Source organism: Euprymna scolopes, chromosome 38 (assembly GCF_053919585.1).
Source record: "Euprymna scolopes isolate OS-2025 chromosome 38, ASM5391958v1, whole genome shotgun sequence".
Classification (NCBI taxonomy): domain Eukaryota; kingdom Metazoa; phylum Mollusca; class Cephalopoda; order Sepiida; family Sepiolidae; genus Euprymna; species Euprymna scolopes.
In genome coordinates, this window is record NC_136519.1 from 49,865,305 (window position 1) to 49,937,393 (window position 72,089).

The window sequence follows — 72,089 nt, forward strand, 5'->3', positions numbered from 1 at the left end:
TTGTCCCATTTATTATTTCTCTATTTCGTCAGAAATTCCATTATATATATATATATATATATATATATATATATATATATATATATGTAGATCAAGCAAACATCATTAAATGCAACGCAGACACTTTGCTTCATAATTCTATTTTTTTTTAATTTTTCGTTTTTCCGTATGAACTTTTTATATCAAAATCGAAAATATCAATAAAGGTTCCATAGTTGTTACTGTCACGAGCGCTTTCGATTCATCAACGAATCATGTTCAAGCGTTGAGGAAATAAAAGTGTGAAAGATCGAAAATGGAAATTAATAAGTAAAATGAAATATATACATTAAACCGCGTTATGTCATGGTAAGTCAGAATATATAAAGACGATGAAAAGTCGATCAAAATATAGGTCGATTCAAAAGTGAATGAAACAACGTTATATTTTTCAATTTATGTATACGTATGCATTTCGGTCATAAAAAGTAACGGATAGTTTTGGAGAGATACATGTTTTCGATTCGATTTTTGCTGAGAATATATAAGTCATATATATATATTTATATATATATATATATATATATGTATATATATATATATGTGTGTGTGTGTGTGTGTGTGTGTGTGCTTACTTTTAAAATAACTACTATTTGCATGAATTAAAAGTTCTTTATAAGCGTATTTTACGATTCGGCGGCGTACTAGTATATATATATATATATATATATATATATATATATATATATATATATATATATATATATATATATATATATGTATATATATGTATATATAGTCACTTTGTCGCATCTGCTCCTGTCAGATTATCGAAGGCAAGCGACGTTAAGGCTGACCAGTTGTTAGATTTGATTACGCAGACGGGAAACAAGCTTTTTTTATAATCACTTGGGAGAGACATTTTGACAGAAGTCTTCCTGTAAGTTTGCGATAACTCATTTAAGATGTATCATAGAAAAGTGATAGATATAGTTTAGGTTCAAAATATCATTACATGAAAACATTTGCATGCGCTATTAATAAATTGTAAAGACTTAGGAACACGTCTTTCTGGATAACTCTTTCTCTGTCTATCTCGCTCTATATCTATCTATCTATCTATCTATCTATCTATCTATATATATATATATATATATATATATATATATATATATATATATATATATATATATATAAAGATCTTTATGGGCACATAATTTTATAAAACATTTGAAAAACACCGGGCGTAGTGTCATTATTAATTATTATATATTTCTCCTAAACTCTAATTGTAAAACAGAAATTCGATAACAAAAAAAAACTCTATCAAGACGTCTTTCAGCCAACACTTATCAAGATTAACGTTGGCACCGGGCGAGGAAACATCGTTTAAAAACGTGGTCAAAAGACCATAAATTATTAGCGAGGGTAAAAACATGTATGGGGGATAAGAGAAGAGGAAAAATCTCAACGAATACCCATGCGTTCCAAATTATGGGTATACTCTCTTTGTTTACACAGAAACGGTTGGCGGAAATTAATGAATACTACCGCGAGAATTTTTAAGTGAATTCTCTTGCGTGCTCTGTGTAAAATCGATAAAGTTTCATCAGTGTACCCGCCAGTGCAGATCTGGCATTGTAATAAATTTTCACCGATGGCCGACTTGTGTAAACGCCTGTAAACGCCCGGACGTTGACCATGTTTTTTTGCCTATGTATCGTAACGTTGGCCATTTTTTTGCCTATGTATCGAAACGTCGAATAGTATGGCCTGCGTAGTCAGCTTAACGGTTACCATTAAATCGATAAACACCCATATTATATTGAGTGTTAGGAATAGCATCCGTTCGAAAGGAGGGGAAAGCATTTCTTGTAGCAAAGTCGTTCGCACCTTGGTTGCAAAACAGCAACGTGAAACGGTTGTATTTTGGAAGTGTATTTTAGTTGTCTTTTCTTTGTAAATTTTTCTTCTTTAATGGTTTATGTTTAAACTATGGGGACAAAAGAAGCAAACCCTCAATAATTAATAATGGCACTACGCCCAATGTTATTCAAATGTTTTATATATATATATATATATATATATATATATATATATATATATATATATATATATAATTATTATTATTATTATTATTATTTTTTATCTGTTATTAATATATATAAATATATACGTACTGCAGATAGGAGTGATTTCCAAAGAAAAAATACATGTATATTTACTTATGTATGTATGTATGTATGTATGTATGTATGTATGTGCATGTATGTATGTATGTATGTATTGTTCTCTCTCTCTCTATATATATATATATATATTTATACATAAATTAAATTACTTAGATGATTTCAACAAAATTAATAATGTATTAACTAACTAACAAATAAATATATATAAAACAGTAAACAAACAGAAACAATTTAAGAGTTACGTAAATATGCATGTATATATATGCAAATAAATGACGTTTAAATAAGTATATATATATGAAGAATAATCTAACCACCCTACACGCACATTCGTAGTTTGTTTCCTCTTCACTCGCATGTGGTCTGTAGCTTGATTCCTCGGCATTTTTTAAAAAGTAAATCCTGTTGATGTCGTCTGAAATAGTGACGAAACGTGGATTAGCATTCATTCGCATATATATATATATATATATATATATATATATATATATATACTTTTGAAATCACTACTATCGGCATATATTAAAATATATTTCGACCGGAGGGCCTGCTAGTCTGTCTGTATGTCTGTCTGTCTGTCTGTCTCTCTCTCTCTCTTTTTCTGTATATATATATATATATATATATATATATATATATATATATATATATATAATCTGTAACATAAAAAATAAATGTCTCAGGGTCAAAAAATACCTGCTGACATAAATCATCAGCGTTTGTCCAATCGAAAAATTCAATATTGTCTAGAGCATTATATAAATAATATATATTTAAAAGAACTTATCTTAATATTTTACTGCAGTTCCACAGTAATCTGATATTCACAAGCATACATTTTCCAATGCCCCTCTCTTACATACTATATATGTATTTTATATGTATACTATGTACACACACACACACACAAACACACACACACACACATATATATATATATGTATTTATATATATATATATATTCAAGCACGTCTGATTGAACACAACAGAGTTATTTTTTTCTGATTTTTTTTGGATATCTTTTCAGTTCGCCGAGCGGTCTCTTTTTTTTTTATTTCAGATGGCATATTATATATTATGGCGTCCAAAAGTTGTTATTCGTCTCAAGCGCTTTCTATCGGTCCAACTGATCATTGCCATGAGCGATTCTTATTGTTGGAATTTTCTTTTTCTTTTTCTTTGAAGCTTGGTGTATTTAGTTGTTTTTTATAATTTTTTATTATGGTGGATGCAGGATGGATAGGGGCGAATTATTTTTATTTTTAATCATCTATCTATATATCTATAAAAGTGAACGTGTCTGTCTGTCTGTATGTGTGTCTGTCTGTCTGTGTACATTTCCCTACGCAATAACTCTGTCAATTTTTAGTCTATAGACTCGAAATTTGAAATACCGGGTACTGAGATTTGGGAAAATCGATGTGACGGGTGTCAGCCCGAAATTTGGCTGTTAAGGGGTAAAATTTCAACGATTTAACCTTTAAGAACTCTACCAAACGCCTCCGACAATTTTTGGTCTAGAAACATGAAATGTTAGATATAGGTTCAAGGAACCTGGATCTAACTTAATAAAGTGATTTGAGCCCGAAACTATAAATTTTGAGGGGTCATAAAAGGGGTCAAAGTTTTAAAAAATTAACCATTTTTTTGTTTTTTTGCTTTTTTTGCACAGCATACACCTCCAAACACCCGAACAACGCCGGGAACCCCTGCTAGTATAATATATAATTTCGTAATATTTTTATTTTATAATTTTTAATATATATATATATATATATATATATATATATATATATATATATATATATATATATATATATATACTAGCATGGGTGCTCGACGTTGCCCGGGTATTTAAAGGTGTATGTTAAGACAAAAAAGCAATCAATTTTTTAAAATTTGACCCCTTTTATAACCCCTTAAATTTATTGGTTTGGGCGCAAATCAAGTTATTAAGTTAGATCTATGTTCATGGAACCTATATCTAAAATTTCAAGTGTTTAGACCCAAAATTGTCGGAGGAGTTTGATAGAGTTCTCAAAGGTCAAATCTTTGAACTTTGTCCCGTAAATCGCCAAATTTCTGGCCGAAAATGGAGCACCTCGATTCTCCCAAATCTTAGTACTCTGTATATCAAATTTCGAGTCTGTAGACTTAAAATTGACATAGTTATTGCGTAGGGAATTGTACACAGACAGACAGATACACAGACACGTTCACTTTTATAGATATAATATATATATGCTCATATATATATATATACATATATATATATACATATATATGTTCAGTAGTGTGGTGCTCATATCGGGGGACATTTATAACGGAGAATATGATATTTATATAATGATGTATACGGCGACGACGGTTATGTGAAAATTTCTTTTTAGTTCATATTATTAATAGTAAAGCTATGAATGTGAAGAGATGGCGTAGTTTACAGTTCTTTTTAACAATCAGAGAAATCATTATTTATAAGGGGATGCAGTTACACTTAGGAACAGGTTTCCTACAATGTTCAATATTCATGATGATGCCTGCCTCTGACTTACGCTAACCCTACTGAATATATTGTAACTATCTTTCTTTGTGCCGTCAGATCGGACTCAAACATGTGAATGCCTCCTCACGTGGATTCTACATATTACATACATCTCTAACACGTTTTTGGTAACAAAAACTACATAACAGAAGGCACAAATTACCTTGCGGTTTAAATGACGACGAAGACAAAGGCTTACAAATAAAATGAGTACATTTATTCCAGCTGGATGGAGATAGTCAGGTATTCGACGCCTTTTATATTTCTACAATGTCTTCTCTCCCTGTTTTACATCGTTTCCGAAAGGGGATAAGTTAACTCAACTCTCCCGACTCTAACTGTCAACTCTGAACTCTTCTGCCTGCCTCTGACTGACTATGACTTAATTAGATACATTGTCTATTATTCTTTGTGACGTCAGATCGTGCTAAAACATGTAATAGTCTCATCACGTGGATTCTATATATTACATATGTCTCTAACACATTTTTGGCAACACAAAGAAGATTCCTAAGTTGATTGTTCATTCTACTTTTCTGACGTAACTAGTTTTATACTTATTTCTAATACAATGGACACTTCTTCACATTACTACAATTGCATCTAGGTTGCAATATGTATTATTTTAAACTTTTGATTACTGATTTCGATTCTAATATTCTCCTTTAATAAATATTATTCTCAATCCTATTTATTTTATTTCTCTAATTTCTGGGACCTGTCCTCTTCCATATAACACACAGACACACACACATACATATAAGAGGTGGATTTAGTTTGTTTATATATATATATATATATATATATATATATATATATATATATATATATATATACATGAAGTAAATATTTTCCAGAGGTAAAGTAACCAACATCGTTGTATCGTGGTTAATATAAGAATATTCTTATAATTGTTTTGACTCTCGAGTATATATTCGGCACAGTTAATCAATCGAGAAACACATCACTCTATATACAAACATATAAGATATTAACTGATATATATATATATATATATATATTCGAGAGTCAAAATAATGAAAAAGAATATTCTCTTGTCATAGCCCTAGTGAGTATATACATGTGTCTTATATACTGTACTGTATTTTTTTTAGTAATTTTAATGCCGTATTCTGAGGTTCTTCTGTATATATATATATATATATATATATATATATATACTTATCGATACTTATAAATAAAAAATGAGTTGAACTATAATTGACTTAAAGACAACGTCTCTTCGAATGAAGGAGCATGACTGGTTAAAAATATAAGTAAACAAATTCGAGAATTTGGACTCAATGGAACCTCTTTTAGCAGACAAATGATCGCATCATGGTGGAAAAGTATAGGTTTTCTGTAAATATTTCCGTCTGCCTCGAGATTGGTACACAGAAAAATAGAAAAATAAAGCAACTTGAATAATAATACAAATTAAAATTTGCATTTTGTTTTGTTGCATTCTTTATTTATTTGTGTTTTTTATTTTATCAGGTTTGGAGTCAATTTGAATAGACTTGGAATCGTAAGGATGTTAAAGGTCGGAGTTGAGTTTATTTTTTGCGAAGAATTAAGAGATTAAATATTGGAATACTTTAAAACAAGATGTTGAAGTCGGGGTGGAGGCAAAAGTCGGGGTTCCTGTTTTTTTTATAGATTGGTAGGATCGGAGTTGTGTTTTAAGAAGAATTACGACAGAGTTTTGATATTGAAAACTAACAAATATAAGAATTGGGGATCAGGAGTCGGCACGAGTCGAAGTCAATCTCTTAGATTACTAGGATTCGGAGTCGGCTTTTTAAGAAGAATTATTACGAGTCTTAATATTGGAAAATTGAAAAATAGGAACCTAGTTTCAAAGGTATTGGCAGGTTTCGGAATAGTTCTTAGACTTTTTAATGTTCAAATAATCAACAGAAAGTCCTAATATGGAAATCGTACACTAGGAGTCAGAGTGAGACATTTTACACTCCGACCTCTAGCCAGTCTTTTTTTTTCAGTGTTATTTTTCAAGAATATAAAATATGCACACATTTTCTGATTTCTAGAATTTATATTAAACTTTTAAACCTTGCAAGTTGTTTAACGATAGATGTCGCTGTATTATTTTTTTTCCATATATAAAATTTTCTCTTCTTACAAAAGAAATTAAAATCATGTAAAACCAAGATTAAGGGTGCTGTTTTTTTCATGGCGAGTTTCGAAAATTATTTATAAATTATGAGTGAATTTTTACTGACTAAAAGTATAAAATTTTGTAGACATCTAAAAAATATGGAAACTACATAAAAACTCTTAAGCCCGATAAAATTATGATTTGAAACATTTTGGATCGTCTCCTCTTTTTCCATATTCTAGCTCTTTCGAAAATGAAAAAAAACAAAAAAACAACAAAAAGAACGTTGGTAAACTAGTGCAATTATATTAATTCTTTACATTAGGGTAAAGTAATTAGTGTATCGTTTAATGAATGCTTTTCAGAAAGTGTTTTTTTTTTAAATAACAAAATATGTAAAACGTAGAAAATCAGCAGAAAGCGCCTCGCTCAAAATGTGGTTGATTTGTAGTTAAGTTTGGAAAAATGTAATCTGAAGGTTATTACGTCTGTACTTTGTTTATATGGATGAGCAATACCTTGCGTTATGTTGAGTTGTGCGCTCGGCGTAGTGATACACAGGCGATTAGCATATCACTAACATGCGCATTGGAAGCTTACTAATTTCCGCTTAATAATTTCTCGGGAAAATACGAAAGAGTTCTAGTCGAGACTTCAACATAAACAGACTTGCATTCTCTCGAAAATCAGACAAGCCCGTGCATCTAGAGGCCATACTGAAGCATAACGATCCGGTATATAGTGCTAACCTACAGGATATTTCTAAGACTTACCACCTTTTTGGATATGGTCGCGTTCTTTATATGCTGAAATGGACTGAAAATGTAAGATAGTGCACATCAGCGCATAAGAAAATATCACCAGCAGCGAAGGATAGCTGACTTTCGAATAGATTAGCACTAGCAGTAGCCGAAAAAATGCGCATATGCAAATTACGAACTGTGCGTGAAAAGGAAAAAGGAAAAACAGAGAAAAAAGACATCACGTGCTCGAGGCAGAAACAAAGTGGACGTCGAAGGCGAGAAATGGCTGACTGCGACCGACCTGATGGGAGAATGTTGTATTGTGGGCATCATAAAAGGATACCGTTGTATGATCGTCTAAATGTTGCTGTGTATTTGTGATATATTCATATCTAATTGTTCATATGTCGTTGTGTGTGTGTGTGATATATGTATTTTAGACATACCTTAACTTCATGCGTCGTTGATCTTGTCCACCTAGAATTCATTTTATTCTTGGAGGGGGAGACTGGAAACCTGTTTTGGACGCATATTCATTCACTCCAAGACGATTGGTTTTATATAGTTTTTTTTTTATTCACCTTCCACGTGTCGATCCCGGAAGAAGGGAAAGTGAATGTCTTTGCCTGCGTCGTTATGTCAAGGTCTTATTTTCACACACGTCAGCCCCCCCCCTCCCCAAGTGAAGGGGAGGAGACGACCTGTAAACCCGTCCGTTCTTCTTTACGTCCAAACCCAAACTCACTGAGTCCAGCTTACTTGATCACGTGACTCATACGCAGATCCGATCAGCTGACTCTCACTTCCGGTAAAACGTGTCTACAATATGATTTATCGACCTATTTCCTAACAAGAGAAGAAAAGTGTATACGGGGCGAAATGGACGATGACGAGAGAATTTTAAGTGGTGCCGAGACCGCACGGTAATAAAAAAAAAATTATGTTAAAAAGATACAAATTCCGAACCGGGTTCTTATTTATTTCTTCCCAGTTTTATTTTTATGAAATACTAAAGTAAAATGTAACGGTCATGTTACAAACAGAACTTATAGTTCAATTGCGTACATGCATGACAAATATATTTTTATATGTACGCGCAATAGCATGCACGACGTCCAAGTGTATTATATAGGAGGAGTTACTATATAAACGAATTACCCAATCGATGGATGTTTATTCTGAGGTCTACATAACAGGGAGTATATGCTATTTACTTTTATATACAAACGTTCATGTGTTTTATTGTTTTTACTTTTTTAATTTTAATATTGTAACGCTGGGTAATGGGCAGCCAAGCCAGCTGCCAACATTGCCTTGCTTTTTATTGAAACCAACCGAAAGCGCTTTTTAATATCCGCGTAATTTCCTTAAGTGCAATTGTCTAGATCTCTTTTGCACTTAGTTCACCAGGAATATTAGTTAGGTACTACTTCAGGTTCTTCTTCTTAAGCCCTGTGGCACCCATAATAACTGGTACGGTTGATATCTCTCTAAGATTCCAGTTTCTTTTCATGTCATACATGAGACCTTGATATTTGGTCTGTTTCTCCCTTTCGGCTTTGTTCAGACATCCATCATTAGTATCACTCACTTCAAACAAGTGTTCCAACTTGTTCCATATAACGATGACAGGTTTCACAGCAGCATTTTCAAGGCAGGTAGCTGTAGGGATTACATGGTCGTAATGTATAATATATAAGTCATTTCAAACTGTTCTTTCAGATTGATGTTCCCAGAATTTGCTGCTACATTTGATGTTTAATTTTTTACAAATGGTCCATTGGATGTACTTACATACTCCATCATGTCTCGTTGTGTAGTAGCCGTTCCCTAAAAGAACCTTGCAGATTGATACTAGATGACTCACACTTTCAAATTCCGTGTAGTATGCGTGTGGCGCGTGTATTCATCTAGTGTTCTCTATTTTGTGATCGTCTCTAGTTTTTCTATTGTTTGTCTAATTGATGCCTGAATACCATTTATGGAAGTGTTTCTATAATAGTTTATGTTGTCATTCGTGTACGTGTCGATATATAAACAGATGCAGTTTAATAACAGACAGATAACGTTTGCAAAAAACTTTGCAAAAAAAAAAAAACAAAACAAAAAAAATAAACAAAACAAAATAAGACGGATAGCAGTTCTCTAGTGGGGGTTAACATCTAGCTAATCGGAGAAACTTACCTGGTTCATCGTTGGTCTTGTTTTGACAAAAAAAAGCTGCAAAGAAAATTCATTCGAAGGAACCAATAAATCTCGGGTTGTATTTCAGCAACTTCATTTCAGATGTTTCCTCATTTGAAGTTGCAAGCTGTTTCTACATTTGATAGGGGTTGGGCTCACAGCTTCCCCGAGTTTCAGAGACATTACGACTGGCCGGCTCGACTGTCTCTTACAACGACCAAACCCTAACTAAAAAAATGTACGTGTCTCAAAGTCTATCCTTTTTTACGTTTTACGTCATTAATACACACAGCATTAAAAATCACCTGATATTTTACATAATCTATAATGGGTACTTGTGCACTTTTGCCAGCGTGCTGAAAAAATAACTTTAATGTTTTGAAAGCCATTCTTTACATGAGAAGGTGTTTTGTAACTATTCCTTAATTCCACCATACAATTTCAAAAGAAGATATAGTAAAGCTTGAATTTCACATGAAAAAGCTATTTAAAAATAGCGCGGTGGAAAAAGTGCACAAGCACCCTATAATGTTTATCTAGAAATTCTCTGTTTGATAACATTTCAAAGTTATTATAGATAAATGTTTCATTCTAAAAGCTGACATTCCATTTAGACTACGAAATACAATCATAATAAATAATCGATCTTTCGCGTTGCTCGCAAACCAACAATACAACAATTATAGTTTGGTCGGCGTATGAATGCACAGACAATTAGCACACCACTGACATCCGCTCAGATATTTTCCCGGGTAAATTTGAAGAAGTTTGGATAGAGATTATAACATAGACGGACTAGAATTCTCTCTCTGCTTTTATCATCATAATGGCGACAGAAAGGCGGGAACAAACTCAAAAGTAAATGAATATATAATATATTTATGCCTGCCAATCAAGCAACTTAATACACATGTCTACGATTCTATGTTCTTAGTCTAATTAAATGAACAAAAAACATATGTATATTCTTGTGTTCCATTCCCATCCTGCTATCTGTTTCCTTGAAAAATGTAAATGTAATGTAAACACACATCACGTTACACAATCTCTCTTTTAAAATCTCCCTATGGATATGTTCCTTAATTCGCAAAAGTTCCTTTCGTCTCAGTGACAGTATGCTGTAACAGTTCCGTGAAAGATCTATTTTATATATATATACGTGCAATACATGGTGTTGTAGTTCGGTCGGTGTATTGATACTTAGGGGATTAGCACATCATTACGCATGCACACTACTAAGCTCATCCCAGATATTTTCCTGGGCAAATAAAAAGGAGTTCAAGAAGGGATTTTAATGCAACTAGACTTGCATCCTCTCTCTCTCTCTCTGTCTCTCTCTCCTCGTCATCAGCGTAGTGACCAACACGGGGATAAACTAAAGATCAATTGGAACTTTATACCTGCCAAACAAGGAATTCGACTCCTAGTTAAATATATTATTGTAGAGAAGACGTTGACGCTTACCTTCGAACTCTGCTATTTTCTGAATAACGTCAGATCTGTACACACGCGACCGACACAATAAAATGCTTATCCTGTGTCTCCAATAAACGCGACAATTTTACAATACGAGGATGGTCCCAAAAGTAAAGTCTCCTATTTTTTTACTAAAAATCTTGAAGAACTACGAAGATGGAAGCGGTGCTACAAAATAAGTCACCTTTGGGCTCTATTTTTTTCTCTACATAATGACCACAGTTCTCAATGCACTTTTACCAGCGATGTTACAATGCTTGTGTAGGGACGTCCGGAGCGCGCTTTGTCGTACGAGGGTCGTTCCAAAAGTTAAACCTATTTTTTTAAGTAAAAAACAAAGAGTTCCGACAACGGGAGTAATACCATAAAAACGAGCGATATTTGGAGTTCCGGAATATATTCTTTTACATGGTCACCACGATTCTTAATGCATTTTGCTAGGAATTCAATTACGCATCGCTGCATTAGAGGCACGCTCATGATAGGTGTTGCTTTCTTAGAATCTTACACCGTCAATATCTGCACCAGAGAGATGAAACTTTCAGGTTATGAATAAATCAGTTTAATCATATAAGCAATCTGTTTGCAATCTACATCTGATCCATTCGGGCGGAATAAATAGTAGGCATTACTTTTGGAATGCCTCCTATTTTTATTTGACTCGCGGCACAAAGGCAGTTAGGGCACAGTTTTTTTTTTATTTGGAACGCCTTAAACGTTATGTTTTCCTTTTAAGGAAAAGGTAAAAAAAGAAAAAAAGTTACAAAAAAAAAACTTAAAAGAAAACTCGCACAGAAAAGTAAAGAAAACGAGAAAAAGGCTCGGGGAACCGGTGTGAGTTAGGCATGTGCCCCTTCGTTAAAAAGAGCCCGGTCTGAAGACACGACCCCACCCCTCCCTGTCCAATTGTCATTTGTGAAATGGTACCATCAGTGTGCATCGTGAAATGGGAGAGCAGAACACAATTATGCGGCAGGTTCCGGTGCAGGTAAGAGAAGGATAATGTCAGAAATTGGACTAACAAGGGCCTCACACAATCCCTGTTTTGATAACACTTTTAACATATTATGAATTTACAAATAAGATATTCCACCCACAGAATATTTTCTATAAACGCTTTCAAATATTGTAAAGAAACTGACATTTGCTGAATATTTGTAATTTAGGGCTAATACAGTCACATCGTAAGGTCACTACGTCAGTAGGGATTAAGTTAACTAGTATGAGTCTTGGCAAGCGGCATATGTAGTGCATGTCAGGGTTATCCTAATTTGAAAATAGAATGATTCTCAGTGACGGGCGACGTCAAGTTGATGCAGAGGGCAGACGTAAAATGCCACCAACAAAGCAGTAGTCGAACAATTGTTGATGACGTTTTCGAACGAGAGAAAACTAAGATTTTCAGATCAATCCCTCGATGAAAGCCATCCGAACAAGCCACGGCCAATAATGTAGGAGATGTGTACTCCAAGGGGAATGTTATTTTTGTGTCTATCGGTGCGCATCACTCATTTTGTTATGTTAGAATGTACGTTAAGCAGTAAACAATTAGTTAAGATAACATGAGTCTCGCTCCGGAGAAAAAATTCTTTCTGAATATTACCTTTAGGAAAACTCAGCAGACGTCTCATCGTATTCTGTTTTTTATGCAAAATTTTTTAATAAAACTTTAAGAAAACTCAGCGAGCGCCTCCTTGTGTCTTTCATCATGAAACTAGTTTTGTACATCTTAGCTAAATGGACGAGACAATTGATAGGCACTCATTAGAAAGAAGCAAAAAGAGTACAAAAGACGAACACGTATAAACACGCTTTACACGTATGTATAAATACTTTTATTTTTTATGGAACATTTTTAAAAGTCCATTTTTAATAGTTTAGTGTAGTTTGCTTGACGCATTGTCTAGTGTGTATTTAAACGTAAATTATAGAAGGCAATACGGTGCGGAAGTGTAACGAATCAAAAAAAACGGAAGGACATTAAGACGTAAATGATGGAACGAATTATGCAGATTCACCTTTACAATATATAAACAAATTGAGATTCACCTTTACAATATATAAACAAATTGAGATTAGGTATTTGGATATTGTCAAAACATTGTTAATTCACTGCCCACAAAGCAGCAGCCGAATAGCCCAATGGTTAGAAGTTTTGGCGATCGGGTTTCGATCCTGGCTTTAGCTATTTGCTTGTCTAGCCGCACTGATGAGGTGTGAAACAGCGAAACAGTACTATATGTGAATGACTATAATGCTCCCTTTCTTAGGTTGAGAATATTGAAAAGTGATATACAATATACCATTAGCATATTAAGCGATGCTCTTTGTGTAAACAAATTGAACTTAGGTATTTGGACAGTGTCAAAACACTGTTAATTTACTGCCCGCATAGCAGCAGACGAATAGCACAATGGTTAGAAACTTCGACTGTCGTTTGGTAGGTCAGATTTCGATCCTGGCTTGTGGTACTTGCTTGCCTAGACGCACTGATGAGCTGTGAAACAGTACTGGAGGATTATATATATATATAAATGTAATGTTTGGTTCGTTAAAAGTGAATAAAACCATATTTCTACGTTACCAATTTAATTGAAATTTTCAGAAAATCTATTTTTCTTTAAAGAATGTTTGCATGTTATTAAAATAATTTAACATTGCGATTTATAAAAATATTAAATTATAAATGAAAATATTTTTCGTAACTGCGAGATTGTCCCCATTTCATTTCGGGTAGAAATGAGCCTTTCACTTATTGAGATAAGTATTATTTGTATTAATTTTTATGATACTCATGCAGAGAGTGATCCGTGCTGAAATAATAACGTTATTATTTAAAAAGCCATTCTTAACATGGGGAGGGGAGGGTGTTTTGTACCTATTCTGTACTTTAACCTTACAATTGAATAAAAAAAGCATATCGTAAAACTTTAATTTGGAAATACGATTTAAAAAATAGCGTTTAGCACACCAAAATCTACAATAAAATATTTCGTTATATATGAACGTGAAACGGGCTTTAAAGTAAAATAATACCGGATTTTTCGGAGCAGATTTGCCGTTTAGTTGTACAAATATCCTCAAACAAGGTAATCACTAAAAGGGACTTTTAAAAGTCGTCACCTGTATCGAGCAAAAGTTTAAAACCACCGATTATATGCCAGCCTACGTCATGATAACATATATTGAGTGAGTTCCTAACAGTATTTTGTATAGTTGTATAGTTATTTTTAGTTTAAATGCATTTTCCCAAAATTTCCCCAAACTTAACGTGTTCGATACAGTCTGCCACCATTTGTATTTTTCAGATATACCGATAAACATTGAATGTTTTTGAACCGATTATACATGACATAAAACACTAAAATCTTATCCAGTTAGGTAGAACATTTATTTTCTTGCCTTTGATAGCATTTATTTGTTATATATTTATTTTTTGACAACTTTTTTGTATCTGTGTGTAGTAATATGAACCCTTTTCATTTAATGCAACGTTTAGTCGGCTTGAAAAACAGTGTTTATCGGTCTATTTGAAAGCTACAAATGGTGGCGGACACTGTTGATTACTTTAAGTTAGAGAAATTGAGTTAAAACTAAAAAACTATACACAATATTGTCCGAAACCCACCGATTATGCCAGCCTATGTCATGGTAACATATATTTGTGGGGTTTCAGACACTGTTTTGTATAGTTTTTAGTTTTCAACTTACTTTCCCAAACTTAACGTATTCAACAGAGTCTGCGACCATTTCTGTTTTTCGAGCCGATTAAACATTTTACATAACATAAAAACACTAAACAATTATCCAGTGAGGTAGAAACGTAACTTACCTTACCTTTGCTTTCATTTATTTGTTTTTGGACAACTTTTTCGAATCTGTGTATAGTAATCCCCCCATCAACCAAGTATTAATTACTAACTCACATTTTTGTATACAGAAAAAAAAAACATTTAGCGTTTCAACATTTTTGCTACGTTCGGCTTCATCCACTGATTGTTGGTCGAGTTCAAACCATGAATGATTGACAGAAACTCCCGAGGATCTAGATCAAATTTTGCGAGAGTACCATTTTTTTTTTTCATTTTCGCCTTCTTTTTCACTTTTTGGAGTGGATTGCTGTACTAAGAATATAAGAAACATGCATTTTTCTCTTTTTATTAAATTTTTACATTACACCAAATTGAGCCACTGCAACGCGTGGCAGGGTACAGCTAGTATATATATATATATATATATATATATATATATATATATATATATATATATATATATATATATATGCAGTAATGATTGGACTATTCTAATTTTTTCCCGATTCCGATACAATTTACCGATTCCGTACTAAATTCCCGATTCCGATACAATTACCAACTTCGATTCCGATTCTTTATAAATCTCTCAATATTTTCTTTGATTACCATGAATACACTCATGTTAAATGTGCAAATATTTTCCTAAACGTAAAAAGTATACGTGTAGGGAACGATCTATCGATTTTAGCTTTAAAGGTAATTTAAAATCAATAAATATTTATTATTTTATCATTATTACCAGCAATGGAAGATTTAAGTAAAAACAAAATCAAATTAACAAACAAAACAAAACAAGAAAAGTAATCACTTCTCCATCGGAAAATCGGTACAAATCGGTACAAATCTTTCTGATATCAATACCGATTCCGATACCATCAAATATTCCGATGTTTTCTATTTCCGATTCGGATTCGTATTAATCGTCCTACCACTTACATACAGGATGAGTCACGGGAAACGGATGTTTTTAAGGAAAACAAAATTCTGCGAATAACTAACTAAAACAAAATTTAACCTAAAAGATAAACAAATGACAAGAAACTAAATCGCATCTTAAGTAGGTTTAAAGACTACCTTCCTCACTCCCTATTCCTTAATCAAGGAGAGCAAGGGGCGTTTCCCGTGATTCACATTTTATATATATACATATATATATATATATATATATATATATATATATATATATATTAGTGATGGACCGATTCCAGTATATTTCCCGATTCCGATATAATTACCGATTCCGATTCTGATTCTTATAAATCTCTAAATATTTATCTATGAATTTGTTATTTTTTCAGGATTACAATAAAAACACGTGTTAAATATGCATATATTTTCTCGAAACGTAAAAAACACACTTGTGAGGGTGATTTATAGCTTTTAGCTTTACTGTTAGCTTCAAATTAATAAATATTTATTATTTCGTTATTTCTACCAGCAGTGGAAGATTTTGTTTCAAATAAAATAAAATAAAAAAGAAGATACATAAACGGATCGTTTTTGACATCGGAAAATATGCACGCATTTTTTTGATTCCGATACTGATTCCGATGCAACCAAACGTTTCGATTTTTCCGATTCCCGATTCCGATTAATCGTCTCAACACTAATATATATATATATATATATATATATATATATATATATATATATGTGTGTGTGTGTGTGTGTGTGTGTGTGTGTGTGTGTGTGTCTCGGTGTATTTGCATGTTTTCTACCTTATAACACTGCACTATGTTCTTATTTGCATAAGTGTTGAATGATTGAAATTCTGTATCGTATGATATTTCGGGAAATTTTCCCTTTTTCAGATATGTGTCTGACTTTAGTTCAAACTTTCGTACGAGGACTACTGTAAACGAGAGCAGTTTCGCAGGACTTGAAATAATTATTTTTTTACTTTGTTTTAAAACCGATTCTAATTCTTTGAATTTAATAGTGTAGAATTAGTTTTAATATTATATACTAGCAGGACCCGTTAATCGGCGTTGCCTGGGGGAAACCGCCCCTCCCTCGCAACAAAAAAACTACGGTTGTTGTTGGTGGACACTGCCGTCCCCGAACACTTGCTGCCACTGGCTGTCGTGGCCGAAATTAAATACTCTGGCTTTCACTTAGGGTTAGTGTTGATTTGCGGCGATAATATGTAGGTACTGTTTGAACCTAAAAATATAATTAAGGAAATGCGTTACATCACAAAGTTATCTGAATTTTCACCACAACTATTTGGCATGAAAATTAAATAAAACTAAATATAGTCCGCCTTTTTCAAAGATAAGAACAGTAACTTAAAAAAATAATTATGGTCAGTTAATTATTTCCTAAATGAATTCCATGTTTATGCGCAGATATAGAAATAACAGAAATGAAAATGACTTCATTTGCCATCTAATTTTCATATTTTTTCCTGGTATTAGCATATGTTTATTAGATGTCTACGCCAACAAAAGAGCGTCACTCTTTCTGCAAATACACACAAAGGCCAGAAAGCCATATAAGAATGTCGCCGAAGCAGGAGAAAGAAATTCATCGGCATGTAAAAGGGATTAACTGTTCAGGTAATTATAAATTACGATTATTTAGAACTATAAAAATAGAATACTTTCTAACTCAGTCCCAGAACTAAGCTATATTTCAGTGTGTAGCTTTTGCTAATAAATAGTGATTAAACTTTTTTAGTTCGATTTTGAGGTACGTAGAAGTTAGCATTACTTTATTGCATAGAACATCTATACGCAAAGAATGCTTTGATCTCTCTCTCTCTCTCTCTCTCTCTCTCTCTCTCTCTATATATATATATATATATATATATATATGTATATATGTACACACACACACATATGTATATACATATATATATATACAATATATATATGTATATGTGTGTGTACATATATACATCTATATATATATATATATATATATATATATATAGAGAGAGAGAGAGAGAGAGATATCAAAGCATTCTTTGAGTATAGATTTTCTATGCAAGTAAGCTTAGACTTGATACATATATATATATATATATATATATATATATATATATATATATATATATATAAGTCTAAGCTTTTGCCCAAAATAGTCAGCTTCCAGGTTAATTTTAATATTGTCACGAAAATTCCGCCATTACCTTCTTTCAGAAGAAATTTACAAAAAGATGAAGCCACTCAATTTAACGACTCGCTTTTAATTTCCTATTTATTTTATGATCGATTTTTTCATATTCGATTTCAGTGCGTTATCGATTTATTCTACAGCGACAATGTTAAAACCTTAGATCATTGTAGACCTTCGGTTCAGAAAGTAAAAAAATCAGAAAAATGTGTATCGCTTCAATAGTAGGTTCAATTATTCGCGTTTAAGTCGACTATACAAAAATGCAGAAACAAAAAGATACAAGCAAAAATCACTTTCATTTGAAAAAAAAAGTGTAGCCATCTAGTGTTTATTCAGAATAAAAACCGGGTTAACATCAGAATTTTTGGGGAAATTTACGTAAAATTCCGAGATGTGCCGGAACGCTTAAGCAATAAAATCATACCAGTCATTGAAAAATACATTTTTGCTATGATTTATGATATTTTAAGTAAAAACTAATAATTAAAAATTTTAACAAAAAGATTGAAAGAACATAAAAAATACACGATATATATTTTTTGCTACATCATTTGTTTACTATAAGAAAAAAGAAGTACTTTTCTTGATTATAACAAAAAGAAAGAATAAAATAATAAAGAAAATTCAGAGAAAGTATTGTTTGCTATCAGTTGTTGTTTATTTAAAAATATTTATTCATGAAACTTACTTACAATGATTGATTTTTTTTCTTCCTTATTTGAATTGATTTTACTTAAAGTTTCGAAAAATTACCCAATAATAATAATAATAATAATAATAATAATAATAATAATAACAATTATTATTATTATTATTTTTCTTTTTATTATTATTATTATTATTATTATTATTATTATTATTATTATAATAATAATAATAATAATAATAATAGTAGTAGTAGTAGTAGTAGTAGTAGTAATAGTAATAATAATAATAATAATAACAATAATAACAACAACAATAATAATAATAATAATAATAATAATAGTAATAGTAATAGTAATAATAATAATAATAATAATAATAATAATAATAATAATAATAATAATAATAATATTTTCACCACCAGTCATATGGATGTATTTTTTTTTTGGAAATCGCAACTATATAATATATAAAAATCGCAACTATATAATATATAAAAATCTCAACTATATAATATATAAAAATCTCAACTATATAATATATAAAAATCGCAACTATATAATATATAAAAATCTCAACTATATAATATATAAAAATCGCAACTATTTAAGATATAAAAATCGCAACTATATAATATATAAAAATCGCAACTATATAATACATAAAAATCACAACTATATAATATATAAAAATCGCAACAGTATAATATATAAAAATCGCAACTATATGATATATAAAAATCGCAACTATATGATATATAAAAATCGCAACTATATAATATATAAAAATCGCAAGTGTATAATATATAAAAATCGATAGAACATTAACTCTATATACGAAATCTGCAAGAATTAAAATACCATATTTAAGCGTACTTTACGACCGGGCTTTGCCGGGCATTCGTACGAGCTTATATAAATACTTTTGCAGTTTTAACAAAAAAGCTACAATATTATTAGAGCGTCTCCATTTACACTGAACATCTACACAATGTCAATATCAATAGATTACATATTAGTCCACTGTGGAATTTCCACAGGTCCTGCTAGTTTGATCATTTTACTATTAATATCAGCAATAGAAAATAAACGAAAGAATAATAAAAGACAAACAAATCGGAAATTAGGCTCAACAATTTTCGATCAGGATTCTTATTCAGATATTCCAAAATATCAAAATTTTTCTGATCCCCTGTTCCTATTAATCGTCGAGGAGGATTACTCATGCGTGTATAAATCGTTATACACACTTATCTTCGGGGAGTACTCAGCTTCATGTTTGGCTATGAATACAAAACCACTTAAGAAAGTTTATTTATTGGTTTAACTCGCATTCATCCTGAACAAGACAAACTGCCGCTTAGGTGTAAACAGCTAATTTGCATTAGAGACAACCTAAGTAGGAAGTTGAGCGGATGTAATTATTTTTTTTTTATTATATTTTTTAAATTCCATTTTCTCCCCAAACAAGGCAAAGTGCCATTTTGATGTAGGAGGCTACTGTCAGGTCCATAAGTAGCAGGGATACTTTGTAGAGAGTTGAGCAGCAAGATGTCTGTTCATATTACACTTGAACTTCTGCATGTCAGTACAGTTGAGAAAGCAAGAACTCGGAAGGGAGTTCCAAAGTCTAGCATTTCTGGGGAAGAAACTATTAGAGTAGAAGGCTTTCTTACATCTAGGGATCTGTACTGTGAAGGGGTGGGATTTTGCTGATTGTCAGGTTTGTCGGAGGTATTCACGTCGAGGGGAACCACGAATAAAATACTCGTAGAACAGGCAGAAGGATGCACCATTTCTTCGATGGGACAGAGGCTGAAGCTTAAATAACAGTTAGGACCTATCAGGTTGGCGACCCTCTTTTGAGCCCCGTCAAGGAGCGAGAGACTAGTAGCGGATGCACCAGCCCACATGTGACAACAATACTCCATACATGGGCGAATGGTGGCCTTGTACAGGTACAGGATACTTTCAGGCGTAAGTAACTTTCTAGCACGGTCATGACAATGCTCTCAATGTATCTGTTATAACAATTTTGCTTTATCCTAGAGTTGGTTGGACAAATTTGGTGTTTGATGCCAATGTGCGAGAAATATTTGATCAAATGGAAACGAAAGTTTCGAAGCTACAGAAATGTATGCTTCTTTTCTATTTTTCTTATTCGCTTTTGTTATTGTTATGCGTGTGAAACTATACGGCACGCTAGTCCATTTTGCAACCGACGTCTTTTAGTGGAACGAGTGTGTGAATAAAATATGCTGGAGAACTGAGTACACTCAACGGGCTTGCATTTATTTTGGTTCATCTCAGTTGTGTTTTCGTGAACATAATAATATGTGTTTATACATCAAAGCTACACCGTATAAAATAACAAACCTGGATACACTGTAATTGTTTATAATTTGAAAGACATTCTCACGTCGGAATGTGGCACAAACTGAATAAGAAAGAGGAAAGAGGGAGAGGTAGAAGAGGCGTAAGATGATAACGAAACGGAAGTAGCAGAGAAATAAAGATGGAAAATAAGAAAGAGAAAAAAAGGGAAAGAAGATAATGAAGGAGGACATATAGAAGTAGGAAAAGAAGAAGAAGAAGAGGAAGAAGAAGAAGAAGAAGAAGAAGAAGAAGATGGTTTGGTTGTTTTTGTTTTACGGCATATCAACCCTTTCATGTTATTTAATGCCGAATCCAAAGATTTTGAAGAAAAATTTTTAATAGAATATCTTTGTTGTTTTCAAGTCGGTTTGTATTTAACCCATAGTTGGGACCCCAACAGGTGCTACCATTCCGGGTCAGAGTGGACCTGGGAGCAAGATAAGTTGAAGGGTGGCTCCACACTCCCCAAAGCCCGCAGCTGGGGCCTCACCACTGGATATAGTTTAAGGTCATATCTAGGACAAGAAGAAGAAGAAGAAGAAAAAGAGGAAGAGGAAAGGCAAAATTAAAAACAAGAAGAAGAAGAAGAAGAGGAAGAAAAAGAAGAAGAAGAAGAAGAAGAAGAAGAAAAAGAAGAAGAAGAAGAAGAAGAGGAAAGGCAAAATTAAAACAAGAAGAAGAAGAAGAAGAAGAAGAGGAAAGGCAAAATTAAAAACAAGAAGAAGAAAAAGAGGAAGTAGAAGAAGAAGAAGAGGAAAGGCAAAATTAAAAACAAGCAGAATAAGAAGAATGAGAAAATCGAAATAAAAAAACACAAGAAAATCTATGATAAAGACGTAGTAATCAATAACAATAAAAACAAGTGAAGCATGCATGGTCCCCCGTGAGTGGACAATAAACAAGGCATAAAACAATGACTACATTCTGCATTCCCCCCTTATTTAGCCACAAAAGTCCCCAGGGGACGCCAAATCCTTGTGAAAATGAATAAATGATGCAGTTTTAGGCCTTAACATATGTAAATTTGCAAAAAAAGAAATGACTAAGTCCATCATTTGCCTACTTCTACCATTTAGTCTCAAAAGTCCCCAAGGCCTAAACATATTAAAATGTGAGTTCAGCACCATGCAAAACTGCTAAATAGATATGCACAGAAAATTTTGGACAAATATGGTAAAATAGTTAAAAAAATGGAGTGTTTTTATTAACCCTAAAAGAGCCCCTGAGTTATCGTGAAGTACAGACGTACAAATTTATATACAAATCAGTTAAAAATCCAAGGCGTCAATTTTTTTAATAAGCACAAAAGAGTTAATTTTACCCATTTTAACCCGAAAGGCACCTTAGGAGGAAACCGGAGTTTTCCCGGAAAATCCATTCTGATACTCTTTTACTCATATCACGTTTAATGTTTGTGCAAAATTTCAAAAACTTCCAAGGCGTCGTTATTGAGAAACGTACGGACAGACGAACGGACGAGCGCTACAAGTGTGAATTTACAGGTCCATCCTCCTTTTGTTGGGGGACCAAAAAGCAATAGGAAGATGAGGAGGCGAAGAACACAGAAGATATTGAAAAACACCGGGAAGAAGTAAAAGAAAGAGTAAGAGAAGAAGAAATCGAAGAAGAATGAGATTACATTAGATTTGAAAACGATCATGTTGTAGTCAGATGGGAACCATCCCACGGTATTGTGTTCCACGAGAGGAAATTTCTGCCCATGGAACTTTTGTTTAGTTGTAGACAAAGATAGCGAGTTAGAGAAGTTGTTGACGGCTGTTTTCAGCAGCATAGTAAGTCAATAAAAAGAAGAAAAAAGCAAAAGGAAGAGGAAGAGGCGAAGAAAAAGATGAGGAAGAAGTAAAAAACGGATAAGAAGAAAAAAGAAAAGAAATGGCTAGTAGTAGTAGTAGTAGTAGTAGCAGTAGTAGTAGTAGTAAAACAAAAGGGGACTTAAAACAGGAAGAAAAATAATAGAATCTGTTGAAAAGAGAGAGGATAGAGATGACGCTATACGGGCTAGAAAAAGACGAAAGAGGAAAAGGAATGGAAAAAAGAAAGAAGAAAAAGAATGAGAAAGAACGAGGTGAAGTCGGAAGTGGGGGGGTGAAGTAATATACAGAAAAAAGACGAAAGAGAAAAAAGAAAGGAAAAAAAGGAAAAAAAGAGGAAAAACGAGGTGAAGTTGGAGGTGGAGGGTGAAGGAATGTCAGTAAGAATTTGAAGAAAAAAATGAAGAAAACGAAAGAGGAAAAGAAGAGGGATCTATATCCACTCCTGATCAAAGATTTAAGACCACTTGAAAATCTTTAAAAAGAAACCTTTTTTAAGGATAGATTTTAAACTCCTCCCACTTAAGGTTACCAATACCTTAAAAGGTTATAGAAAAAAGCTGCATTCCAAACATTTAATTCAAAAATTTACATTTTTATAAAATGAGGCACTTTACACTTGATTTTAAATTATAAAACCAGTGGTATAAATTGTTTTTTATTTCAGTTATAGATTAGCCATTACTGCATAAAGGTGTTATTCTGCAAGCAAGCTTACCGAAGTTGAGCGTGCTCAAATTCTGGATTTCCATAAACAAGGTTTGCCAGAGCGGGAGATCGCAGCAAAGATAAATCGCAGTAAAACCGTGATTAGCAACTTTCTAAAGAACGGTGAGAATTATGGAAAAGCAAAATCCATTGGTAGTCTCCAAAACCTTTTTCCAGAATTGAGTAAGAGAATAACACGGGTTATTGTGAAAGACACGTGACTTTTTTCTCGTTAAAATCAGGCAGTCAAAGATGATGATTGCAATCCAGTAACCATCAGACGATACTTACAACAAAAAGGCATGGTAAATAAAAAGCGTACACAAATTTTTATCCTGCTTCCATGTCACAATTTGAACCGCTTAAGGTTTGATCGTGAATACCAAACAGAGGATGTTGAGAAGTGGAAGGAAGTCCTGTTTTCTGATGAGAAGAAAATTCAATCTAGATGGTCCTGATGGGTTATAACGATATTCGCATAACAAAAGCATGCCTTTTCTTACACAGGGACAATAGAGCTCAGGTGATGTAGAGTCGACAGGCAGAAACTGGTTGTGTTAGCATGCTACAAAAAGCATCGTTGATCACGGAGGGGCATCGTTTGTGTAAGGATGGATGGATATCCCAACAGGATAAAACTGTAATCCACTCTGTACAACGTCCCTTGACCTTTCTGCGAGAAAATGGGGTCCATCTCTTGGGACGTCTTGCATGCTCCCCGGACTTGGACCCAATTGAAAATGATTGGGGATGGATGACAAGAGATGTTTATCGAAATTCCAAACAATATTCAACAAAAAGTGGACTTCGTGAAGTCATCTTCAGAAGTTGGAGCAACATCCCCCGCACTTTAATGGAAACGTTTATTTCTAGCATGCGCCAAGGAATTTTTGATGTCAGCAAAATCAGTAGAGGTAGAAGACATTATTAAATTTGGTTGTAAATTTGTTTTTGTCGTACAGCTTCGTAGAATGTATACCACTGGCCTTATAATTTTTATCAAGTGTATAATGCTGCATTTTATAAAAATGTAAATTTATGAATTAAATGTTTTAAAGGTAGCCTTTTTCTATAACCTTTTAGGTTGTAGAATTGGTAAACCCAAGTGAGGAGTAAAAAAATCTAACCTTAACAAGTGAGGCATGCATGGTCCCCGTGTGTGCACAGTGAACGAGACACAAAAAATAACTAAGTTCAGAATTTGCCCTGCCCCATCATTTAGCACCAAAGTCCCCAGACGAGTCACATCCGGGTGAAAAAGAAGAAATAGTGTACTTTTAGGAAAAAAAAAAATCTAAATTGGAGTTCAACACCATGCAAAAAAGAAACGACTAAGTCCATCATTTAGCGCCAAATGTCCCCGAGGCCTTAACATATTAAAATTTCAGTTCAGCACCATGCAAAACTGCTAAATAGACATACGCACAACGTTTTGGACAAATATGGTAAAATAATCCAGAAAAATGGAGTGTTTTTATTAGCACTAAAAGAGCTCCTGGGGGACACCCAAGAGTTATCGCGAAGTACAGACAAACAAAATTATATAGCAATCAGTTAGTTACAACTTTTTAGAAAGTTTTATAAAAATCCAAGACATCATTTTTTTTAATAAGCACAAAAATGTCAATTTAAGCCATTTTAACCCGTTCTTTGACCTTTTTTTTTTTTTTTTTTACTCATATCATGTTTAATATTCGTGCAAAATTTGGAAAAATTCCAAAACGTGAAAAGTACGGACAGCAGAACGGACGAACGGACAAGGGTGAATTTACAGGTCCACCCTCTTTTTACCGGAGGACCAACAAAAAAGTTTTCTTTTTAAAGATTTTCAAGTGGTCGTAATTTTTTGAATACCGTAGTATCTTTAACATATGTACGCGTGTCATGGATTCCAGATTATATATTATTCGATCAGGAGATCCTATTTATTAAAAGGAGAATAGAAGGTGATAATATACGAGGAGCATAAAATTAGTATGCAGTTACGCTAATTTAACGTCCGTAGTATCTTATCCCTTTCTATCCGACTTTTAAATAAATAGGATCTCCTGATCACCGAAGATGCAATGTAAATAAAAATAAAGTCGCTTTTGGGCTGTACTTGAAACTAAAATATACCTTCTTGGTCTTCTGGCTAGGATCCAAGGGTAGTATCTCTTCTGTCTAAAGATTGTATAATGTTATCGTTGGGTTTCTGTTCACGTCAGGTGTCCATACAATCGGAATATGTTAACAACTCCTATAAGGATATTGCAAATAAACCATAATAAACAGATATATTCTGACACTACATCAACCAGATTATTTGTAAATAATTTTATAGTTTTCACAATAACAATAACAAATACTTTTATAGTTTTAACAATAATAATGATAATATATCGCGGGGTTTCCATTTACACTGACCGTCCACAGAATGCCCAACAGCAATATATTACATATTAAAGATGCCGCTGTGGAATTTCCACAGGTTTTGTTAGTAAATATAAGAAGAATAAAAGAATAAGAATTTGAAAACAAAAAAAGGTTAGAAGAAAAAAAAAACAGAAGAAAAAGAAGAAGAAAAAGAAGAAGAAAAAGAGGAAGAAAAAGAGGAAGAAAAAGAAGATAAAGTAGAGGAAGAAGAGGACAAAGAGAGTCTTTTGTTGAATCAATTTAAATTAACGACTTATGTGTTGTCTGGTATGCAAAACACATTTAAGATCAAAGACAAAATTGACACTAAATCGAATGTTTCTCAGTAATCTGACATTGACCTCATTTCATGGAAGCATCCACCTGGTTCCCCCGCCCTCTCTTCACCCACACTCTTCCATCCCTTAACAATACCCACCCCCCGCGTATGACAATCTCCGTCGCTCCTTTTATACCGAGTTGACGTTCTTTTGATTAAATTTTCAATCTTAACGAACGCATTCCCGAGAGGCTTGAAAACAAGCAAAAATCAATTTTCCTAATGGAGCATAAATTATTTATTTGCTCAACTAACATACGGATACACATACACGCATACAAATTATGCATACGATTGTCTCTCTGACGATGACTACAAGTAAATCCACAGAAACTCCGGTGTTTGTCAAAGAGTGCTTGATGACAAGCAGGGCGTGATCATTCAAACACTACCGTGTTTGAAGATATGGGTTAAGTTTTAGTTTTACTCACTTGAAACTGCCATAAAGCTTTACTGCTCAATCATTTTGTGACCAAATGCAAAAAAAAAAAAAAAAGTTTACAGTGAATAGATCACCTTCTCAGCTATATTTTGAAATAAAAACTTTCAATTTTCGTTCAGTATAACAAAAGTTATAATAATATTACCGGTGTTAAAAAGTTCTCGGAATATATAAGAAACGTGAAAAACGTGTTCTTCTGATTGGCTGTTGATTACTATAGCAGCTTTTCCAACATTGACGTGTTATAAAGACGATTTCTTTTGATAGGTTGGTTACCATAGCAACTTTTTCCTAAATGACGTTTAATGTCCAGTTTTCAATGTTTTTTTTTTCGTAAAGATGAAATAAGTTACAATTTCTATTCTTATAATGTATGCATTATCTTAATATTTTATTGTAATAAATATTATTTTATATATACAACTAATTCATAAATAAATATAATTAGAAATGCTGTATATATATATATATATATATATATATATATATATATATATATATATATACGGCATTTCAGCCCAGGTGTATGGATGTGTATGTTGAGCAAAAAAAAAAAAGTGGTAGTAAGAAGGCAGGCTCGAACTCGTACCGCGAAGTAGGAAAAGAACGTGAAAAATGTGACGTCTTTGCTGATAGGACGAACGCCAAACCGGAAGTGACGTAGGTTTGAATTAAGGTTAGACAATCGAAAGGAGAGAACGACTTTAAAAAATATCGGGTAAAAAAGCGACCACCACCTGTAGAAAGTGCCCAGTTGAAGGTGAAGATATTGATGATTTTAGCCAATTTTTCGATATTTGTCGTCCGAAAGGTCGAACTTAAAATAGTACTGATCTTATAAAAATCCGTCGCCTCTGTCGAAGTTTAGGCAGACATGCAATCATCTATGCATACATACATTTATATATTGGTAACTAAAAATTTTCGACCCAAACCGATTAAATAGCTTGCCCTACCTCTGAATACCTTTATGTCAAATTTCAAATGTTTAGACCAGAAATTGTCTGAGTGATTTGGTAGAGACCCCATATGTCAAATGTTTTAAAACTTTGACACCTATTATGTCCCCTTAACATTTAGTGTTTTGGGCTCAAATCAAGTTATTAAGTTAGATCCATGTCCAAGTAACCTATATCTAAAAGTTCAAGTCTTTAGACCCAAAATTGTCGGAGGAGTTTAGTAGAGTTCTCAAATGTCAAATTGTTGAACTTTGACCTCTTAATTATCTGTCTGTGTGTGTCTGTGTGTGTACAAACTGCTTTGTCAATTTTCGGGCAACAGACTCGAGATTTGACATAAAGGGTCTTGAGATTTGGGAAAATGTTTTTAATCGGTTTTCGGCCAGAAATTTAGTTATCAAGGGATAAAGATAAACGATTTGACTTTTGAAAATTCTATCAAATTCCCCGCCAATTTGAGTGTAAACACTTGAAACTTTAGATATAGGTTACTTGGACATAGATACAAACTTTTTGATTTGATTTGACCCTAAAACAATAAATGCTAAGGTGTAAAAATTTGGGTCAAAGTAAAAAAAAATAAAAACAATTGACCTCTGCGGTCTCTACAAAACTACTCAACCAATTTTTTTATATTGTGTATTCAAATGGGACAAGCTTTTTAATCGTCCTTTTTTGGCCGACAATTTGGCTGTCAAGAGATTTGACCTCTACGGCCCTAGCAAATTATTCAGCCAATTTTGGGTCTAAATATTTAAAATTTTACATAAAGGATAATCAAACATGCAGCAAGCTTTTTAATCAGTTTTTGTGAGAAAAGTTGAAAGATTTGACCTTTGCAGACAAAATTAAACTCCTCCGCAAAGTTTGGATCTGAGGCCAGGAAATTTTAGATGTAGGTTACTTGAATATGAGGAAACTTTTGAATCTGTCTATCTATCTATATATCTGTCTATATATCTATGAAAGTGAACGTGTCTGTGTGTCTGTGTGTCTGTGTGTTTGACTGTCTGTATGTCTGTCTGTGTACATTACATCAGGGGGTCATAATAGAGGTCAAAGTTAAAAAAATTGACCGTTTTTTTCCTCAGCATACACCTCCAAACAACCGGGCAACGCCGGACACCCATGCTAGTATATCTATAAAAGTGAACGTGTCTGTATCTCCGTCTGTCTGTCTGTCTGTCTGTGTATATTTCCCTACGAAATAACTCTGTTAATTTTAAGTCTACAGACTCGTAATTTGATATACAGGGTATTGAGATTTAGGAAAATCGATGTGATCGGTTTTCGGCCAGAAATTTGGCGATTAAGGGTCAAATTTCAACGATTTGACCTTTGAGAACTCTATCAAACACCTCCGACAATTTTGAGTCTAAACACTTGTAATTTTAGATATAGGTTTCTTGGACATGGATCTAACGTAATAACTTTATTTGAGCCCCAAACAATAAAAGTTAAGGGGTCATAATAGGGGTCAAAGTCAAAAAAGTTAACCGCAAAAATTATTTTTTTGCTCAGCATACACCTCCAAACACCCGGGCAACACCGGGTGCCTATGCTAGTATATCTATAAAAGTGAACGTGTATGTCTGTTTGTCTGCCTGTCTGTGTGTCTTTTTGTGTACATTTCCCTACGCAATAACTCTGTCAATTTTAAGTCTACAGGTTTGAAATTTGATATACAGGATACTGAGATTTGGGAAAATCGATGTGATCTGTTTTCGGCCAGAAATTGTGCTGTTACGGGGTCAAAGTTCAACGATTTGACCTTTGAGAACTATACCAAACTCATCTGCTAATTTTGGGTCTAAACACTTGAAATTGTTGGTATAGATTCCTTGGACATAGATCTAACTTAATAACATGATTTGAACCCAACACAATAAATTTTAATGGATCATAATAGGGGTCAGATTTTTACAAATTGAACGCTTTTTTCTTTTTTTTTTGTTTTTTGCTCAACTTACACATCCGAACAGCCGGGCAATGCCGGGATGAAATGCTAGTTATACATATATAAAAAAAAAACTCTTTTTGAAGAATTCAATTCAACATTATATAATTCAATTCTCAATTATACTATATTTAATCATAAATTCACTTTTTTTTTTACTAAAATATCTAGTCTTTTTCTTTTCCGGTTTTTGATACTAGTCCTTTTACTTTTCTAAGTTTAAGTCTTCACAATATTATTTTTCATGCTCGCATTTTTCTATATAATTTTGATATGTTTCTTTATACACTCGTTATTGGCTAAATATATGCATTTAAATATGCGTATGTATGCATAATTATAGATATACAAGGTGCCTACAATAAGTTACCAGACTTTTTGCGTATGTCAATATTTCTTGATAGTACAAGCATGAAACTATAGTCGCGTTCGAAATAATCTCCTCTGGCTTCAATCCACTTGTGCTACCGTTTCAACAACTTCCAGAAGGCACCATGGAAGTCATCTTATGTGAGCGTGTCAATAATCCTTGTCCTAGCCTCTTTCATCTTCTCAACTATCGCATAACAAAAACCTCTACGCTTATGGAATAACCAAAACTCACTCAAATGTCCCGACTATAGAGAGGATAAGGAATTGCTTTGACGCCCATCTTGATCAAATAGTCTGTGGCAAAGATGCAGCTGTGGACTGGTGCATTGTCCTCATGGAAATGTCACTGACCCATTTGAAGAGTGCTGGCCTACTCCGACAGAATCTCTTCCTGAACAGTCTGATAACACTCAATATGGTTTCCGTTCTGTTAGATCTACAGCAGATGTGCTTACAGTTATATCTCATAGGATTAGCAAATCTCTCGACGGAGGCAATCTTTCTAGGGCAATTGCTCTGGACATATCTAAGGCCTTTGATAGGGTATATGGCATAAAGGTTTACTTCATAAGATCTCTAGCTATGGTATAGCTGGAAATGTCTTCTCAATTACTAAATCATTTCTTTCTGATAGGTTCATAAGAGTAGTAGTTGAGGTGCAAAAATCAGAAGCCCACAGTATTAATGCCGGTGTCCCTCAGGGGTCCATCCTGGGCCCAACTCTTTTCCTGATCTACATTAATGATCTTCCAAATCACATCCTTACATCATTTGTAGACATTTATGCTGACGACACTACCATTTATGGTAGTACATCTAAGGCAGTAAACGACCAAGTTCTCTCCAATTCTCTCTCCTCTGATCTTGAGCTGTAGTACAATGGGGAAAGGAGTGGCTGGTTACTTTTAATGCATCTAAAACCAAGCTTCTCTCTTTACATCATCAACATTCTGATCCCCATCTGGCATCAATTGAAATGAATGGCTCTCGTCTTCAGGAGGCCTCAAGTTTTGACAAGCTTCTGGGCTTGACCATTACTCCTGATCTTAAATGGAACACGTACATCAAATCTGTTGCAAAGGCCGCTGGAAAAATGGTGGGATCTTTCTATCGATCCAGTAGATATCTCACTGCTGATGCAATTCTTTATTTATATAAGAGCCAGGTACGTCCAAGGATGGAATACTGTTGCCACATCTGGGCAGGAGCTGCTAGAAAGGACTTGTCCTGCCTTGATAGAGTTCAAAATAGACTTCGTAGCCTCGTAGGAGATGTCCTTTTCTCTTCCTTGCAACCTCTATCTCACAGAAGAGATGTTGCGAGTTTGTCTCTGATGTATCGTTATTTTCATGGAAAGTGTTCGACTGAGCTTCAATCTATGGTCCCCCCTCGCAAAACTTTCACAAGAAACACTCGTCTAGCTGTAAACACTATCAATAATTCCCCCACTCTTTATCTGTGCCTAAACCTAAACGTAGATTCCATGAACAAAGCTTTTTTATTAGAACTGCACGCCTGTGGAATTGTCTTCCGTTTTCTTGCTTTCCGGCTGACTTCAATATGGTTGTCTTCAAGTCTAATGTAAATACGTTCTTGATGAGCCGTTCCATATAAGTTATCAAATTTAACAAATTTTCATTACTAATGATTATTATATTGTCCAATTTCTACTGTACACTCTTTAACCCTTATCCTTGAGTGGCCTCTTGACCTTGATAATGTGTTGATACCTATGAAAAAAAAGTCCAATGTGAACAAGTTCTAATTGAATCGTCCCCCTAAGTAATCCAAGTTACAAAATTCCCACTGTTTACTATGCTAAAATCACAATGACTTATGTATACCTATTAACCCTTATCCTTGAGTGGCCTCTGGGCCTTGATAAGTGGTGACACCCATGTAAAAAAATGTTTTCTATAGAAATCACAACAGAAACATGCATGCACATATGTAGGCAATACTATTTGCATAAATAAACATATTACATATACATACGCATATATAAGTATTTCATGTCTATGTACACATATGCAATTATTAGATTATCTAATGTATAATAGGAAAAATGAGCACGGACGTTTGTGTATGTCTTTTTGCGTCGATTAGATTCCACAAGAAGTTTTCCCATACTTACAGATCGTAATATCTTGCATTCGCAAACGGACATTGTCTCTATTTTTTTTTTTTTGATCGAGTTAGACAAAATTCCCACCGTGCCGTCGTCTCCACTGTTTGTATTTTTTCATAAATAAACCGACACTATTGGAACACAACAGCCGGGTAATTTCTGTTCTTACTATTTATTTGGATACTGCCAGAATGTTCCCTTTGGGGGGGCTGTTATCCTTCACATTAAATATGACCTTGTGTCCAATTTACTTTGCAAGCAACGTAATTTCTGCAATGATTACGTTAAATTTGAACGTTTTAGACCTCCGGTCGCATCATGGAGTAGCGGTAAGACGTCAGATTTTCTTTCATTTTCTTTTCCGCCTTCGCGTCACGGGTTCGGACCTGCCTACCTGCTAATACATTTTTCTCAACACACACCTCCAAACACCCGGGAAACACCGGGAACCCAAGCTAGTATTGAGGATATATCTGAATTATTTATTTCAACAGTGTTCAACACGTGATTGAAGTTTAGTAGCAATATGAAAATATACCCAAGGAAAGTAAACTACACAGAAGCATCCATGTTTAGATCATATGTAGATATGTTAAGGAGTAGATAGGCTCTGTCTATCGCTCGGCTTCCATACTTCTTCTTTGCCTATTAGCATGCGTAGAGGTCAAATCACAACGATTCGACAGACACACTCAGTGGTCGATCTTGTTTCCTGACTAGGGCAATGAACGCCGTTTTCCCCACTCCCGACACATCCCATCCCTTAAACTGGGCACTTGGGAGTGCTTGAATGCCGTAATGCCAGTGCAAGCAGATTAGGTTGACCATCGTCTAATGGGTTGAGGGTGCCGGATTGACAGTTCCTGGCTGCTGTTCCCGACTGGTAGTACAGGAGCCCTAACTCTTTGGTAGCGCTTAGAGCAGCTGCTCCATCAACAGTTGAATAATATCGGGGTGTTTGTACATAACGTGATCGACTTGAGAGAGCGATTTGCTCCCCATTGGGGAGGTTGAGACCCCCCGGACCTGAGAAAGACCGGGTAAATATGCTAAAATTGTTTCAAGTAATCCCGGACAACAGCAAATATCAAAAATACTTGAACTAGAAGATAGAGATATATATTTTTTGTTTTATTGTCAAAGTCATATATATATGTTACTGGTTGAAAAGCCAGATATATATTTTGTTGTTAAAAAAACATCCAATAACAGGAAAGGTCAGAATAATGTAGAAACGAGATTGTACTTGTTGGCCTGGAGAACACTTTCAGACTATGACTTTCTGAATGACAGGGATTAACCCCGGAGGTAATGTGAACGGATGTCATTTTTGGTCCCAGATTTCAAAACTCTAGACTATAGCTGAACTGCACACACGCAATTTAGATCTGAAAATCCCAAGACACGTAGCGTGCTCTGATTGGTTTGGTAGATCGTCTACTCCACACCGTGACCTTACTATAAAAAGCCAATGTCGCTCGAAATTAGCCAGATTGGAGAGAGATTTGCGACAACCTCGAGAGGAACCAGCTCCGAAGCCTGACCCCCCTCTCGACCCGCCTAGAGGATTTTGTGAATTTAAATTTAAATATATAAGTAAATTTTAAGAACTGAACGTGTATATACATGCAAAAAAACTATAATTTTGTGAAATTAATTTTTAGTAGATAGAACCGAAATTGTTTGTCTTCTTTCTTTCTGGCCTATGCGACTCTCGCGGTTTCCTTTCAGAGGAATCCGACACAGCGGCGTTTAGAATTCATGTGGAGAGCTCCCGGCAGACTAGATATCACGAGTCACAGTTTCGAAGAAGACCAGAGGTCAGTCGCTTGACCTCACCACGGAAGTTAGGCCACATGTAGTGTCATTTTGCGCATGGAAAGGGACCTGCACTCATTCCTGGTGGGCTTTCCTGAAGCCACAATCCTAGTAGATGGAAGTCAACTGATGGTCTACTTGTGTTGCATTTCTGGTATTCTGCATAACCACTTGTAAAGCACCCCTTACCTAAACTGAAACTCTTAAAAAATGACAGTACAATAAAAAAAATTACGCTTAAACCAGGCCAAAACTCAAACAAAACCAACCTGTCTCCTCCCTTGAGGCTTGCATTTACGAACATCCCTGGGCTTAGAACTAATTTAAATGATGCTGAAGCATTTCTCCTAACAAACACCTCAGATATCTTAGCACTAAGATAGACTAACCTACACTCCCCCATTCCATATAACTACTTTAACATGCCCGGATATCTTCCACTCTGCTGTAAGGACTCTGACAGACATATGCACGGGCTTGAAGTCTATATTCGAAACACCTTCCCTTGACTAGAGAAACAAAACTAGAATCGGACGATCAAGCCTTTAAGTGCTTTAGACTTTACACGCAAAATAACATTAGCTACTTTTATTTTCTCTACCGCTCTCCCATGACCCAGGACAATGTATCTGACAGCATAAATACATCACAACTGCATGTATTTGGTGACTTCAATGTCCACCATAGTCACAGGCTTGGATTTTCTACTTACACAGACGCAGCTGGTACCACATAACTTCTCTATAACTCATTCTCCAAAGCACATGGTTACATTTTAAACCCGTTTCCCAGATCAGCAAGAACAACACGCATCACTTCTTGATCTGTTTCTGACCACAGTTCCCGATGAATGTGTAACGAATTTAACCGACATAAGTTCAGTTCAAACAGACAGAAGTATATGGAAGCCAGAAGTAACTGTAAGAAAGAAATAGAGACAGCTAAGAGAGAATATACTGAAACCACAAAAAAAAAAAAACGCATCGAAGCACAGAAATTAGGAACCCGAGACTTCTGGAAAATCTACAACAGTGTAGTAAATAATGGGCAATTAACAATTCTCCCACTATCCAACAATCATGATGTTGTTTGCTCAACAACCGAGAAGGTTAATATGCTGTTCAGTCAGTTTGCCTTCAACTCCACACTGAAATTCCTTTGCGGATAGACGTCACACTAGACGATCTAAAAATCACCCCTTCTCAGGTGCATGCTATCATAAGAAATCTGGGCACTGCAAAAGCATGTAAATCTGATCTCATCTCGACTGTGCTCCGCCGAAATAGCTCCAGTTCTCCAAACTTTACAATAAATGCCTTAATGAATCTTGCTTTCCTCCCTTCTGGAAAACCGCTTCTGTGGTACCAGTTTTCAAGAATTCTGGTGAAAGAACTGACCCAGTAAATTATCGTCCCATTAGCCTCCTCCCATTTTTCGTCAAAATATTTGAAACTATAATTAACCAAGCTCTAGTCCATCACCTTACAGATGCTAAACTTCTGACTGACCAACAATATGGATCTAGGCAAGCCCCTTCCACAGCAGACATCCTAACTATAATCTCTGAATGTATATGTCATTCACTGGACAAAGCGGTAGCTCTAGATATATCTAAGGCTTTTGACAGGGTATTGCATTAAGTTCTTCTCAGGGAAATCAGATCATACGGTATCACTGGTAGAATACTTAACATAATGGAATCATTCTTAGATAAGAAAAAAATCCAGGTGGTCGTACATGTAAACAATATGATATAAATGCGGGAGTGCCTCAAGGGTCTCTCCTTGGATCTCTATTATTCCTAATATTCATAAATGACCTCACTGATAAAATTGTTTGTGAGATGGGTATATATGCCGATGACACCACGCTCTATAACAGATACAACAGGAAAACAAATGAACACATATCTAAAGAAATGGCAGAAACACTAGAGGATAACCTTCGATCTATAGTGGAATGGGAAAAAATTGATGGACACATTCAATGCTGCCAAGACTAAACCTGTTTTCTTAAATAATTACAAGAAACCTTCTCTACCACCAATAGTAATGGCCAATGACTCTTTATCTGAAAGTATATCTCTTAAACTCTTAGGCCTTATGTTCACAGGAAACATGAGTTGGAACAATTACATTGAGAGTATTGCCAGGACCGCTGCGCTCTCTCTACTGTGCTAGAAAGCTAGTAACGCCCGGAAGTATCCTTTACCTCTATAAGGCCACCAATTCGCCCATGTATGGAGTATTATTGTCATATTTAGGCTGGTACAGCTGCTACTAGTCTCTCGCTCCTAGACAAGGTTCAAAAGAGAGTCGCCAATCTGATAGGTCCTGAAGTGTCATCTAAGCTTCAGCCTCTGCCCCACCGACGAAATGTTGCATCCCTCTGCCTGTTCTACAAGTACTGTAACGGTGAATGCTCTGACGAACTGCAAGCACATGTACCCCTTCGACGTAAAATACTCCCGACAAACCCGACAAGCAGCTAAATCCCACCCCTTCACAGTAGAGATCCTTAGATATAAGAGGGCCTTCTACTCCAGTAGTTTCTTTCCCAGATCCGCTAGAATTTGGAATTCCCTTCCGGAGCCCTGCTTCTCCAACTCTACTGATACACAGAAGTTCAAATTTAACGTGAATCGACATCTTACTGCCCAACTCCCTACATAGTTTCCCTATAGCTTTTAGCCCTGATAGTAGCCCCCTACATCAAAGTCGCAACGTGTCTTGTCTGGGATGAAAATGTAATAAAAAACATATGTAACTTAACAAAAAAAGGTGAAGAGCTACGAAGACGGGCGACATTTTTCTGGTTGCTCTAGAATCTGTTTTTCTACATAGTCACCACCATTCGCAAGGACCTTCTCTACTTCTCATGCATGTAAACATTTGACAAAAATCAAATATTTTGGAAATTTCACGTTGGGCTCCTCCTTTGTACTAAAGTAGCTTGCAATAAAATTAAACTAAATATAGCACACATCTTTAGCACGTACGCTCGGAAATCACATCCTTAAGTCATTCGTAGACATTTATGCTGATGGCATAAGCATCTATGGTAGCACATTTAAGAGCTTAAACGACCAAGTTCTCTCCGATTAGCTATCTACTGATCTTGAACATGTGGTACAACGGGGAAAGGAGAGGCTGGTTACTTTTAATGCATCTAAAACTAAGCTTTTATTTTACATCATCAAGGCTCTGATCCTCATCTGGCATCAACTGCAATAAATGGCTCTCGTCTTGTGGAGGCCTCGTGTTTTGACAGGCTTCTGGGCTTGACCTTTACTCCTGATCTGAAATGGAACACGTACATCAAATATGTTGCCAAAGCCGCTGGAAAAATTGTGGGATCCTTCTATCGATCCAGTAGATATCTCACTGCTGTTGCAATTCTCTATCTATATAGGTACATACAAGGATGGAGTACTGTTGCACCATCTGGGCAGGATCTGCTAGCAAGGACTTGTCCTGCCTTGATAGAGTTCAAAATAGATTCCTAGCCACGTAGGAAATGGCATTTTCTCTTCCCTGCAACCTCTATCTCACAGAAGAGATTGTACGAGTTTGTCTCTGCTTTATCGTTATTTTCATGGCAAGTGCTCGACTGAGCTTCAATATATGGTCCCCCTCACCAAACTTTCACAAGAAACACTAGTCTAGCCGAAAAAAATTATCAATAATTCCCCCCCCACTCTTTATCTGTGCCTAAACCTAACGTAGATTCCATGGACAAAGCTTCTTTCTTACGTCCGTGGAACTGCCCTTCGTTTTTCTTCTTTCCAGCTGAATACAATCTGCTTGTCTTCAAGTCGAACGTAAACAAGTTCTTGATGAGCCGTTCCACTTAAGTTAACAATTTACTGAATTTCCATTACTAACGATTGGCAATTGACTACTGTACACTCTTAACACTTATTCTCGAGTGGTCTCTGGGCCTGGATAAATAGTGGTGCCTATGTAAAAAAATATATATATGGAATCGCGACAACTCTCACTTTATCTCTCTCTCTCTCTCTCTCTCTCTATATATATATATATATATATATATATATAAAGTGAGGGTTTTGTGATTCCAAATATATATATTTTACACACACACATATACATATATATATATATATTTCTGTAGAAATATATTTTCTTATGATATATATCAATCCTTATTTAAGAAGCTCAATATAATTACAGAGCAATGTAGAGAATAAAAGGCAAAAAGTTATATTCCAATATTCATGATGTTGACAATTTATTCCTTTAATTCAGTTGACTTATACAATTCTTGACAGCATTTCTTTAACGCAAAATCAAGCACTTAATTATTATATCAATCAGTGAATCTATTATGTCCTTAACTCATCAGAAGAAATTACAACAATCAATCCGTCAAAAAGAAAGAAGTGTGATTGGACATGATTAAAATCCGAAAATTGGAAGAGAAGCTACAAATATCTTTATATTTTTCCATTACGCAATATGTAATTTTTTTCAACGAAAGTCATTAAATCTAACTATTCATACCAACAATTTTAATTAATTTATGAATCTTCTACTAAAAAAGTTAATATTTCGTTAGATTTGTTCCAAGGGTGGTTACTCTGCCACACTTTAATTAAGTAAATTTAATCATTTACAATTACGATATAAAGTGTTTTCAGATTATTTTTAGACTTATCAAAACGTAAGTATAGTTTTTGAAGTGTATGATTTTAAAAATTATAATTGTAAGGATTATAATACAACACATTGAACTACTTTACCTCGAAACGAAAGGCAACACCTAGAACCATAGTGTAGTATTTGTTCCAACACCTCGCTCCCCCCTCAGTCAGTGGAGGAGAAATGCTTCATGACTGAGATAACTATCATCTTTCCTCCCATACCTATACCCCTCCAAGTGCCCCATGCCCTCTGGGGAACGAGACCTTTCCCACACTAAGAACCGATCCTGGATCTAGCCTTACCCACATGGGGAGACAAATAAATGGAAACATTAAAAATCCCAAACGTATATTTATAAATACACAACTTTATCTAAACAAACATTAAGAATGCTCGACCAGTCTAAGACTGAACGAAAAATCACAATACTAAAATCTAAGAATCCAAAAAATAAATATCAAAATCGAATGAAAATACCTCTACCCTTTTTTCAGAGAAGCTGGTGCCCCCCCCCCTCTTCACACACACACACACACACATTAGTAACAATCTTGGATCACAGTTGCCTTCCTAGGGGAGCAAATAACTTTATAATACTATATATATATATATATATATATATATATATATATATATATATATATATATATATATATATATATGGTCGGGTCACCGGCGACTAAACTAGTTCCCTCACCAGACTTGTTTGGTGAGGAGGGTGGCTAGTCTCCCTGAAGGATTAAAAACAAGACCTTCCATGGGGCGAATGAACCCTTTTTCGGGGTCAACGGCTTACTAGCACCATGTGTGTTTGTGTGTATGTATGTGTGTGTTGGGGTAGAGAAGGCTCCCGTAAAGCCGTGGCGAAGGCAACCTTTCTAGGAGAAGCAAATCTCTGATTAAAAAAAACAGAAAGCGGAGGACCAGTACCCGCATTAAGCTGGTCTGCAGTTTAACTTGTTGCTGGCTATCTTGCTCTTGCTTATTGCTGGATCTCAACATTTTGAACCGAGAGAGAGAGATTTAGCTGTCGTACAAAGGTAAGACTTTGTAACACCATCTGTGTATAAATACTCCCTAAGGTATTTGTCTATTAAAATGGTCCTGTTACGATGGAAGTCATTTTGGGGGTAATGGACTTTAAGTGTCCGAGGGAGTGCCACTCGTGTGACAAGACGTTTCAATCATCATATATATAACAATCAACTGGTATTGAAACCTGTGATTATACGTCTTACAAAATATTATTGGCAGTAATATGAACACATAACACTCAATAATGCGTCACATTGGAAGGTATTTCCCCTATTAGCATATATGAATATGAACACATAACACTCAATAATGCGCCATCTTTGTCGTACTATAGAAACGCTGCATTTATAGTTTTACTTAACAATTAGAATAGTTACTTTGAGTAGTATTATTATTAGTTTTATTATTATAAATATGATAATTATCATTATAATTGTACGTTAATTTATATATATATAAAGTTCCTTTCAGTTAAGTAATCATATTAATATTATATTTTTTCAGTAAAGTATTATCATTAGTATTATAATATTATAACACGTTTTATTAATACACATGGTTTTAGTTTTGCAAATTACTCCCACTAATTATTATAGTTCTAAATTTTCAGTTTAATATTGTCATATAAAGCATAATATCGATACATATAAAATTAGAATTACTGCATATATTAGATAATATTATATGTCATGCTGATTTTTTAACCCACAAATAGAGTAAGCATTCACAATATTGTAATTTAAAGGATATTGTTAATACATATAAACTTAGCAAGAATATGACTGTATATATTAGATAAGATTATTTGGGTTGACTTGATTTAAATTCATTTAAGCGGGAATTTCTATTTGAGATGCGTTATTTTTATTGGCTTTGTTTTTCTTTTTCTTTCCTGCATATTTCCAGACTTACTTTCGCGTTCTGACCTATTTTTGCGGCCTGTCACTTTATTTTCTAAAGGTTTATAGACTTCGTCTTCTTAGTTCATCTACCTCTCTCTTCCCCCTCTCTTTATTCGTTATTATTTTCTTTTTTCTATCACTCCCCATTCATTAATCTACTTCCATTCTCTTCCCTTTTATTTTACTTTATTTTATTTTATTTCATCTCATTTTATCTTATTTTATCATATCTTATCTTGCATTCGCTGTTTTATTACGCGTAAGCATTTTCTTTTCTTTCTTTTACTTTATTTTAACGATTTGAAGTTATTTTGGAGTGGAATTTGAAGCTCATGTTCTATAATTATAAAAAAATATTAAATGTATCAATTTATATGTTTCTTAATAGACAGATGCACCCAACATATATAATTTCTTTTTTACCGGCCCCATTATATAAACAAAGAAAATTGCTCCAGGAAAATGCATACTTCGGACCATTACCTTGTGATGTGGATTACTCAGAATACAGTTTGGATCATTTTACCACACTGCTATCAAAGACATTCACTCCGGATTTTACCATGCATTTTGGATGTGAATTTTTGTATCTTTTTTATTAACTTCCCTTACTCTATGATATTTAAATACTTAATCAACTTCTAATTGTGATTTTCCATGTCTCACTGACTTTATCAAATAAGGTGTAAACCATTATTAGTATTTGCTAATATTTTCTCCTCTGAAGAGATGATAGACATCGAAATCCTATAGGATAAGAAGTTATATTTCAAATGTATTCTTTGTCTAACATAGAATAATAAAAAATCTTTTGATGTGAAATTTAAACATTTCACGTCATAAATTTTTAAATTCATCGAATAACTAAAATTTGATATATCTATATATCTATAAAAACAAAAATGTGTGTGGACCCTAGGAACAGTTTTGATTGCTAATCTAATAATATAATCTCCCCATAAACGATGATATCAATCCTCTTTATTTCAGCATCAAATGAAAGACAATGATTTATTGTTAATCTTAAGGTTTTTAATTTTTTTTCTGAATGAACATTTATAGAAATAAATTATACGAAGCTACCACCAAAATAAATAGTATATACGAAAATTGCCATTTACATCCAAATCTTACGTCTGGTTTCTATAGCAACACAACCGCACGCACATATACGCTTTTTTTAAAAACCTAAATCATAACCACACCTCATTTCTTAAAAAATAAATAATTTTTAATTATCTCTCAAGATGGAGATATTTTGTATCTATGGGTATGTTAGATGAGCTGTTTAAATTTTAAAATGCACATTTTTTTCCTATTTTCCTAGGTGAACCTTTAAAACATACAATTATACGAAACTAACCTAAAACACATAGAAAATACGAAAACCGCCGTTTAAATGTCACTCTTACGCAAAACATTATCATAAAATTTCATGCAATAACAACTTCGTTGAGAAAAAGTATTTTTCTTTTTTTCACTATTTTCTTAACATTTTCCTTGTGGGTGGGGGTTAATTCGATGATTGTAAAATTTTTATTTAGTAGAAGCATGAGAACACTTTGAACGTTATAACAAAAAACAGGCATATATTACTTTAACTTTGACATGAATTGTAGCCAACACATCCAAAACTTACTTTGCCCCTTTCTTTCTTTCTTTTTACTACTTTTCTATTTGCAGACTCAACACAATCTTGTATATTAAGCAATGTATTACCAGTTTTTTTTTTTAAATTACTGAACATATTTTTGATGTATTTATGTTACGATATTTTCTATTTACATCTTTCTATTACTGACTGCTTGCTTAAATTATTTATAGATTTAAAAATATTAATTTTAATTTTGAATGTAAACAAACGATTGATTGTAATAATTTCGTCAGTCTATTTTGCATTACTTTCATTACACATTACAGTTGTTAATTTTGAGAACATTCCTATCAATTATGCCAAAAAAGGGAAGGTCATCGATAAGTGCGTCGAGGCAGCAACTACTGCACAGAAGGCGCATGGCGCAACAATCAACAATTACTTTGCCCTATGACACAGCAGAACAGCCAGGGGATGCTAGGGTTCTATTTGTTGAAAATGGTCGTTCGGGTCATTCGGTTGCGAGGTGGTTCTTCCTTCATTGCAGATTTGGATGCAATTGGCGATAATTAAAATTTGTCTGGGCCTTCGAAAACTAGTTTCTCAATTGCAGGATTAGACGGTGCACTGCACGCCAATCTCCCCATTTACCCAAATGAAAAGAGTAAAATCCAGGTTTTTTTCTCAAGCTTCAATGGACAAAGACCCAAGTGAAAGTTATTTGGAAAGACATGCTTCAAGCTCGGCTGAAGAGCAACGAAAGAATCGCCTTAAAAAGGCATTAGGTCAGTCTGCTGCACGCGCTTCCGAAACCGAATAACAACGAGACAGACGTTTAAGGGAAATGCTTCAGCCGTGTCCACTGCACGCGCTTCAGAAAATGTAGAGCAACAATACAAACGGATAGAGGATCAGATACAATATAAAGCCTATTTGGAAGGACATTCGAGAATAACAAAGTCACACTGGTCTTTAAAAGCATTCAACTATATTGCCTCTTCTAATTATGCTGAACAACCTGATATGAAAATAGGCTCTATGTATAAGAAACGCTTCCATTGTCTCGTGAAAAGATGGCCAAGTGAGCCAGCAAGAATATGCTGTTCAAAGTGCAATCTAACTTTCACTTCTTGAAGAACCTCCACAACCGCTACTACGCTTGCTCACAGGTTCAAATCTTGAATAAAAAACCTTCATGAAAGAAATAAGACACTACAATTGTGAATTTCAGATGACGGCTTTCGAATCTAGTTACCAATATGAAGGGAGGCGTTATGCCAACATTCAAAGTACAGGGACGGGTCTCCCATCTTATTGGATGTCTCCAGCCAACTGAAAATGAAAAAACTGATGTCAAAGTTCAAAATATTTCATTTTTACGTTTTCTACCAAATTACTATGCAAATCTGGAGTGTAAAGCCTCGAAATTTGAGATACAGGGTTATCGGATGTGAGGAATTTTTTTTATTGGCTTTGACCCAGAAAAAATAACTGCTAAAGGGTTCAGACCATCACCCGGGCAACGCCGGGTCGATATGCAAGTATATATATATATATATATGTGCATAAAAATATAAGAAAAAATGCATATATTGTATTAATAAAGATGAATCTACATAGCTTATTCAATGTTATATAACTTTATTTCCTTTAGTTTGTGTCTATCCCTTACATTTCTGCATCGTATTGCTTTCTATCAACTTCTTTTATATACGACACAGACATTGCTTCAAGCAAAATACCATTAATCTATTAAAACTTAGATTGCATTTTAGTCCCCCAATATAAATAAATCGGCGAGCGTTGTTAAAGATTCACAAAAGAAAACTCAGTGTATATGTCATGTGCTAGAAATGAAAAATAAAAAAAAAACAAAGAAAAAAAAAGAAAAAAACAAAGAATTATTAAAAAATGTTAAAAATCTGGTGCTACCAGATTAGGTTGTCTAAAGATATGAGCTTCCTGAGACGAACTGCTCCTCTCCCACTGCAAAACTCATTCATGTACTGCAAGACAACCAAACCAAACATTACAAACTAGCGATTGAAGGTACAAAGAGCTTGAAGAATAAAAACCTTCTACAAATAACTGGATGCAACATGAATTCCAAAATAACTGGATTCGGCATTAAATAACTTGAAAAGGGTTGATATGCCGTAAAACAAAACAACAAAACGAAATCACATGCAAAAGTACAGAATAATTTAACGTTAACGACCTGGAATAAAAAAAAAGGAACAAATAATTTATATCAAACCCAGAAGTATTAAACTCTCTATCGGTCTGTATTTTGACGTGTTGAAATGTCTTTCATTATTTCGACGAAAGTTATCTTATCAAAACACACCTAAAGTGCTCTAAATGGTGAGACTTTCTTTGTCCTACTATAATGTATCAGAACGAACAAAGGAAATAAATAAATTAAAATCCGAGTTCGCATTTTTCTGTTTTTGACAAAAGTCATTTATTACCATTATGTTCCAAACAATACCTGTTTTCTGATTATTTAACCGTTCAATTCATCCGCCAATAGATTAACAAAACTCTACCGTATCGACACCAGCTTAAAAGTCTCTCGCTGCCACTTTCCCGTTTTCGCCTTTACACATCCATCTTTTTCGACGCAGACTTTGCTTCTTTCGACCACGTGGTGTCCTTTCTTTCTTGTTGCTCACATTTACTAACTTTGATTTGCACTTTTTTCGGCGACTGCTGTTTATATATTCGCAAGCTAACTTACTTACCTTACAGCCCCCGCCAATATTTTCCCACTCCCCTATACGCGTTCTGTCTCACTAATGTTGATATTTTATCTACCTACATAATCAAATAAGCACACACTAAGAAGACGTATTTAGTTTGGAACATTGCGTGTAAGGTATATTGAAGGGTTATTAAAAAGCTATTATACTACAAGGAATAGAAATATGTTGTTGTTGTTGAGAAGGACGAAAAAACTAGTATTTTTTCTTTTTATACCTGTTAAGTTTGCAGGTTGAAACAAGTAACGTAGAAAGCAATACAAATTACGACTCAACAAACAAAGGTAGATCAAATAAGAAGTGTATTAGGAAAAGGTATATTTACAGGATATTTACATAATGGTGTCAAATAAGAGAGTGTTTGCTGGAGAAACATATCTGCTCTCAGCGGCCTTCAGTGGCTTCTGGTGAACACACACTCAGACTAACGGAGTCTTCATATTTATGTGTAATTACTATCCACATATGCAAATGAATGTGTGCCACCACAACAATACCAAATCTTAGTTGGTTATAACTTGACGTAGTGACGTACGGTGTGGGATTGTGTTCTATAATATATTTCGAGGAGAGACCTCTTTATCAAATTGTACTTTTAAAATCTCCAGAAATTCATGCGCATCGGTAAGGTTGTTTTATGATTATACCGTAGTAAATATGAAAGTAAGACGCAGTAAAACGAATAAAATAAAATTAGAATTGCTTTATTAAGTAATAAAATGTTTTTGGTTTATTCATTTATTTAAATTATATATGTTTTATGCTTAGCATGTTATTCTGATGCAAAAACGAGATTTCGACCGGCTTTGTCTGATAAACATGAATACAGTCTGATTTTTAAACTACAATTCCAATAATCGCTACTCCAAAAAACATTTAGTAAAACACATTTAATATCTGATTCTTTTATAAATACTAAAAAGACAGAATCGTCTCAAAAGTACAAATAAAATAAAGTTCGTTACAACAAAATATTTACATAAACAGATTTTTCTATAAACAGTGAATTAGATTTAGTTTCTATTTTCATTTTTCCATCTACGCCCTCACACAATCAATAAAAATAAAGCTTAAACTGTATGTTTACGAAATTGATAGTGGTAATATGTATGTTTTATAATTTTATATTTGCATTGTGTACTTATCTCAGTATGACCAGATAGAACTTCTGTACTGTACTATTTGGGCCCCGTATAAACATGTCTGTTCGTTATATTAACCTACTTATACATTTGATTTTAGACCCGTATGATTGTCGTTTATTAGAGACCATATCTTGTCGGTCAGTTTGTCACGCTAAAGTTTCACAGAACATTGATTAAGATGCGTTCACCCATAAGAGGCAATATCCAGCCGCCAGTCCGTCGGGTTGTTATGCTTAAGTGAGTATTTTTAATTTTCCTCGCCGAAAAGGCGGCTTGATTGCGTGCATATTGTTAAATATTATTGCCATTTTCTTTTTCTTTTTTTTCTTCTTTTTCTTCCTCTTTTTTCTTTTTCTGCTTCTTCTTGTTCTTCTTTTTCTTCTTTTTTTCTTTTTTTCAACTGCTTCTTCTTTTTTCTTCTTTTTCTTCCTCTTTTTTCTTTTTCTTCTTTTTTCTTGTTCTTTTTCTTCTTTTTTCTTTTTTTTCTTCTGCTTATTCTTGTTCTTATTTTTCTTCTTTTTTCTTTTTTTCTTCTTCTGCTTCTTCTTTTTTATTTTTCTTGTTCTTTTTCTTCATTTTTCTTGTTCTGCTTTTTTCTGCTTCTTCTTTTTCTCCTTTTTCCTCTTTTTCCTCCTGTTCTTTTTATTCTTTTTTCTTCTTATTTTCTCCTGCTTTTTTTCTTCTAATTTTCTTCTGTTCTTTCTTCTTTTTCTTCTTTTTGCTTCTTCTTGTTCTTCTTTTTCCTCTTTGTTTTCTTCTTCTTTCTTTTTCTTCTTTTTCTTTTTCCTGCTTTTTTTTTCTTTTTCTTTTTATTTTCTTCCGCTTCCTTTTCTTTTTATTCTTATTTTTCTTACGACATGTTGTTCTTCCTTCTTCGTCTTTGTTGTTCTTTTGTTATTGTTTTCCTCTTCTTTCTTTTATTTTTGTTTCTTCCTCCTCTACTTTATTTTTTCTCCTTTATTTCTATTTTTCTTTTTCTAGCTATGCTATCTAGGTTTTACATTTCCTTTCTTCTTTCTTTGTTTCTCCTTTTTTATTTTACAATTTCCTAATCTCCCATTTTATGTCTTGTGTTTTTCTTCTTGTGGTTTCCGTTATTTCGCCTTTTCTTTTTTTCTTTTTCACCTTCCCTGCTTTAGTTTTCACCGCTTCTTTTTTTCTTTTCGTTTTTTTTAAATCTTATTTCTTCTTTTTCTTCTCCTCTTTCTTTTTCCTCTTTCGTTTCCTCTTTTTTCAACTCTTTCTCTTACTTTTCCTTTACTTTTTCTTTGCGTCTAATTAATAGTAGAATATTTTCTTCCTTTTCTTCTTTTTCTCGGCATTTCTGCTTATTTTGTCTTTCTTATTTCATTTTTTTTTCACTTTTTCTTATTTTTTTTGTTTTCGTTTTATTCTTTTATGTTTTTTTTACTTTCATACTTCATTTATTTCGTCTTTAATTTTTATTCATTTTTCTTCTATTCTTCTATTTGTTGTTATTAAATCATTGTGTTCTTTTAAATGTTTTTTTTTTACATTTTTTTTAAGTTTTAAAAAACTTTTTTTAAAGTTACTTCTTTTAAGTTTTTATTTTTCGTTACTTAAGTTTTTAAGTCATTTCTTTTTCTTCTTTTCCTTCTTTTTCTTTTATTGCGACTTCCTAATTCTTTTTTTTTTTCTTCTTTTTTCATTTTTGTCTTTTCTTTCTCACTCTTCCCTTCTTTAATTTAACATTATTCTTTCTCCTCCGTTTTTTCATTATCACAATCTTTTCTTCTTCTTCTTCTTCTTCTTCTTTTTCTTTTTATTCTTCTTCCTTTTCTTCTTCTTCCTCTTCTTCCTTTTCTTCTTCTTCTTCTTCCTCCTCTTCTTCCTCTTCTTCCTTTTCTTCTTCTTCTTCTTCTTCTTCCTCTTCCTCTTCTTCTTCCTCTTCTTCCTTTTCTTCTTCTTCTTCTTCTTCTTCTTTTTCTTCTTCTTCTTTCTTCTTCTTCTTCTTCCTCTTCTTCTTCCTTTTCTTCTTCTTCTTCTTCTTCTTCTTCTTCTTCTTCTTCTTCTTCTTCTTCTTCTTTCATTCCGCATTATTTGTTATTAAATCATTGATCCATTCGCCTCGCTCTTCCCGTTCGATTACTTTGCTTCAAATTGAGTTATTCACAAAGCAGCAATAAAACAAAAATAACAAAAATAACAAACAAAATGGCTACCACTCTTACAGCAGCAGCGAGTGAGAACAGCAAAAGTAAAAAAGAAAATCATCAAAACAAGAGAGCGGGTCGGCCATTTAAGGAAAACTAAAACACGCCATTATGACCCGAACACAATCCGGTCAATCACGTGATACTCCGCAGCAATAACGGGATCTCCGAGGTTAATTAATTAAAAATGCTTGTTCGCTAGCAATTTGAGGCGCGCCGGACTTTTGGCTTAGAGTTAAAACCCAATAGCACATAACACTAACAAAATTATATTTTTTTACATCTTTGCATCTCTCTTAAAAGTTTTGTCCGTCGAATGGTAAGTTGTTCCATAGAAAAGTCTTTTTACATGGGGCATTGTGGTTGTACGAAAATTATGTCCTCAAGTGGAAAAATCGAATTCTGGGTGTCCAAACCCCAAATAAGATATATTTTCCCATATCTTGTGTGAACTATGAGTGATTTTATAGAGGCCTCTCTTAGAATGGCTCGTGGGACATTAGTGTACTCTACTAAACGGATTAAGAATTGCAGAGGGCTAGACGATTTGATGTTCTTGACTCTCAAAAGGACGTGAAGCAGTGTATTCCGATTCGTCCTCATTATCATCAGTAGAAAGTAGATGTAGAATCCAATTTTTAACGGTGTTTTTGACATTATTCTTTTAAAATTAAAATCAAAATATAAAATCTAGTATAGTAGACACATATAAGTTTTCATCATTTAGATAAGATAAAAATCTTATTTCTATTGATTCAGTGAATTGTTAAACAGTGATTAGAAAGATTCCACCAAAGTCAGAAACATCAGAAATAAATTGGACAGCTTTGAAAAGAAATAACTTCATAGCTAAAATTGTAGGTATTTTTGATATGATTGAAGTTCTGTTACTTGTTTCTTTCGTTATTTCGTCAAATTGACTCATTAACCGGACAATTTCTTTGGACAAGTCCCCATTTATAAGTTGTTAAAGTAGAATCTTATTACTAACAGCATACATTACAAGAGCATTTCGTTGTTCTAAATTCCTTTTCAGCATATAATATGTTGAATTCCACAGTGTGGTCAAATCTTAAATAGGTTTATGCTTTTCTAAATAAATTTGATCCTATATTTCAGTTAATTTGCTAACTATTAATGGAGAGTGATTAAAGTGAGAGACTATATTTCTGTTGGTTGTAATGATTGTCTTCACAGCAAGTTGAAAAAAAAATAATGGGTCATTTATTATACAGTTGCAATGTATGTATTAAGCATGATAGTGATTCTAAACCATATTCCCTGAAGCCATCAAGCATATTTGTTCCTGAATCTCGCAAGATTAAGAAAACTTTATATTATTTAATTGGAATTTATTATTGAGATGAATATTATGTATTAATTTATTTTTTGCGGACTATTATCCTCATCTTTTTGTAGTTTTTGTTTCATAACGTTTCGGCCAATAATTCCTCTGTTCTTCAGGGCCCGTTACGCAGTGGATAGAGACGTTTAATCTCTACGGTTCCAGCTGAGCATTGTCTGAAGATAACGCGTTCAATCGTACCCGAGGCCGGCCACAGGCTTTCTTGCCCAAAAGTTGGTGAGCCGACAACAACTATGGAACGCAGTAATTGCAGAGGATGCAGTTAGTTGATTCCGAGTTCCTATCCCGTCGCAGTTACCACCTTTCAAAGACCAGAAAATAGTTGCCCAAAACGTCGTGAAAAAAAAAAAAACAACTAAAAAAAGATAAGGATAATAGTTTGCAATAAATAAATTAAGAAAACTTTATTGTAGATTTTATACTCATCCAGAACAGTGTGCAATTCTTCTCTTATTCTTGCGCCTGTGTGTGCACCAATGAATGGAATAACATGAAGAATACATCTGTTCAAAGTCAGTTGAAAGCTAATGACCTGTCAAACTCAGAAAGGGAGCGTTATTTCTAGTGCCTGTCCAAATGTCAAAGAAATGCTGCTAATTTCATCAAGAGACGATTGACGATTTACTTTTGTAAATATACCTGATTTTTTTTACTTAAGTTCTTTTTTGATGGAATACTGTAATTTGAACAAAGTTTTAAAATAAGCCCATTAAATCTAATGCCAGATGTTACAGAATATGGTTGAATATCTAAAGCAACCGTTTCTTCTATCTGATAATGGATCTCTTTTGACTTGTAGTTATGAATATCACAAATTTTCTTCTATATTCTTGTAGTTATGAATATCACAAATTTTCTTCTCGGTTCATATTTATTCTATCTTAGCTTGGTATTTTGCTGGAGGCTGCTACATGCTGCTACTTGTTCCTGGAATGTTTTTTTCTGAATATTCATTGATTTTCATTTTCTGATATGCAAATTTTGCTTCTGGATTAAATTTCAAAGATGTTTTAACATATTAGTCGGTGTAAAAGTTTTTGCTGATTTGCCATGGTAGCTTAATATAACTTGCCGGCAAATATATTATTATTTTTAGAATTGATATCAAAATACTTGAAGCAGAAACTGGTTGTTAAAATGGTTAGTTGTTCCTGTCAATATTTAATATTTTTTACATATTTTAATTACTTGTGTCTGATATTGAATTAGTAATTAATCTTAATAACATATACATACCTAACACAGAAAAATCATGGATTACATAGAAAAATGCGAGCATGAAAAGTAATATGGTTAAGATTACAAATAAAAAAAAGTAAAAGGATTAGTTGTTAAAACAAGAAAAAGAAAAAGACAAGATATTCTAATAAAAAATAATAAATTTATCACTTAAAATATTGCAGCATTAGGACATTTTAAGAATCTAATTTGGCATCATATAATCAAGTCTTAATTAATACAACAATATTTTAAGTTATAAATCTATTATATTTTTACTAGATCTCCTGTTTTTTACTTTTCCAGTTCTAACATCTTTTCCTTTTACTTTTCTATGTTAAATCTTAACCATATTACTTTTTATGCTCGCATTTTCTAGTGAATCCAATATTTTTCCAGGCTTTGCTTTGAAATAATATTTTCTTTCTGTTATCTGTAAATTATTAGCGACAGTACAGCTGAGCGACAGATCTGGACAGCGGTGAATTATTAGCGACACTTTTTTTATATCTTGTTACGTCAACATCTTCGCCGTCCCCTGCCAATTTGAAGTAGCGTAACAGATTTGGTTGATATGGTAACCAACAGTCAATAATAATAAAAAAAAACAGTCACTACGTTCCTTACAGATTCTGAGAATTTTTTAACACAGTAATTTTAGTATAATGTTTGTTTTACTGAACGAACATTGAATTTTTATTCAAAAGATATAGAAAGTGACCTATAAACTGTAAAAATTGTTTGAAATTCGGTCGCAAAATGAGTGAGCAGAGAAGCTTTAAAGTAGTTATAAATGTGTAAAACTAATACTTAACCATATCATTCAAACACGGTAGTGTTGGAATATATGCAATGGTAGCAAGGGTTAGCATATAGGGAACAAAGGTATGACTGATTAAAGATCCTTTATTTTCAGTTTGCACATAGTCACAATTTATCAAAAACTCTCAAACGTGAAAATTGAAATATAGAGTGCTATTAGGTTGGTGTAAAAATAATGTCTTTTGTTTAACGTTCAAATTTAAAAGATCATAACTCTTTCTGTAATAAACTTTATTAATCGAAGAAAAGAAACATTAGAATCGACACATTTTTGCCAACGAGTAACAAGCTTATTCATCCCATTAGCATAGAAACTCGGAGTTCTGGAAGCTATGAAATCATTGAAGGCCGATTCAACATCATTTCGGCTTTTAAAGCATTTTTCGCGCAGAAAGTTGTCGAGATGCTTGAAAAAGTGATAGTCGATGGGCGAGACGTCCGGTGAATATAGCGGATGAGGCAGAGTCTCGTTGCCAAATTCGTTCAGCTTCTACAGGGTCAGTTGAGCAACATGCGGGCGAGGAGGAGAATTGGTTCCTTCATATTGAACAATGTCGGGCACATACGTTGAAGTTTCTGGTGCACTTTGTCAATTTGTCGGCAGTACTTCTGCGCCGTAATAGTTTCGCCTGGATTCAAGAAGCTGTGATGGATGAGACCGGCCGCAGATCACCAAACAGTCACCATAACCTTTTTTGTGTGCAAGTTCGGTTCTGGGAAGTGTTGTGGAGCTTCTCCAGCATCCAACCAGTCTTTTGAACACCGCGGGCTGTGTTAGAGGATTCACTTCTCATCACACGTCAAAATCCGCTTGAGAAATGGGTCGTTTTTTTGCGTAGACGGAGCATAGAAGATACCTCAAAACGACGATTTTTTTTATTACTGATCAATTCATTCGGCACCCATTTATACAACTTTTTTGACTTTCCTATTTGCTTTCAAAGACGAACAACTTCTTGTGTTGCTTTGCGAGGATCGGCTTCAATTTCGGCTTTCAAATGTTCGTTATCAACCGCAGTCGGCCGGCCGCGACCATCTTCATCTTCGGGGCTCTCATCAGTATTACAAAATTACTTGAATCACCATTGTGCAACACGGTCGTTAGAGGCTCCTGAGCAAAACGCATCATTGATATCACGATCTGTCTCAGCAGCTTTTTGGCTTAGATTCAACTGGAACAAGAAAATCGTGCGGACTTGAATTTTGTCCATGCTGTCGAAAATCCTGAAAAAAAAAATGAATGAAGAGATTAAGAACGGTAACTAACTGTCGATAGAGCGAAAAACGCGCTTCAAAATGATATATATATATATATATATATAAATATATATATATATGTATATATCAATGAATTAATTCAGAAATCCTATATAAAATATATGTGAGAAAAAATATTGTTTTTGCATCAACCTGAAAATTTCTGAGACAGTAATTTAAAGTACAAAATATAATAATGTTAAGTCGATAGGAGGTGATAGGAGAGAACTGCTGCAGATGCTTATCTATATTTACCTCAAATTTAACCTAATCGCAACATTAGCATGCCTGGTATTTGAAAATACGGTGTAGATGGCGTATGTCCCTTCGCTGAATTTTCACTGGCGAACAAAAAAAGAAAAAAAAAAGTGGGGGGAGTAATATTGTCTTCGTTTACAATATAATTAAATTAGTATTAGTATCATTTAAAACCTTTTCTGACAGATCAGCTTTAGAAAACGTGTTAATCGATTGACAAATCGATTCATAGGCCAATTATCAAAGGCCGATTCATCAGTAATCTGACAATTTGCTTATCAGTGTATGCCTACTGAGAACCTCCCATCGTTAGATTTAATGATCATGTGTGATATTACAGTCACACATTAACTGCTGAGGATACAGGATCAAATCCATGCTGCGTATTCCTATTTACTTGCCTCCCCATGAGGGCAGAGTTAGATACAAGGTCAGTTTTTAATATGAGGAAAATCCAGCTCTCCTAAAAAGGGCACTCTGTATAGGAAGAAAAATAAAAATGGTCTCAGTCATAAAAGATCTCTCCTCTACTGATCAAGAAAAGAAAATGTGAAGCGCAGTACTAGAACAGATACTACACTTTATTCCTTGCCAAATGGCCAAAAAGGAACGATGAATAGATTTCTTTTACTGTCTACGCCTCGTTTTGAAATAGCTTCATAATACTTCTTATTTTGGGTTATCTATTCTTAGATGGATCATAATTTCCTATCCAATGTTAAGCTCTAATAGTTTTGTAGGGTTTTTTGCTTAAAAGTGGGTCAGCGCTTATCAAGGCACGAAGGCCACTCGAGGATAAAGGCTACTGAATGTAAGGCGGTCATTGAGACAACAGCTTGGTGATATCTGGTGGTTAAAGTTGGGTAGAATTTGAATATTTAAGGGGTGAGACATGTGACTTTAAAATAACCATGTTATAGTCAACTGGAAAGCATTCTAAGGGAACAAAGTGATACAGGCGGGCATTTCCAGGAAATAAGCTTTGTTCATCGAATCTGCGTTTAAATTTAGGTAAAGATGGAGAGAAGGTTAAATTGTTGATAGTTATTGTAGCTAGTCAAATGCTTTTGAGAAAGTTTGACGTGTAAGAACCATAGATTGACGCTCAAACGAACACTTGCCATGAAAAATGATAAAGAAGTGACGAGCTTAACATGTCTCTTCTGTGGGAAAAAGGTTGCATGGAGAAGAAAAAGGCATCACCCATCAGCTGCGAAGCTTGTTCTGAATTCTGTCAAGGCAGGATAGGGCATTCCGAGTAACTGTTCTGAAAGGTCGCGACTGATCGTAACGCTTCCACCCACGCAAGACGTAACAAAGAACTACCTTATTTCCCACCAAGGCGTATTTTTTATCCGCCTCAAATCTCGCCCAGTCACGTGGGTTTATCACGTTCTTCATGCCTTCTTGAATAAAACCAGTCCCCACTCTTTTGTTCTCTCTTTTTTCTTCTTCTTTCCATGTACGAATGGCAGAAAGAATGTCTCTTTGCAACATTACTAAAGCAAGCCCTTCCCAGATGTGGCCACAGAACTTTCCAGATATGTTTTTTGCCCCCCTCCCCCAACAAAAGTAGGGTGGACCTGTAAATCCACGTTTGTCAGTTCGTCTGTTCGCACTTTTCTCAATAACTACGCCTTGGAAATTTTGCACAAATCTTAAACATGATATAAGTAAAACGGTAATAGAACAGATTTTCCAGGAAAACTCCGGTTGCTCTCCTAGGGGTGCCTTTCGGGTTAAAATGGCTAAAATTGACACTTTTGTACCTATTAAAAAAATGATGCCTTGGATTTTTATAAAACTTTCTGAAAAGTTGTAACTGCTTTCTATATACTCTTGTTTGTCTATACTTCGCGATAACTCTTGGGTGTGCTCCAGGTGGTATTTTAGGGCTCTTGGGGACTTTGGGGGCTAAATGGGAGAAAGGCAAATGATGGACTTAGTTATTTCTCTTTTTTTGCAGGGGACAAAACTCAAATTTACATATTTTAAGGCTTAAAACTGCACCATTTGTTCATTTTCACCAGGATTTGACTCTACTGAGGACTTTGGGGGCTAAATGGGGAGAGGGGGAAAATGCTAAACTTAGTCATTTTTTTTTTATAATTTATAGTTTGACTCATTTAGTGCGGGTTTTTTTATTGAGACGTGTATGATGAGAGTAATTAATAAATTGACATGAATAAACTGATTGAATAGTTTTGATTTATGTTTGTATTGCCATTCAACCTAGTAGTTTCTAACTTTTTCTTTAAATCGCCATTGAAAACAATGTCAAAATCAAGTCTTCGCGCATACTAATTCTTTCCATATGGTTTTAATTATCATTGCCCTATATTTTTTTTAAAGTAGAGGTGAACAAGTCAAATCAATCCGCTGAAGTTTTCCGAAAGAAAGAAAAGAAAGGCCAATTAATTTGCGTAAAACAAATACTTTTATATTTGTAGAATAAACAGTAACACGAGGAATGCTGCAATTCCTTTCCAATTTTCTCAGATCAGCAAATTACAACATGAGACAAAGAAGCAAGATACAAAAACAGTCCGTCTATTACTAATCATGTAATGCAGAAGGCAGTGACAGTGCATAAATAATATCACCATCGCTGTTCCCACTATTATATTAAATGGAATTGTGTGTGTGCGCGTGCCTATGTGTGTGTGTGTCTTTGCCTATGCGTGTGCGTCTGTGTGTGAGTTCGTTCCCTATTGGACTCGAAAATAGCTATCTGGGTCGATGTGTATGGGATTTCACGGGAAGGTACTTTATGTGCCTGGCAGTGTTCTTAGATAGGATGTCTTCGCTAAGTATGGATAATAAATAATCGAAATAATTCGATGAAAGAAGACACAGGCGATTTTGATCAAAATAACCACCTTACACAGCCTAGCATCGCAAGTGCATTTGAGAAGTTTTATAACCACACAAATCGAAAAGCTCGACATATAAAATCAACAGAAGGTTCTTTGATATGACAGAGGTGCATTCGAAATGGATGTTTCTGTTTAAAGCACAATTGAAATATAGTACTTGATTTTTTTAATTTTAAACTTACATTGAAGCCATGCACGACTAGTAAGGCCAATCATATACTATCAACAGTAAGTTCTTCTATATAACAAGAGCGCATTCAAAATAAATGTTTCTGTTTATGGCAGAATTGAAGTATGATTTCAAACTTTAATTCAAGCCATTATATATAAAAAGTACTTTTATAAAATCAACAGTAGGTTCTCTACAGTGCAATGTAGACTAAAATGTAGTTTGACTCAGTCACAGCGAGAGGCATGTAAGCCTTTTCCCAGTGACCCGCGATGGTTCCACAACTAGATAATATATCAATCAATCGATTTGATAAAAAATGGGTGATTTTACCGTTTCCGTTGACAATAAAAATATGGGAGTGTGAAAGATCATCATTCAATCCCAGACAACGTCGGGTCACCCTGTTAGTTTTCTATAAAAATATTTTCAACGTGGGTCAGTAAAGAAAGTAAAACTAACTGTTTCTATAAAAACATAATTAATACAAATTTATTTATGTTAGTGTTGGGACGATTAATCGGAATCGGAAGTCGAAAAAATCGGAACTTCTGGAGATGTCAGTATCAGAATCGGGGGAAAAAATGTGCCTATTTTCTTTTGCCGAATACATTTTTTGTTGCCTTTTTATTTTGTTTTGTTTAAAGCAAAATCTTCCACTAACGGGAATAATGAAAAGATAATAAATATTTATTGATTTTAAATCAACACTAAAATCTAAAATTTATAGATCATCTTTCACAAGTGTATTTTAATGCTTGAGAAAACATCTGCACAGTTAACGTGTTTCTATAACATAAATCTCACCTATCTAGTTGAATGTATGTATGTATGTCTTATGTATGTATGTATGCATAAAACTTTCGACAGAGGCGACGGAATTTCACAGAATCGGTATCGTTTTGAAGCTCGACTCTTCGGGCGATAAATATCGAAACATTGACTAAAAAAAACATTAATTGCTTCACCCTCAACTGGGCAGTTTTCTACAAAGAGAGGTCGCTTTTTTCGCCGATAGTTTCGAAAGTCATCCCCTCTTTTCAATTAACTAGCCTTAATTTAAACCTTCGCCACTTTCGGTTTGGCGATGAGCGCAACGGAAAAGACGTCGCGTTTTTTTACGTTCTTTTCATCCTTCGCGGTACGTGTTCGAGCCTGCCTGCCTACTACCACTTTTAAAAAATTTTTATTTTATTTTGCTCAATATACCTCCAAACATCCAGTCAACGCCTGACACCCAAGCTAGTCGGGAATAACAACCCCATTCTAAAATATTTAGAGATTAAAGAAAAATATCGGAATCGGAATCAGTAATTGGATCGGAATCGGGAAAATATTGGAATCCTTCCTTCACTCATTTATATACCATGCTAGCAGGAAACCCTAATAAAACGAGATTTAAATTTTTATAGATTTAAAAGCAATATGCGAATGCAGTGAACGTTTAAAACATTCTTTAACCTTTCGATAATATTTGCAAATATTTTGCCTTATCGCAAAAGCCGATTTAAAGACAACGAAATATAAAGTGTCTCAATGGTCACTGAATGATCAAACAGTATATTTAGTGTCAAAGAAAGCAGATTTTAAAGCTCTGACTGTTCGATTGGTTGGGTTTGCTTGTTATCAACCATTTTTAGATTATTTAATGTCGAATGCAATAATTACGGGGGAGAAAAAAATTCATGCTTCAAGTTTTTTTACATCTCCAAATATTTATTGATGACCTTTGTTTTCATTATTTTGTTTTACACCATATCAACGGTTTTCGGGTTATTTAATATCGAATTCAGTAATTTTGAAAAACGGAATTTTATGCATCAAATTCATTATATCTAATATTATTCGTAGTGTTTACTAAGGTTGTTTTGTTTTACGGCACATCAATTATTTCTGCGTTATTTAATGGCGAATCCTTTCAAATTAGTAAATGTTTTATATTCCAATTTTTTATGCATTAAAACATGTTTTATTGTGTTTGGTTTAGTTGTTTGTCTTTATGGCATATCAACACTTTTCCGGTTATTTGATGCCGAATCCAGTCATTTTGGTAAAGGTTTCTATGTTTCAAGTTCTTTATGTTGTTTTCTAGAGGAAACATTTTATTTTTATGTTGCCTTTGCACAAGATAATTTAGTTTTGCAAAAAATAAAAATAAAAAAGATAAAATCAATGTTTTGTGAATTTTAAGCGAGAAGCTGGAATCTTCAGAAAACCTGATCTGGTAGCACCGATAGGACTGCGAAGACGTCTATCTATACGCAATAATCTTTTGTGACAACGGATAACAATAACACAAATAGTTTTCATAATAGAAATGTTCAGGAAGTCAGAGAAACGTTCTCGTGAATGAAGTGTTATGTAAAGAGAAATTGTATTGGAATAAAATTTAATCAGGAAAAGAGTTTAATTCTTATATGCAAGAATGCGGTAACAAAATCAAGGAAACAAAAATGTGGTTATAGTTGGTTTGCAAGAAAGAAAACAACAACTGTGTATTTAACGCATTTATACTGTCTGAACAAATGGTTGATACAAGAAAAGTTAATGGCACAGAAAAAAAAGATTTGCGAAAACCTGGGAGAATTTATCTGAAAATGGGAAGTTCGTGTAACAACAAGTATGTGTGCGTCCCTCAATTCTGGCTCTTTTCGTGTCGAATTTGGTTGCAACACAAGTGAGAATTTGGTGATAAATGATGGCTAACTTGTAACTGCCGTTTCGAGATTGTTACAGAATAATATCCAGTTCAGGTTGGTAACGGTACGAATTGTACTGATTTTCTGTGACTGTCCTCTTGGACTTTTGTCACCGAGCTTCAACCGCGTCCTGCTGCTGGAATTAAATAAGGACGAAAAGATGAATGGCGAGCCTTTTTGTAAGCTACTTAACGTGACCACTAAAGCAGCAGAGACCAGAAATCTCGCCAGTCTAACGGGACAGGGTAGTGATTGATCACATAGAAGGGGGGCATAAATTCTAATAATTGAGTACCCATGTTTGTTTCGGTTGGCGCCTCGTGCGTTCACGCGTATGCAATTGAGGTAATTATGATTAATTCGTATGTATATCAGCATGTCTTTTGTTAGATAGACTGTGCACATTAGTTAGTGAGAGGGAGGAAGGATGGCGCCCTAAAAAGAGGTAGGAACCTAGAAGCAAAAGTCAAGAAATCACGTCACTTGAACTGTTCTCAAACGAGAGCAGTTCAACATCTATCAGCCTGACGCCACCGACTAGAATAAACACAGAGCATGGCAATTCTGACCAACATAACAGGGGAGCGGGAATAGTCTATACACGTGACAACAAAACGGCCTCACGGTATATGTTAATGGCTTTTTTCCTTCAGTTTAATCTTTCCAAATCTCTCTCTCTCCTTCTCTCTCCCTATCTCTCCTTTTTCTCTTTCCCTCTCTCCTCACTCTCTTTTCCTCTCCCTCTCTTTTTCTCCCGTCTCTCTTTCCCCGTCTTTACCTCTCTCCCTTCCTTTCTATTTCTCTCTTCCTCTCTCTTCTACCTATGCACTTGATATTATTTATTATCCTCATACAGCGGAATCATCACGTTGACACATCAATTCCCGCTGGATGACCGAAGTTAAGCAACGTTGAACCTTGTCAGTAATAAATGGGTGACCATTTGGGACTTCCAGGCGCTGTTTGTGCTCTCCGCTTATCTCAACATTGCTTCCAGTCGTCCTGGACTTCTCCTTGTCACTGGACTCAAACATTGCTGATTCAGGAGATGCGTGGTTGGTTATTGCGCAACCCTTGCCTCACAATTACACGCGCAGCTGCCCCTACAGGGGGTATGCTTTGCCTTTCGAGACTGAATGGAGGCATCGAATTAAATCGACAACGGAAAGATCTAACACAAGTATCAGAAAGAGGGCTGAAGAGTTAGCGCCTTAGAGTAAACGCACTCTGTCCATCAATTCATACCTTAGCAACCCCATCCTAACTGATTAGAAATACAAACTTGGGAGGATTGACCTCCTAGACGACACAGGACTAGCATCATACCACAATCAACAGGTTAAAGGCCATTTCAGCAATGCCCTAGACGCCAGTAACGAGGAAAAAAATTAACTGATGTACCCATGTATTTGATTTCTCTATTCGTTGTTTCATTAAATAAACTCTTTAAAACAAAACCGGTGTCCACCTAGTTTTTCTTACAAGCAAATCATCACTTATCAAGACCCGAAGACCACTCGAGGATAAGAGTTAATGATTGTAAGGTGGTAGTGTAGTAACCGTTAATGGTGTATGTTGGGTAGAATTTGATTATTTAAGGCGACGGTTCAAAAAGAAATTGCTTATATTGGACTTGAAGGCTTCGATTGTAGTCGGATGGGAAGCAGACTAGCGCAACAGTGTTCTATAGGCGAGCAGTACTGAGAAAGAAGCTTCGTTCATGAAATCTGCATTTCGATTTAGGCATAAGTAGAGATTGTGGAAATTATTGATAGTACCTATTTACTATGCCTCCCCACGGGACAGAGTTAGACACCAGGGTCGTTTTTTAACGTGGAGAAAAGGTACAAAAATAAAAATTGTCTCAGTCGTGAAGGATTTCTCCTCCACCGAAAGAGAACAAGAAATAGAAGTGCAGCATCTGAAGAACAGATATTACACTTTGATCTTGTCCCGAAGGCCAAGTTGTGAAAATCCGGGAAGAGAGAACCATACATTAGAGCACAGACGAGCACTTGCCATAAAAATAACGATAAGCGAGTGACAGGCTCGCAACGTCTCTTCCATGGGAAAGAGATTGCAGAGAAGATAAAAAGTGCATGATCTACAAGGTTTCGAAGTCGGTTTTGAACGCTAACAAGGTAGTATAGTGCACGCCGAGCAGTTCTTGTTCAGATGTAGCAACAGTATTCCATGCCCCCCCCCTCAACACGTAAGTAACAGGTGTATAATGTTATACATCCATGATCGTAAGAATATACAGCATCTGTTTGGACAGTGTAGGTACGGCTAGTTAGAGGCGCGAGTGTTTGCAGTGGCCATGTTTAATAGTTCGTGTAAGTCTCTTGTGTGAGTGCTACTTGACAAAAGTCCTTTGACCTAAAATAAGCTTCCAGGTAGATATTTTGTGTCTCAGACAGAACGAAGACAAGGAGAAATGGCTGTGTGCTTAGATTTTATAGTATGTGAGCGTATTCGCCACTAAATTTTCTTGGGGTTAATTTAGTTGAAGAGAACTGTTGGTTTGAGCTTTTGTCCAATCAATAGTAAAAGAAGGTTTACAAATACTGTCACTTCTAACAAACATTTTAAGAATATAGACGAGAGAAAGAAAACTACTGTCCGCAGATCGTATTAGGCCCGCGACGTAAGTTCATTAGTACCCTCGGTACTTGATTTTTGGTTATAAAATACATAACGTAGATTTCACATCTGAACGCAGTCTATGGCATTGGTTTTGCTCTATTTATTTTAAACATTAGCATAAAGTGAAGATCAGCTGATATTGGAGTAGATTGCAGCACATTGAGTTCGGTAGGAGGTTGGTGTGTAACACTAGTTTGTGTATCCATCAAGGAGTTAAGAGTTCGTTTTCCCTGCGTAGACATTGCACACACGGACCTTGATTCTAAAAAAACTCACTACTCAAATTTAAAAGACCTTTAACTCGTGAAGTGAATAAGTCCTGGTCTTCTAAATATGCTTACTCGCCACGTATATTTTGATCCCTGTCACACATAAACTGTTGTAATTAATTTTGTAAGATCGCCATCCATTTCCATATTCCACCTCAATCTGATTTCGTTTTGGGGATACTAATTAGCCCTCACTCCCATCTAGTGGTTGACTTGATTTGCTTGTTTTTCGGAGTATCCAGAATGTACCGTCTTGCTTAAATCTTAGAAGAGGGTTGGAAGGGCCCATTTAATCTACATATTTTTAAGGTTTTTTCTTATTTTGAACATTTGTAAATGTTATTTTATTTATTGGAATTCATTATTGAGATGAGTATTATTTATTCATTTATTTATTGCGGACTATTATCCTCATCTTTTTTTCGTTGTTTTTCATGACGTTTCGGCCAATCATTCCTCTAGCCTTCGTCAGGTGATTAACTGCGATTGGATAGGAACTCCCAATCTTCTAACTGCATCCTCAGCCTTCCATAGTTGTTGTCGTCTCACCAGGTTTGGGCCAACTAACCCTCTGACCGGCTTCGAGTAGGATTGAAACCGCTATCTTCAGACAATGCTCACCTGAAACCGTAGAGATTCAACGTGGCGCAGAGACGTGGAATCTCTACGCTTGCAGCTGAGCCAGAAGCGTCGTGAAAGAACAGCTAAAAGCTAAGGATAATAGTTCGCAATGAATCAAAATGAATTTGTAAATGTGTCCTACTCCACACTATAATTTTTTTGGAAGCAAACTGGGGATAGCTATGGAAACTAAAGCTGCAGAGGGAATGTGGTATTTCAGTGACGGTATCTAGTGCGGGATAATCACAACAGTTTCACGTGATTGTAGGCAAATTGCAACTGACAATTTCTTTAGTCCGGATCCACGAGTGGCTATTGGCTGTGAATAATCGCTGATATATTATGAACATAAATTGGTTTATCTCTTTATAATTTTTTTTAATAATGTTTCATCATTACTTCATGCGCACATCTAAAAAAAAAACACTTTAGTTGTTCTGTCACGCGTTGGTTTGAAATGGTATTTTTGTTGATTTATCAGGCGAAAGTTTTAAATAGTATTTTAATTGATCTGCATCATTAAAATTTAGCATAGTACTTTCATTTTGTAAAATAATATTTTGTTTGTCTGTCACACTTTGATTTGATTAGCATTTTTGTTTGTCACGTTTTGATATGAAATTTTATTTTTGCTTGTGTTACGCTGTAATTCGAAATTTTATATTTATTTAAGAGCTTTAATTTGAATTGCGTTTTTGTTACACGCAATAATTTGCTTTACATTTTTGTTTTTGTACAGGGTGGAACGATCAAATTGTTGCACCAGAAAAAAATCGACTGGTTTCATTTCCGTTCAATGAAAACTGTTTTTCCTTTTTGTTGCAGGTCATATACTAGTTCACCGGTTGTGTAAAAATACAAAGAGCAATAGGAGCTTTCTATAATGTCTGAAAGTGACACAATTTTCAACAAGCCAGATCGGAGATGGCCCGCTGTACAACTCATTCTCTCTATCGATCCAAGTTATGACAACAGGACCATTGCCAGCATCCTCAAAATGCAAATCCGGACGGTTCAACGTTGGATAACACAGCTCAACGCATCGGACAGCCCACGGTTATGGTCGTTGGTGTGGTTCCAATTGAAGGCCACATCATGCCACCTCACATCTTCGAAGTCGGCTTGAAAATCAACATCAAAGTGTACTTGAATGTGGTGAAGAATGTGGTAAAACCCTGGCGTAATCAGGTGGCCGCTGACAGACGCTGGGTGTGACAATAGGACTCGGCACCCGTCCACATGTCCAAAGAGACCCAAGCTTAGCTTTAGAAAGAAGTTATACGATTTGTACCATTCTCTAGCTGGCCGCTCCTCCTCCGACCTGAATCTGCTGGACTACTTCCTTTGGTCATACGTCGAGAACATCACCAACAAGACTTCCAATAACACGAAAGCCAGCCTGTTCGGCGCCATCTGCCGAGTATTCGCTGAGTATTCGCCGAGTATTCGCTGAGCTCCCATCGGCGCTTGTAGAAAAGTTCCGGACCCATATCGAGGCGGTAATTAAAGCTGAAGGCGGCTACATTGAAATAAATGTCAGCTCTACTACATAATTAAGTTACCTGAATAGATTTTTTCAATATGATTTTAAAATATAGCTGTGTTGTTGTTTTTTCATTAGGGCGACAATTTTATCGTTCTACCTTGTAAGGCTTTTTACCTGGCGCCAGTTGAAACAATGGCTCTCGTCTTGATAAAACATCATGTTTGACAAGATTTTGGAACTGACCTGCACCTTTAATTTGAAATGGAACACATACATCAAATCTGTTGCTAAGATCGCTGGAAGAATGATTGGATCAACATACCACTTCAGTGCGAATCTCACTGCCGATTTCATCCTGTACCTGTATCAAGCACATCCTATAATAGAGTATTGTTTCCACATCTGGGCAGGAACTGCTCGGCGCGTACTAGAGTTCAAACCCGTCATTGAAATCTAGTTGGTGATGCCCATTTCTCTACCCCGCAAACTCCTTCTAAGAAAAGAGACGTTGCGAACCTCATTCCGTTCCATCATTATTTTCATGGCAAAGGATTGTCTGAGTTATAATCTATTTTTCTTTCTTGTCAAACTGTAAAAATAAACAAAACATTTGGTTAGCTATAGCTGTTATCAACAATTTCCTTCACTCTCTAACTGTGCCTAAAGCTAAACGCAAATTTCATGAACAAAGCTTCTTTCCTATAACCGTCCCTCTGTGGAACACTGTTCTACTGGCCTGCTTCCCTGTCGATTACAATATAGTAGCCTTTAAGTCCAATGTAAACATTCCTTTGTTGAGCCGTCCCATTAAATAATCAAAATTCTAATCAATCTACACGATTAACATTAATACACTACCACCTTACATTCATTAACCCTTATCCCCGAGTGGCGTTCGGGCCTCGATAAGTGGTGATTCCCTTGTTAAAAAATTGAATTGTATATTTGTTTGTAAAGCTTTAATCTAAAATTGCATTTTTGTTTACCTATTCCGATTCAATGCAAAAATAAACTTTTATTTGTCTGCCACGCTAATTCGGGCTTATCAGTGCTAAGGGCGTATGTTGAATGGACGCATGTGAAATATTCCGTAATTGACAAGCTAATGGAAAATCTTGACAAAGAGAAATCCATGTTTTTTCTCCTCAATTCGTCGTGGCACGAGTTTCATTAAACATCCTCAAAATCAGTTTTGTATGTTTTATGGGGTGAAAGGCGAATAACATCTTACGTTTTCAGATATGTAACATTTTTTTTTCTTTCGGTAAAAGATTTTAATTTGTTTCATCTTTTATTGAATGTGTTCGCCGTGAAAATGTCGAACGCGTTGGGAAGCTTCCAAATGCCAAAGCTTATATAATCAGTAAACACGATTACGTTGCAACCGTAAACTCCTTTAAAAGAGATAGACCACGATTGCATGTACAGCGCTCACACGATGGACAATTTCAGATTAAGCAGGGATTGGTTCTACTGACGAAGATATATTTCTTGGAATAAGGCGTTTGTGTTAAACTAGTAGAATACCCGTCCAATGCTGAATGTAGAAAGGTCGTTCCGAAAGTAAAGCCGCCTAGTTTGTTACTCAAAAGGTTGAAGAGTTAAGAAGACGGGAGTCGCACCATTAAAAGAGCGACCTATTTTGCTCCAGAATTCATTTTTCTACATAGTTACCACAATTTTAATTCACGTTTGCCAACAAGAAACAATGGCTGTGTATGGGCGCCTGGGACACGCTTTGTCATACGAGGGTTGTTCCAAAAATAAAGCCTACTATATTTTTAAAACTCAAATCCGGAAGAGCTATGAAGACGACAGCCGTACCACTAAAACAAGCGAAGTTTTGTGCCCCAGAATTTAGTTTCTACATTATCACAACCATTCTCAATGCACTTTTGACAGCGAGGAATGATGTCTGTGCACAGGCAACCGGAGTGCACTTTATTAGACGTAGGTCGTTCCAAACAATTCGCAGTGCATTTTGCGAGCTATGGGCGATAACTTTGTATAGGCGTCTGGAGTGCACTTTGTCATACAAGGGCCGTTTCAAAGAAAAGCATCGTTTTTTTAGTAAAAAAGTTGAAGAGCTACACAAATATGAGTAGTGCCATAAAAATGAGGCCAGTTTTGTGCACAAGAATGAATTTTTTTCTACATAGTCACCACAATCCTCAATACTCTTTTCCCAGTGATGAACGCTGACGGTGCATGGACGTCCAGGGCGCGCATTATAATTCGAGGGTCTCAACCTGATAAATATACCCAACCGTCGCAAACTAAAGATTGTTCGTAAACTGTCCCTTACTGTCGTAAACTGTTGCAAAATTCACTGCTGTTCTAAATACTCTCTGTAAACTAACGCTATACGATCTATTAGGTTTGTGCAAAAATAATGTCCTTTTTTTGATATTCAACTGTATATAAAAACGACATTATTTTTACACCAACATAATATATGCCCGACGTTTTGTTCTGGTCACCTTCCGCACCAATCCTATTTCAGCTTCCTTTTGTGTACCCTGGTTAACGACTTCCTTTCCATGGTCTGTCTACTAAAATGACTTTATTTGACGATCCACCATTTTTACTCTTTTTGCTATTGTTAGATTTGGAGCCAAAGAATAAAAACTCGAGATCATTGCTTTAGATCAGTAATTCTTAAATTACAATTTGTTTGTTTACCTAATGCTTCACAAAATAAAGATATGGTTCGAATAATGCAGAGGTACACGTTGACATCGAAGTGATGCCGTACTGCTCCGTCACAGAATCATTCGTGGAACGCAATTATTATGAGATCGGAGAGTCTGATTTTAGTTGCCAAAGACAGCGGATCTCTGGATCTCAGAGAAAATGGGCGAACAGATTTCTCGTGGAGGCGACGACAAGAGCCACACGGAAATAATGATCACATAGCAAGATAAAAAGTCCCCTCCTGCCTTAAGGTAGCAAATAAACGACGCAGGTTCGATGTGGTAACATCAAACGCTGAATAAAATCTCATTTGTCCTAAAAGAACATAGAGACTTGCGGCTATCATTTATGTTGAGAAAGGTTTGTCTCCAGAGCCGAGGAGCAGAGAGCAGGCGCAGGCGACTCATGGAACAGACACTCGAACGAAATTAAAAAAGTATGTTCGATTTTATTGTGATAAACATCACATTCGGTTCAAATACCGTAGACTTCTTTTTCGTTCAAGAACACTTTTATGGACCTCCGATTGTTGATGTGCTGTAACGGTAAACATGGAAGAAATAAAGTAACAAGAGACAATTCCCTTTATAAAACAAACTAAATACGAAACAGCTTACAATTAATGAAAACTTGAAGAACAGTAAACAATTTATTAACGAGATGTGTCACGTAATTAATTGCTACATAACGATACGTTTGTGTTAAGTAAAAGAATTTACGAGTTATATCATTATACGTAGGAACACTGTTGGATAGCGGAAGGGGGGTTATATATTATCTGTATATTCATGTACGTATATATGCCGTGAGTAACTTCTTTGTTCATATATCTATCGAGAGGTACGGTGCAATCAACTTGAAAACACTGGACTCGGTCAATCGGTTGGGAGCAGATGTGGAAGTCAGGAGAGGTGATAAACTTGGCTCCGTTTATTTGTACCGTAGGATTTGAAAACATCAATAATAGACAGGATTAACTGAGAGTCACGAATTCTTAAATACAAAACGAAAAATTAAAAAAACAAACTGTTCTCATTATTATCGATTACACACAACATTTTTAGAATATAAAAAATTATTTACTCCTGATCTGAAATACAACACGCACATCAAATACGTTGCCAATGTCGCTGTAAAATGGGTTGATCTTTCTTTCGCCTTCGTAGATATCACACTGCTGGTGCATTTCTTTACCTGTATAATTGCGTACTAAAATGGAATACTGTTGCCACATCTGCGCACGAGCTGCTCGGATCACCTATATTGTCTTCACAGAATTTAAAGCCGACTACGTAACCTAATAAGACATGTCCTTTTTCTTCCCTACACCCTCTCTCCCAAACAGAGACGTTGCCAGCCTGTCACTGCTATCCTTATTTCGATAGCCAGTGCTCGCCTGAACTCCAATCTATTGTACTCCTTGCCAAACATTTACAAAAAACACTCATTTAGCTATAACCATTATTAATATTCCCCAACTCTTTAAATGTGCTTAAATCTAAACGTGTATTCCAGTAACTAAAGTTTTTTCTTAGAACTGCCCGCCTGTGGAACTCTGTTCCGTTTGCCTGCTTTCCAGCTGACTACAAATATGGTCGTCTTCAAATCAAAGATAAACAAGTTGTTGATGAGCCGTCCCCTTACGTAATCCAATTTACCAAATTTCCAGCACTAACGATTACTACGTTATTGCCCAAATGGCCTCCACATCAACTCTTATTCTCGAGTGGCTCTCAGGCTTTGATAAGAGATGACTCCTTCGTAAAAAATAAATGAAAATAAAAAAGTAACCAACTCGTTCAAAGTTTGGTTGCAAAAATTAAAAAAAAAATCAATAAAATGGGTGAAAGTCACCTACCATAAAGTAGGTGTTTGGCTGCATTGGATGTGCAGGCGAAATCCTGGAATAGGCCTTGCAGTAGTGGAAGGATTTTTTTTGATTTTTTCATAGACACCACTAATCAAGGTCCAGATGACACTCGAGGATAAGTGTTAAAGCGTTTACAACCATATTGTAGTCAGCGGGAAAGTAGGCAAACAGAAGACAGTTCCACAGGCGTACAGTTCTTAGAAAAAAGCTTTGTTCATGGAATCGACGTTTAAGTTTATGCACAGATAAAGAATGGGAGAAATTATTGATAGCGTTTTTAGCTAGATAAGCGTTTCTCGTGAAAGTTTGGCGAGGGGGCACCATAGATTGGAGGTCAGTCGAGCACTTGCCATGAAAATAACGATAAAGCAGAGACAGACTCGCAACATCTCTTCTGTGAGAAAGAGGTTGCAGGAAAAAGAAAACGGCATCTCCTACGAGGCTACGAAGTATATTTGAACTCTATCAAGGCAGGATGAGGTCTTTTTAGCATCTCCTGTCCAGATGTTGCAACAGTACTCCATCCATGGAGGTATCTGGCTCTTATATAAGTAGAGAATTGCATCAGCAGTGAGATATCTACTGAATCGATAGAAGGATCCGACCATTTTTTCAGTTACCTTGGCAACGGATTTGATGTATGTTTTCCATTTCAACCTCTCGTTCATCCAAACAGCATGGGGTAAGCACGTGTTATTTTCCCTTCTCTAAACAAGAGGGAGGGGCATCCCCTTTCCCTCAACTCTAGTTAAGGTTACTTTGTTTTACAGAGGTAACGGCGAAAAGCAATTGTATGATCTGTAAATTGTATGTTAATATATATATATATATATATATATATATATATATATATATATATATATATATATATATATATATATATTGTGTATATTTTATAAAATAAATAGTTAATTATATTTCTCATCTATATTGCGACCTCTGTTGTGTGCTTTTGTGCCTGGCATAAATGCCTTAAATCGAATGAGGATGCCCTGAGTACGAGGAAGGTTCCAGCCAGAATGTCATCAGAGACATTTTCCTGGGAGAAGAAGGATTAGTTTTTGTTTTACGGCATATCAACCCTTTTCAGGTTATTTAATGCCGAATCCAGTGATTTTGAAGAAAATTTTTTAACAGAATATTATTTTTTTCAAGTCGGTTTCTATTTAACCCATAGTTGGGGCCCAAACAGGTACTACCACTCCGGGTCAGAGTTGATCTGGGAACAATGCCAATGAAAGGGTGGCTTCACACTCCCCAAAGACCGCAAGGTGGAGCATCACCATTGGATGTAGTTTAAGGTCATAACCAGGACCGGAGAAGAAGGAGCCACACCGCCACATCCAACATCTCAGTTATGTTTTTCCTCTTGATATTCAGACCATAATAACTGGCCCATCGTCACATCATCATGGGACCGTTTCTAAAACATTTAGTTGTTAGAAATTTCAGAATGCAAGGACGATAACCGCGTGATTGTAAATCACGCGATTATTTCGACCAATGGTATTGCGTTGTCCAGTTGCTGCGGAGGATTCAGAAGTGGCGGGAATTTTGTGTTTCAAAAACAGATTTCAACTGGACGTCGGAGAAAGCCGACGCACGTAAATCTCGCTTCGTGTCTAATGAACTAAGGCAGGGTTCTACCCCATTTATTTCTCCGCTCATTTAAATGCGGATACTAGCCGGAGGCTAAAATGTTCTACGGAATAATTACTTCATTATCATTCCCCGCAAGGGGGCATATTATTTTATGAACATCGATCGCAAAGTGCGTTATTCGTATCGACAGTCTGGAAGGATTTCGAAGACCCTCAACCAATTCTACGAGCGGCCGATTCTACCAGCATCTTCAACAAGAAGAAAACTACCTTCGCCTTTCAAGGCAAGAACTACAACTACCTTCGCCTTTCAAGGCAAGAACTACCCGCCATTTGGCAGAAGCTAAAGAGGGCACTCTTTTGCAATATGGACTCCCTTTTTACCCTTTTGTAAATAAAATTATTCTTGGATTTAAGGTGAGCCTTTGTTGCTTTTCTGTGTCTCTTTCATTCTGCCATAGGCAAAAACGTTAAGAGAATTTCTTACATAGTGTAGCGCGTGGGTCGGTCACACGCCAGTGACCGACTGATAGTGTCACAAAAATTTCTGTCGAAAAAATCAAATGTAATAGATTGATCGAATTTCAATCGCTTTAATAACATAACTGTAAAAATATATATCGATGGATCAATAAATCGTTAAACGCTGAAATAATACTTAGGTAACGCGTGCCTCGCGTGACGTCATATATAAAGTAAAATGACGTCATACATCAAACTATGAAATGAGCGACAAACGAAAATGCTATTCCAAACTAGCGTGACAAACCGATGCAAATGTTATTTCAAATTTAGCGTGATAGATAACTAAAATGCTATTTCTAACAGTTGCGTGACAAGTTAAGTGACGAGCTAGGCTTATTACAACAATCATTGTCTAAGTTAAACATGATTTAATTTTGGGAAATTTATGATAAACGCCAAAGTCACAGAAAAGATTAAAGGCTGTGATAACTGTTAGTCTGTTCATTGTAGAGATTCGCTATTTGGTCCATATTGTAGCAAATAAATCCCTGCATCTTATATTTTAATGATATTTTTATGGAATGTTAACTTCATGTTTTCCAAATTTAATTCATGGATCGGACAGTTTTTGATAACTACAAAATATATGAAAAAAATCAGCCTGATAAGATAAATAGTAATATTGTCGTTTATATAATTTATGGTCGCACTTTTACCAAATGCATATCTATAGTACAATGACGCTGAATAGCCGTGGTTGTTGTAATCAAACAAACACTTGGAAAATCAACAAAGCTTTATTTATATTACTAAAAGAGAGATTTGGATCGATAGAGATTTGGATCGATTGGGTGACGGCAGAAGTATGCTGGCTTGCTTCTCTCTCTTCTGTCTGTCTGACTGTCTTTGTTTATGTTTTTATATTTAAAATTCCATTGATCTGAATTACTGGTCATTTATTTTGACGTTTTTCTTCTACTGTATTATGCTTTTTATACTTTTAGTAATTATAAACCAGAGTTAAATATTTCTCCTATAGTTTAATCATCTCGATTATTCGATCGGTACCGCCAGCAATCCGATTTACAACGGATCCGATATTGCGTGTAGGCAAAATTTACGATATTTTCCCGGCGTTATCGGTCATGTATACAACAGGCATTCAAAATTTTCATGGCGTAAGTTCGAGAATATTTGATATAAATTCGAGGTAGTAATATACAATTAGGGATTGGAATATTGTTACGTTGATTGAACATATGTATATGTTGTAACGTTTGTTTCCATCTTGAGTTTTCACTCGCACAAAGTTTTTGATATTTTGGGACTTATCAATCTTTATGTCTTGTTCAAATT